This window comes from Electrophorus electricus, unplaced genomic scaffold, assembly GCF_041902795.1.
Source record: "Electrophorus electricus isolate QZ-2024a unplaced genomic scaffold, ASM4190279v1 Scaffold29, whole genome shotgun sequence".
Lineage (NCBI taxonomy): Eukaryota > Metazoa > Chordata > Actinopteri > Gymnotiformes > Gymnotidae > Electrophorus > Electrophorus electricus.
Window position 1 is genome coordinate 28,632 of NW_027658572.1, and position 72,089 is coordinate 100,720.

At 41.0% G+C, this 72,089-nt stretch overlaps 3 protein-coding genes and 1 long non-coding RNA gene across 4 annotated transcripts in view; 2 read left to right on the forward strand and 2 right to left on the reverse strand.

The window, feature by feature from the left end:
• Nucleotides 1-23,120: 23,120 nt before the first annotated feature.
• Nucleotides 23,121-29,776, forward strand: LOC145655617 (ubiquitin carboxyl-terminal hydrolase 29-like). The gene is made up of 6 exons (XM_081709108.1): nt 23,121-23,233; nt 28,380-28,457; nt 28,679-28,849; nt 29,097-29,228; nt 29,351-29,477; nt 29,636-29,776. The coding sequence occupies exons 1-6, from the start codon at nt 23,121-23,123 to the stop codon at nt 29,774-29,776; spliced, it is 762 nt and encodes a 253-aa protein (XP_081565234.1).
• Nucleotides 29,777-30,203: 427 nt separating this feature from the next.
• LOC145655614 (uncharacterized) lies at nt 30,204-31,924 on the forward strand. Its single transcript, XR_014121647.1, has 2 exons — nt 30,204-30,264; nt 31,376-31,924. It is a non-coding gene; the product is annotated as an uncharacterized LOC145655614 (long non-coding RNA).
• Nucleotides 31,925-33,276: 1,352 nt separating this feature from the next.
• On the reverse strand, nt 33,277-40,505 carry LOC145655597 (homeodomain-interacting protein kinase 1-like). The gene is made up of 10 exons (XM_081709090.1): nt 40,388-40,505; nt 36,985-37,400; nt 36,281-36,654; nt 35,498-35,621; nt 34,951-35,070; nt 34,744-34,830; nt 34,262-34,443; nt 33,886-34,116; nt 33,503-33,629; nt 33,277-33,375 (listed from the first exon to the last, which is right to left on the reverse strand). Exons 1-10 carry the CDS (start codon nt 40,503-40,505, stop codon nt 33,277-33,279), a joined length of 1,878 nt encoding a protein of 625 aa, XP_081565216.1.
• A 25,375-nt stretch (nt 40,506-65,880) lies between these two features.
• Nucleotides 65,881-72,089, reverse strand: part of LOC145655598 (homeodomain-interacting protein kinase 2-like) — a 6,792-nt gene continuing 583 nt past the window's right edge. The window contains exons 2-9 of the mRNA XM_081709091.1: nt 71,685-72,036; nt 70,751-71,118; nt 70,077-70,200; nt 69,677-69,781; nt 69,474-69,560; nt 68,991-69,172; nt 68,740-68,819; nt 65,881-66,159 (exon numbers count right to left, since the gene is read on the reverse strand). Of these exons, the coding sequence (XP_081565217.1) occupies nt 65,954-66,159; nt 68,740-68,819; nt 68,991-69,172; nt 69,474-69,560; nt 69,677-69,781; nt 70,077-70,200; nt 70,751-71,118; nt 71,685-72,036 (1,504 nt within the window). The 3' untranslated portion in view covers nt 65,881-65,953. The remainder of the gene's footprint in view (nt 66,160-68,739; nt 68,820-68,990; nt 69,173-69,473; nt 69,561-69,676; nt 69,782-70,076; nt 70,201-70,750; nt 71,119-71,684; nt 72,037-72,089) is intronic.

Genomic DNA, 72,089 nt, shown 5'->3' on the forward strand with positions numbered 1-72,089 from the left:
ATGGTGCTTCTTGTCACATGCTCCATAAGGTAGGAAAAGCCTATTTCTGTTTGTATTTTACACAGTGAATCTATACGTTGCCAATCTTGTGCAACTTGACAGCAGTCCTTGACTTCAGTGACATTTTTTGCTTGGATGTAATGCTATTTTCTGTTGGAAAAAATAAAAATCATTGTGACAGGGAAAAGGCAGAGCAGACCATCTGGAACAGACTCAAACATCCAGCAGTTCTGAAAAAGAAGTGTCTAAAGAGCAGCACTCCATTAAAGATTGGAGTCCTGGGTAACTTCTCACTTCACCATAGTTCTTCATTCACGTTCAAATGTATCTCTCAGTCTGAAATGTTCGTATGTGCGCATGTATGTTTGTGTGTGGGTTCACGTGCCCGTATACGCATATGTGTGCTTGCTCTCTTGTAGGTTGCTTGGCAGAGAGACTGAAGACTGAGTTGCTGGAGAAGGAGAGGGTGGTGGATGTTGTAGCAGGGCCAGATGCCTACAGAGATCTTCTCCGACTCCTTGCACTGGCCCATGGGGGTCAGAGGACCAGCAATGTCCTGCTCTCCCTGGAAGAGGCATATGCTGATGTCATGCCCATTCACCATTCAGGACACAGTGCCTTTGTGTGAGTGCCATAATAATATCTGGCTGATTTATAAGGGAGGAGTTCCTACTAAACACTAACTCTTAAATTAACTTTGCACTGTGTGATTTTGTAAAGATGGTAAAGAGTAAAATAACAGTCTCACATGAACAGTTCAATTTTTAAGTTAACATGTATAGACAGTTTTTGGTGTTTTCATATTCAACTCTAATACACTGAATTTAATCTGAACAGCAACTGTTAGATTAAAATACAGAAAAGTCAGCTATAATTTAAAGGCATTTGCTACCATATTGGATGAAACATGGGACTTGCATCCACAATAAAGCCAAAAACAGCAAATGCTCATAGTTCAGTTGTTTATTATTATCATTTTACTGAACACTTGTCAATCTGCATTTTTTGGTTAAATATTTATACATGACTGACCCTCCTACACTTATGAAGGGATATAAAACTTCAAACACCATGGTGGCTCATCTTCAGCTCCTTCATGCTTTTAGATGTAGCACTTCAAACAATGGTTTGATATCAGGGGGTCGATACTTTTAAAGTCCTTTCACGCTGTTGACAGTACAGACCTTGTGTACTGCAAGCCTTGTTGGTGGCACCTTGTCTTACAGTGGGATTATCCAGTATATTTTGTCCCTCTTTGACTGCTGTAGGTCTATCACGCGGGGCTGTGACAACATGTGCAGCTACTGCATTGTGCCGTTTACCTGGGGGAAGGATAGGAGCAGACCTGTGTCCTCCATACTTGAAGAAGTGCGCATGCTGTCTGACAAGGTCTCTTCCCTTCAGCGACTATGTGTGCAGTCTGGCTTTACTAGTTTCTGTGTGTGAAACTTGGCCAGATGTGAACACTAAGTATATGAAATGATCATGGCCATAGGGGGTGAAGGAAGTGACCCTGCTGGGTCAAAACGTGAACAGCTACAGAGACGTGTCTGGGGACGGGGCCAGCAACTCGGAGCTTGGTTCGCACCTCAGCCGTGGTTTCAGCACCGTGTTCCCGTGATGAGCAAGGAGGCCTACGATTCTCTGACCTGCTACACCACGTCTCCCTCGTAAACCCTGACAAGGATTCGCTTCACCTGGCCACATCCTAAAGACTTTCCTGATGAGGTAGAAACCCCAGAGTCATGGATGTGAGCATGTGGTTTTTGGTTGGGATACCCATGACTAGTGTGGGGAAGGTACTTTTAAAATGTATTTCATTGCAGGTGACAAAATACAGAACACAGAATACATGCTGTTAAATGTAATTTAAATGTAATTAAAGTGAGTTATATTTGAAATAGTCTTGGACAATGTTGACGTATTCCAAAGTTTTTAAAGTATGTTCCTCGTTTGAGTAATGTAATGGAATATGTTACCAATTACATTTAGGGGCATGTACATGTACACTGCCTACAGTGGCAGATTAAACCCTGTGGAGGCCCCTAGGCAGTCATAATCTTGGGGCCTCCCTTGCAAATTATCTCCTAATATGTTTGTTTTTTTTAATTACTTGTTGCATGGCCCCTAAAAGGTGTGGGGCCTACAGGTCACTGCCTGCTCTGGTAATCTATTGGTAATCCGGCCCTGACTGTTTATGGCTTGTGTGGTGTAGTGGATGTTCAAAGAGTTTAAGTATTTAGTTGAACGGTTTCTTATAGTCTGAATTCATGTGCAGATATTGCTCATAGGCCATTTTAAGCAGCAGATTGGATAATAATTTAGGATTCGCAAATTTGGATGTGAGCAGTAGAAGAGATCATTAATAGATTATCAGATTGAAAAAGCCTTATTCTTATCAGATATGTGAAATAAGGTTTGACTGCCATAGTCAATTTGTGCTGTTTTCGTTTGACCTGTGCTGGGGTGGGTGAGTATGTTTCCTGAAGGTGTTATAGCTAATCCAAGAGCGGAGGAACATCTGTAAGCAGATCCACTTGCCAGCTCAGAGCGGCAGCAGCAGAGTCTTACAGACCATGAGGCGTGGGTGAGAAACGCTCCTAGAACGACAGCACTCACCACAAGCACAGTAGAGATTAGCCTGCTTATCTCAAATCTCTTGATGTCTCATGTGTTAAAACTTAGTTCTCACTTTAAGTCATCATGCTCTGGGATGTTTTCATAGGTATACTAGGGAAGCCTACCTTGAGCTTGTGGAAAACATTCGAAAGATAATACCAGGTGTCCTATCATTACCAAACATTCAGTATGTAATTATAAAATTATTGTAGCTATAATAGGTCTTGTGTGAATAAATATCTATGTATAATTTCTTTTTACAGGGGTCAGTCTGAGCAGTGACTTCATCACAGGCTTCTGTGGGGAAACAGAGGAGGACCACCAGCAGTCGGTCTCTTTGATCAGGGAAGTGGGCTATAATGTAGCCTTCCTGTTTGCCTACAGCATGAGGAAGGTGAGATCCTATTTTGTCATTGTGTTTAACACTATCAAAAAACAGACATTCTCCCTGGTTCATGTGATGGTTCTATCAAGAAATTCACCATTGTCTATTATCATTTGGAGAATTGAAAGGGTCTTGTGGCTGCCAGTTGGGCTTTACCTTCTGACATGAAGATGTGTGTACCACACCCACAGAAAACTCAGGCATACCACCGTCTCGGGGACGATATCCCAGCTGAGGTGAAGAAGCTGTCGCCTGGAGGAGCTTATCTTTACATTCCGAGAAGATGCGGCTAAGGTCAACACCAGTTTCATCGACAGCAAACAGCTTGTCCTAGTGGAGGGAGTGAGTACTGCAGTGGGTTGAAGCCATGCTGTGTTACAACTGTGTTTGGAGCACTTCTGCTGTTAATAATTTGGGATTGCTGCATCTGTGTGTCTTGGTCATCATGTTTTGCATATCGATTTAACTAGATTTCTGCAAGAAAATAAATAGTTGCAGTAAATTCTCCTCCCTTATCTTATTTAGACCTGCTGGATCAACATCATGAGGTCTGTCTGACAACGATGATGAACAATGGCATTGTCTATCAGCTCAGCCCTAGCACCTTTTGGCATTTCATTTTGGTTTTGGCTTTGTTCTTTTCTGGAGGGCAAATAGAGTTTATGTGTTTATGTATTTAGGGCATTGTTTGGTCTATTTTAGTCTATTTGAGTTGTATGGTCACTTTCCCGTTTGTGGTGTTAGTTTGCGATTGCCGCATGGGTTTCTGTGGCCCTTTCATTTGAAACCCTTCCCTGGTTAGGCATAGCATTGTGTCTGTTTTGGATGCTTTGAGCTTTTTGTTATTTTTGAAGTGTTGAGAGCAGTTCACATCTTTGGTACCGGGAAATCCCAATGACTGGTTTCCCTGTGCTTGTGGTCTTTAGTGTATTACCTGCCATCAATAACTGTTTGAAGATTGGGGTCTTAGTTAATTTTGATTCTTGTTAGTGTCCTTCTTTTGAGGACATGCCTGGCGAATGCACAGAAAACTACCACAAGGTGTTTGCCACTTGTGTGTTAATATGCGCTACCAGTCATGCTGAGATTGGATCTACCGATATACACACTGATAACAGAATTTTATGACCATCTACATAACAGTGGGAATAACCACCCTTGGTTTGGATAACACTAGTGAGACGTTGTGGCATGGTATCTGGAGGCAATGTAAGAGCAGGAGAGAATTTCTGTCTGCTACAGTGCTTAGTCAAGCCTTTTATATTGTACAAATGTTATCTGCTGTTTTTGCTTGACTGAGTCTGTTTTCTGCAGGAAAGTAAGAAGTCATCTCAAGATCTTTGTGGTCGGAATGATGGGAATGTGAAGGTTATTTTTCCAAGAAAGGATTTGCTTTCTTATCCCACGGATACCAACCCTGTCACTGTTAAAGCTGGAGACTATGTACTGGTGAAGGTGAGCTCTTACTTCAGTTTGCTACTCCTACATGTATATCTGTCTGTGTTGAGACTAAAACAGGAGCATGTTTTTACACACACACACACACACACACACACACACACACACACACACACACACACACACACACACACAGAGATATATATGAGCTGTATGTGTGGAATATTTATTCTGGTAAGCCTGGTCTGTGATATGTAATATACATGGCTGTGAAATATACTGTACAGTTATGGCTACATTTCCATGATTATTGGTGACTACTCTCTCCTTTAGAGATTACCTCAGCCAGCTCTCAGAGTCTGCAAGGCCACGCCTTCAGCCACGCCTCCCTGAGTGATGGACACCCCAGACGCCTATTGATGCACAGGCAGCTGCATATTAGCCTGTAGGTTCCACCTTCTTAGTATCAGGACTGGGTGGGAGTGTGTGTCACAGACCTATAGGTCTTCCCAGCTCCAGCTCTTGGAAGCCAGTATGCTCAGTGAGGAGTGTTCACTGCCTCAGTCACCCTGTCTCCTCATTATCAAGCTCCTTATGAGGTGATTCAGGCATGGTGAGGCAGAAAACCCCTGAAAATATGCAGGGAAGTTTCCTCAGAACTTGAGCTCAGTGTTCCTGAAGTGCAGTTTGAAATGAAATAAGGCTTTTCATTTTTTCATTCATTCATTTATTCAGAATCATGTCTGACTCATGTATGACTCAGTGTTAAAGGAAAGTTTTAACACAGATTTTGTCTGGGTACACACTTTGCAAACTTCAAACTGCATGATTAGCAGACAGTATTGTAGCTATTCAAGTTTATGATCAATAATGTAAGGTAAGTGTGTGTCAACTCTGGGTGGGTCAGGGTGTATTCTCCCCTAAACATACTTCTGACATAATGATTTGTTTAAACACTACAATTCTCTATATCCTAATAATTACTGCCACATTTTAATAACCTGCAATACACTGTAAATACAGCATTTGTAAGCTTTAAATTTACAAACATGAACAATCATACTATATCAAATACATGATACTCATACCTGTGACATAGTGTTTTGAACAGACATTTGCTGCCACACCTGCTATTTTAGCAGGCTAAATAATCTGCCTTCTGAAATGCTAATATGCTTAATTTCATGCAAGTGCTAGTGTTCCTATTTGCTTGCTGATGTGCATGGAAGCGCCATATTATTATTATTATTATTATTATTATTATTACTATTATTATTATTATTATTATTATTATTGAGTCACACTGCTATCAAGTTAGCTGGTTGCTCTTAGCTAGTAGTGTGAACAGGACAGGGGACTTGGGGAAGACCCAAAGGGTGAGGTTTGTGTGTGTACATTCACAAGTACTGGTGCACAGCCACTGACATACATAAACACTGCTATCTGGATCTGGAATTTTTAACATTAATGTACAGACTATTCTTTCTCCTTAAAAAATTCATTATGGTAATAATTATGGCAGTGTATGTTCCCCTGCAAACAAATGCTAGGCTGCAGGCTGCACGATGCTGCAATCAACCAGCTGATGGCAAATCCAGACAGTGTTGTTATTGTGGCAAGAGACTTATTGTAAATGCATTGCCATTAATTGAGAGTCATTTTAAAAGATATTTACTCTCCCACTGCGCATACTCCCGTTTTCATAAATTGGCAAATATACATGTTGCTGCTTGTCACACAAACTTTTGTTGTACACAAGTAATAATGAGAAAAGGACTCATCATATGTTTTATGATATAGCTAAAGCTATGCATTTATCGAGAGGATTTAACACATTACAGAACACATCTAATTAATCCTTTCCATGATTGACCCAAGGGCAGATAGCAATTATTTAAGTATTACTATGTTTTAATTTAATAATAAAAATGACCATATGAACCTTTTTGCTTTATATTTGTTTATATTCAGCTGCCTTTATAATGACAATTATTTATGACAATGACAATTTACAATACATTATCAGTGAGTGGTATAATTAAAGTAAAATCATTGTTAAATAAGTCTCATTCTTGTCTCAGATTCAAACACTACAAAATCTTGGTCTTTGCTTGAATGATTTTTTAATGGTCCTGACTACAACACTATCCTTTGATAAGCTTGGAAGTTGTACACTACTGTGAGAGGAAGTTACATTCAGCTAGGAAAGAACCAACAATCAAATAATATACACAGATTAAGATGGTCATTAAAGATCCCAAACTAAGATTAATGCACTAATTAATAAACTACAACTTGTTTGCAGGAGTTCATCAGTGTTTTATCATTGGCATAGGTAAAGGGGTTTTCAGGCACAAGTTAAAAAAGGCACAAGTTGTCAAAGCATAAGAATAATGACCATAATGATCATAAGAAAGCCTTTCTGAGCCAAAGATCTGAATTAACAGGGAATAACAGGAGCACTTGCAAAACTGTGCCTAAGTGTATCCAGAAAGCACTGTTGGGCTTTTGTAGGAAAAAAAGGTTACACAAAGGTTACACTGATAAAACAGTTTAATCTGAACGAAGAATCAAGACCCAGGAGCTGTAAAAGAATAAGTTAATCTCTGCATTGCTCTCTATATAGGGGGAGTTTTACAACATTGGAGTGCACAAGAAACCCGCTTTTGCCCCGACACCATTTTCACTGCCACCTGATGAAAGCAACATGCTGTATATGGGCATCTCTGCCTTCACTGCCAACTCAGCAGGCTTTGTGTAGAAAAATGCAGGAGCACTCACACTCAGAATCACAGATGACATGGTGAGTTTAAACCACTCCTTGCCATCACTGAGGGAAAGGTGTGCATGTGGTTACCTTACAAGACCAGGCTGTTTAGTTAGAAGACTGATAAAGAAGACTGATAACTTTATACTGTTCTCCCAGTGCACATTAATAATCCCTTAATAGTGTAATAAATGAATGGACAAATAAATGATCAACAGTCCCTGAAAATGAAACAAACGTTTATCCTTCCAGATTCCCAGAGCCTCTCCATATCGTCTGAACACCAAGACATTTGAAGCCTTAATTCCGCAGGTATAAGAGATCACTTTCTGTATTCATCACACAAGCATGCAGAAACTGCTGATTTTATATTCTCACATAGGTTTCCTAACACAGTAGACTTTGAATCTTAAAGGAATAATAAGGTTTAAAGAGTAACAAATAATATGATCTCATTAGCAACACAACCATATTTAGATGAAGAATTTCCGAAAAGAACAACATTTCACATGATGATGCTTGGATGAAATGTGTTGAAAACACTGAGTTCTTTTGCTTTTGGTGCTAAAGGCACTTGCAAGTACACCTTACACAGATTGATGGTGGTAGTATAGTTGGCATTCAGTTAAATCAATTAAACTTTGGACAGGGGTAGATTTGTCCTTCATACTGTTATTCAGCACAGGTAATAGCCATTTTGGGACTTTGTATCACTTTTGGGAGGCTGCCGTGTTCTCCTTAAAGTACCCAGGTTGAAGAGTGCTGGGCCCAGGAGTATTATCACCTGCTCCTGCATTTCTGCCGATGAAATAGTGAGACGGATCCACATCCTGCCTGCTTATTGGGGACGTACTGTTCTAGCAGCTCTTCCTCATCTGTCCATGCTCATACCATGGGTTGCTGTACTGTTTCCATGCTTATGTGGTACTCTTTCCGCAGGATGCTATGGAACTTTTGGTGCTCCCTGCTCCTCTCTGGCATTTGTAGCTTGACCTTCCTGGTGATTTTTTTGCAGTCCACGTCACTTTGCCAGGAGCTTCCTTTTGCTGATTAGCAGAAGCAGGAATACCTCCTGTCCTGCCAGGCTTTTGCAGTCATATTAGGCACATTGACTGCTCCGCTCTTACCTGCTTTCTATATCTTATGTTTGGGCTACTTGTGGAAGTGACATGAAAGCAGTGTTATGTTTATGTTAGTGTGGAGTTTGATATCTTGTGGAATTTCCACCACGCTGTTAGTATCATGGCCACCCACAAATTGTTGATCATGAATGTTCTTTAATTGATTTGACTGATAAATGGTAAGTCTGACTTTTAGATCATATAGAACACCACAGACAACTGTTTGGCACATCACTGTTAAACCTCCTGATTGCAACCTGGGGCATCGTGAACTGTACAACATGACCCTCAGACAATGATCTCTGAGTGAAAGCGATAAACATAATCATCTTCATATCATCACTTTCTCTACAAGTTCAGTGGAAGAGATGTCAGTTAAAGGGAGTTTTAATACCCTTTCCATCTTTAAATTTAATAAAAACACAGATGGAAAAATTCCAGAAAGTGAGACAGAGAAAGGAAACTAGACTTTAAAATGGTGCTGCCCTCTTGACTTACAACTGTAGATTATTGAAATTATTACAAATGTCTGACGCCAAAAGGGATTGTGTCAGTGTTTCACTACTCAGTATTGCATTTGGTAGACAGTATAAACAATTAGACTATGGTTAATAAAATCACAGAAATAAAGCAAACACCAATATAATCTTGAACCACCTAGTCCCAGGAAACATTAGATTACTGGAACAAAATCTGACAACTAGCAGAACAACTTTTTAACCAATGATGCAGATGCACTTTTAGTGGATTTATTTATCTGTATTTCAATCCACTAATTTTTTTCACTTGATCTAACATTACATTTAAGACCGAAATCCTGTTACGTCTCACAGAAGATTCCACTGATCAAGCTGCTACTTACCCATCCTGGTCCTGGAGTACCTTTGCTCTGTACACTTTAGTGATGTCTTTGCTACCAACAAGCCTATTTTAATCCATCAGATAGTAACCAAACGCTCCTTTGCTGCAGAGCACAGAAATCATTCAAATTTGCAGTCAACAGATACATCTGGGCCAGATTTTGGATCAATGGACTAGGCTGGAACTGCACATATACTGTATATGCAAAATTCAAAATACGGGGAGTGGTTGGTCTCTTTTGCAATCAAATCTGAATACTATGGAATTTGTTTCACATTTGTTTAATTTGACAGATTTTAAATGGATAATGGACATCACTAGACAAAAAGGAATAAACAACTATATGAAAAGGAACAAAACCAAAAACAAAGGAAGACTTTAACACTTGCCCAAACAAGCACTAAATCTGACAAAAATAGATCAACCAATGACATAGCTGTGAAGAAACATATTAGCCATTGTTTTCTTGTCATCAACAGTAATTTTAACTGATTGTTAACATACTGTTCAAGTCTTCAACTGATTTGCTCCCAACATACGAATGGGTACAAATATGGTTCATTACCCACCTGCACAAATTGCTTCTGACATACTGGGCAGCTACAGGGTTCTTCTCCCGTGTGGATTCTGACATACTGGGCAGCTATGGGCTTCTTCAGTTGTGTGGATTGTCTTCTGCTCCTCCATGTGGCCTGTTTCACCAAAGCCCTTCCTGCAGTATTTGCAGCACTATGGCAAGCGGACACCCTTGTGTGAGCGTTTAGGTGCTTCTCAAGAGTCTGGGCAAGTTTGAAACACCTGCCCCAAACATCACTGACATTATTTCTTGTAGGTGATTAGCCACGTGTTTCTCTAGCCACAAGTACTTTTTGATTTATTTGGTTTTTTAAATAGGTAATTTTATATATAATGGCAACAAATGACATTTTGAGTTTTATGACAAAACGTGCAAACAAGCTGGCCTGAGAGGTGTGTAGCGGGATATGACTCAGTGCGTCTCTGGTGCTGCTTTTGATGAGTACAGTGTCATGAGTGTGTCTGTCCAGCGGTGCAAAGAGGGGATACAGCAAGGCATGGCATGGTGTTTATTCATTCGTTTGCATAGAAAATGACGCCTTTTCACATTGTGGAACTACAAATATGGCGGTCTTTTTTGTGCGGCGTAGTAATGACATATGTTGTGGAATTTTGAACAAACAGCAAGTCAGACGTGATTAAGAGAGTAATTTAATAAGAAAAAGAATAAAATAAATGTTTGGCTCTCCTCAGGTAGGGAGCCCCGAGTATACAAAACCGTGGCTAGTTATACTACTCCTGTGCTGTCTTTAACCAATCATCTTTTCTTAAGCAGCTCTTCTTTCCTTTGTTGCTGTGGCTATAAGCCAATCAGCTCTCAGCTTGTTTTTTTCCACAAACCAACCCAAACTGACTCCAAACAGTGTGGGTTGTGTGTCAAGTTGACCTTGATGTTAACAGTTCCTGATACATGTTCAACTTAATCAGCAACAGGCGGATACAAATGTGCAAACAGCATTATTAATTTAAGAACAAAAGGATCAGTGTGATTTTATATGAACCACATAATACATAGTTTCGTATCATTTTCCATCACACGTAAAAACAGAGTCTCACCGTATTGTCGGGCAGGAGGATCTGGACTCATTTATTACTTAATATCTTCCCCCATCTAGCCGTCATTAGAGGTTAGTCTTGAATTGATTTCTGTCGTGCAATATTTTAGATATAAATGTTTACATTTTCTATTACAGAACACGGCAAAGTATAGTCAACCAGTTCTAACCTTTTGAGAAAAACTTTAACTTCAAAGTAGGTGAATCTATTTACTTAGATTGAACCAATCGGATCACAGTTTATTTACATAACATCAATGCTTTGAGTGCTTTAGATATAAGGACATCATAGCGATCTTTCTGCTCACACCTCAGTCAGTCTATAATTCTGTACTATGTGTTTCTATAGCTTCCAACTTTCACGAGTTTCTTGAATCTGTGGATAAAAGTGCAGACTCAGGTACTTTCTTATTTGTGAACTTTTATACATTTTATGTAATTTATTTACCTATCATCTATAATATTTTATTACTTTTCATTTATAGATATAAGGGCACAAAAACAGTTCATATACTCAATGAATTGTTACAAGATAATCTTTTCTAGAGAATGTTTACCATTTGTTAAAAGACTGATTTATTTCTAAAAGTTTATGCAGTGTGTTAATTTGTCACATGGAGGCAGAAGGGGTGAATCTGATATACCCCTCTTCCATCATCAACTATTCATCGAGTCCTCCAGTGGAGCTTGTACAACCAAAGAAACGCATACAGCAGTCACCGGCGGTTCTAAGTTACATCTAAAGAGGTCTAGGCCACGTCTCAATCATTTAGCCTTTTTACATGTTGTTTTAGTTTAGTGTAATCAAGGCCTGAAACTGGAGTCTGGACCAGGCAAAAATATTTCAATATTTAATGCATTTTTATTTTTTCAGTTTCAATGTTTCAATGAGACTCAGGAGACTCCAGCATAAGCAGAAGCTCCGAGTTGTCGATGTCCAGGAGCAAACCCGTCCCTGCAAGGTTGGGGTGCATGTTCTGGATCACGGGAAACAGACCATCGATCACCCAACATCTGCTTCTGCTCCTGCGGAGGTTCCAGATCCAGCACGGAGGCAGTGAGAGGTTCCTGGCCCAGAGATTGGTCTGCAGCGGGCCTGATGGTACTCGGCATGTATTGGAAATGCTGTGGCTGTATGCTGTGCGTAGCCCAGGGTGTGCTGGGGTGGAGCTGTGCCAGTTGCCCGCTCGGGTAGCAGGCAGCCCAGTTCTGAGCCTGTGGAATGGCCACCATGATATAGCCGGAGGGCGGGGCGGGCTGGTAGGGGTTGAGCACTGGGTTGCGCACGGCACTCACGCTGGCCATGCGCTGCATGTAATGGTGGGTGAGGTGGGCCTGCCGCTCCTCCTTGCGCTGCGCCAGGGCCACGTACAGCGTCTTGGTGCCTACGATGCACCCGTTCATCTCCTTCATTGCCTCGGTGGCCTCCTCCGGTGAGGAGAAACACACAAAGCCGAACCCTTTGGAGCGGCCGCCCTCCGTCTTCACCTTGGCACTCGTGATTGTCCCGAATAGAGAGAACTCTTTACGCAGACGCTCGTCGTCCAGACTGTCGTCTAGGTTTTTAACGTACAGGTTCACTCCCTGGTAGCGAGTCGTGCCGTCCCGCTTCATCTGCTCAAACTTGCGTTTGAGCTCTGTCTGCCTCTCGCCTTTCTTCTGGGCACGAGCCACATACAGCTGCTTCCCATTCAACTCCTTCCCGTTCATCTCATCCACAGCCCTTTTGGCATCCTCGTGCCTCTCGAAGCTCACAAAGCCAAAACCCTTGGACTTGCCGCTCTCGTCTGTTATGACGCGACGGCTCAGCGTTGGGCCGAACTTGCTGAAGATCTCATTTAGCTTGTTGTCGTCCATGTCCTCTCCAATGTTCTTAATGTACACATTGGTGAATTCCTTGGCCTTGGCCCCCATCTCAGCCTCACGCTCCTTGCGAGACTTGAAGTGGCCAATGAACACTTTGCGGTCATTGAGCAACATGCCATTAAGTTTCTCAATGGCTCTCTCCGCAGCCTCGCCGGTCTCAAAGTGCACAAAGCCGTAGCCCTTAGAGCCATTCTCATCACACGCCACCTTGCAGGAAAGGATGTTTCCAAAGTTGGAGAATGTGTCGTAAAGGGCTCCGCAGTCAATAGACTTGTCCAGGTTCTTGATGAAGATGTTGCCAACTGCGCTCTTCCTCTTCCATCCACCGGCTGCTGAAAGTTCACATACGCATATTCGAGTGAGCGACTGGTGGTCATGTCCCTGCAAACTCGAATGGAGACAATTGTGCCAGCAGGGCTCAATTTCTCGAATAGCATGGCCTCGGTAACGTCTGGATGAAGGTCACCCACGTGCAACAAAGTCATCGGCGAACTTGGAGCACTTGGATTCATTTTCGTGAGTATCGTCGGTCAACCTTTCTGGAAATCGTAGTCGAAAGTAGTAAATAAACAAAATAAAATCGTAAATGATTTAACCAAATTATCTAACTACACGAATTATAAAACAGTTTGAAACAGCAATTCAACAGAGCCAGGCAAGTGTCGACCGACCAAAGCGATCAAAGCAACACTTTAGCTTTTGAATAAAAATACATGACAACTTGGTTGTTACGTAAGAGTTATTTTACGTAAATGTTTATTTTTAAATATTATCCAAACGCTATTTATTTATTTATGAATTATTCAATTATTTTAACTTATAACGTTAATAGCGTGAATGAGAGGCTTTAACAACACCTTATATTTCAAAATATTACCTAGTCAAAGCATTTTCCAAAAATCGTCCATATGCTGCTCACACTGGATCACTTACCGCATGGCTCAGAATAAATATTGTAGGGTATTGTTTATGAGGTTTAACAAACTCTAGGACTTATTGTTTATAGCACTTTTCATTGTTTAAGATAGACTTTATGTATTTTGTACTTCTAGGTATCAGCATTCATCCCTGTATTCTACAGTATTCTAGTTCATTGGTATGTTTGATTCTAACCTACTGTACTAGGATATATTTTATGAGTAAATGACAAAGCAGTTTTGTAAGTCGCTCTGGATAAGAGCATCTGCTAAGTGCCATAAATGTAAATGTAATAATACTTTATTAGTCACTTAATAATTAATTAAATAATTAAATAATTTCGTCTCATGAGCTAGTGAAGTCCTGCCCCCTGGGGAGATTTGCTCGCCCAATGTTCAGTTCATGGCTACAGCCTTGACGTAACCTACATCACATGAGGTTATTTTAAAAGCTACAAGTGTGTAAACTAACAAACCCTCTCATAAGCAAAGTAAATTAAAAAAAAAGGAAGATTTTCTCCACCTGAAATACTATTGTAATGTTCTGAGCACATACAAAGATGGAGTCGCTCGCAGTAAGATGAATGCAACTTTATTAGAGAACACGCTTAGCCCACAAACAGAAGCCAAAAAACAGCAGACCGGGCAAAGAGCGTTATCCAAAACACAGACGCTCCAAAACGGAACCCGAGCCAACGGGACTTACCTACCGAGAGCGCTTATATACAGAAAGACTAACGAGGACTAACGCGCTGCAGGTGATTACAGTAACAGGAGGCGGTACTAAGCAGGGGGCGGAGCCGACAGGGACCAAAACAAGGAAGTAAACAAACATGGTGGCGTCGCCGTGGGAACCGCGACCACAATTACGTCAGAAGCACGATGTCATAGAACACTGATAGCGTCTAAATTCTAAAGTCATTTCCAAACATTCATTCGGAACACAGTCACAGCAAGGTGAACGTAGCGACAGTGTTACTAGTTTATGTTTTCAAACAAAACCACGAAACAATTCTGGACTTTAAAAAATGTTCCCGGTCATTAAGCTGCATCGGGTCGACTGCAAAGGTATGTACATACAAAATATTTTACTTTACTGTATTTTTAGAACAAAACCCCAAGTTGGAAGAAAACATTTAACATGAAGGAAGCATGTTTGTGCTTGTGCCACATTTGCCAGATTTGCCAAAATGACACATGCCGCTTGCAAAAAACAGACCCACATGACCCATTTCATTGCAAAACCTGGCAACAGTGGAGACCTGATGAATTTTTTTCTTTCCTCAGTGTGCGGATCCAATCTGCATGATTGTGTTCAGTGTGGTGTCCCTCTGACCCTTACTGAGAAAGCACCAAGTGAAACCACTGGGCCTCAGCCCCCCGTCAACAATGAGGTAGAGGATGCAGGTCAGGTACCTCTCCCGCCTCTCCCAGAAAGCCCCCAGCATCAGGGTGAACAGGCTGAAGAGTCAGAGGATGAAAGCGATTATGATGATGATGAAGCTGATAATGATGATGACTGGACTCTTCAGCAGCAGAGCAATTTCTCATTTCAGCTTCCAGCAGCTTCCACTGAGGGGAACACACAGTTTGTCAGACATCCGGCTCTGGACGGCGTGAGCAAAATCATAGACGATGTCCACGAATATCTACGAAACAGAATTCCAAGAGAGTCCTTTGGCTACATGGCCCCAGGATATGGCAGGGACCACCCTCTGCTGAGCAGGAATGCTTGGAAGGCTGATGCATGGGGTGCCAGCTTTGGGGTGGCAGGGAATAGTTCCACACTTGGATGGTATCCGCTTTACAATACGCTGCAGCAGAGTGTATTGTACAATACACCAGCTACTTATGCCTCCAGTGCACCTAAACCTGCTTTCTTGGTGATGGCACAGAATTACCAACCTCAGTACAGCTCCTGGTCTGGAAACACTGTCAGATTTCCTAATGAGGTCAGAGCTCACAGTTCCAATGCTGCTCCTGCCGTGGGCCAGAGCTGTAGGAGCCAGACGGAGCAAAGGAGCTCCAGGAAGAGGAGGAGAGAGACAAACTCCCCGAGCTCCTCTCACTGCTCCAAGACAGAGAGCGTCCCCAGGAAGATGAGAAGATGAGAGCATGAATGAGAATGAAAAGTCACGTCGATCAAGCAATAATAATAAAAACTTATGCTTGAAGTTTTGTAGAAGTAATAAAGATAAAATAAAATGCAATTATTTCATGTTTAACATAGCCTGTGTTCAATTGTTTTTTTGAGGGTCCAGCTCATATTTTATGATACAAATATAACATCTTTAAGAAATTTCTATAATCACAAACAATACAGTCCAAAGTCTTAGATGATTACCAAGAACTTCAAGTTTATTCCATGATTTATGCAAAGCTAATATAAATTCAAATTCAAAATTCAAATTCAAAATGTATTTATTCAGTGCCATTTACAACAGATGTTGTGAAAAAGCAGCTTTACAAATGTCCAAGCCAAGAGCGACAGTGGCAAGGCAAAGCTCCCTAGAGCATGAGGAAGAAACCTTGAGAAGAACCAAGACTCAAGGCGGGGGGGAGTGGGGGGGCATCCTCCTCTGGCTGACAACGGTCACCACAATGATAACAGTTTAAAGAGAAAAATAAATTAAAAATGAAATAAGCAAATGTACAAGTTTACTTAGCTGATACGTACTATTCTGGAAAATATTATTTAACTCATTTTTGATTTTCTTGAGAATTCTTTACAATATACTGCAATATATCTGAATATCTTGAATACATAATATTTTTTCCATTTTTAAAACTGTTGATACAGCACATATTTAATTCAAACTATAGTCTATGTAGAGTTCCAACACACACTGTCAGCTGTTAGCATCTCTTAAAGAATAATACTTGATATTGACTCAGTGTGGTAATAATTCTTTGGCTCCCTGTAGCTGCACGCATCAGATTCAAAACCTTGATGTTTGCCTACAAAGCCAAAAATGAACCAGCCCCTTCATACATGAGGTCAATGGTCAAAGCCCGATCCGTACCTGGAGTACTTCGAACCTCAAGTCTGGCTCGGCTTGAAATACCTTGCTTCAGATCTCATGGATGACAAGCATCGAGACTATTTTCTGTCCTGGCTCCAAGATGGTGGAATGAACTCCCACTTGCTGTCCGGACAGCAGAGTCCCTTGCGGTCTTCAAGCGCAGACTGAAGACCCATCTATTTGCAGAATATTTAAAGAACAACTGACACTGCTCCCATATTGACTGACTAAATTAATACTTATTGTAGGGTATTGTTTATGTTGTTTAATAAACTCTAGGACTTATTGTTTATAGCACTTTTCATTGTTTAAGATAGACTTTATGTATTTTGTACTTCTAGGTATCAGCATTCATCCCTGTATTCTACAGTATTCTAGTTCATTGGTATGTTTGATTCTAACCTACTGTACTAGGATATATTCTATGAGTAAATAATAAAGCACTTTTGTAAGTCGCTCTGGATAAGAGCATGTGCTAAGTGCCATAAATGTAAATGTAATTATACTTTATTAGTCACTTAATAATTAATTAAATAATTTCATCTCATGAGCTAGTGAAGTCCTGCCCCCTGGGGAGATTTACTCCCCCAATGTTCAGTTCATGGATACAGCCTTGACGTAACCTACATCACATGAGGTTATTTTAAAAGCTACAAGTGTGTAAGCTAACAAACCCTCTCATAAGCAAAGTAAATAAAAAAAAAAGGAAGATTTTCTCCACCTGAAATACTATTGTAATGTTCTGAGCACATACAAAGATGGAGTCGCTCGCAGTAAGATGAATGCAACTTTATTAGAGAACACGCTTAGCCCACAAACAGAAGCCAAAAAACAGCAGACCGGGCAAAGAGCGTTATCCAAAACACAGACGCTCCAAAACGGAACCCGAGCCAACAGGACTTACCTACCGAGAGCGCTTATATACAGAAAGACTAACGAGGACTAACGCGCTGCAGGTGATTACAGTAACAGGAGGCAGTACTAAGCAGGGGGCGGAGCCGACAGGGACCAAAACAAGGAAGTAAACAAACATGGTGGCGTCGCCGTGGGAACCGCGACCACAATTACGTCAGAAGCACCATGTCATAGAACACTGATAGCGTCTAAATTCTAAAGTCATTTCCAAACATTCATTCGGAACACAGTCACAGCAAGGTGAACGTAGCGACAGTGTTACTAGTTTATGTTTTCAAACAAAACCACGAAACAATTCTGGACTTTAAAAAATGTTCCCGGTCATTAAGCTGCATCGGGTCGACTGCAAAGGTATGTACATACAAAATATTTTACTTTACTGTATTTTTAGAACAAAACCCCAAGTTGGAAGAAAACATTTAACATGAAGGAAGCATGTTTGTGCTTGTGCCACATTTGCCAGATTTGCCAAAATGACACATGCCGCTTGCAAAAAACAGACCCACATGACCCATTTCATTGCAAAACCTGGCAACAGTGGAGACCTGATGAATTTTTTTCTTTCCTCAGTGTGCGGATCCAATCTGCATGATTGTGTTCAGTGTGGTGTCCCTCTGACCCTTACTGAGAAAGCACCAAGTGAAACCACTGGGCCTCAGCCCCCCGTCAACAATGAGGTAGAGGATGCAGGTCAGGTACCTCTCCCGCCTCTCCCAGAAAGCCCCCAGCATCAGGGTGAACAGGCTGAAGAGTCAGAGGATGAAAGCGATTATGATGATGATGAAGCTGATAATGATGATGACTGGACTCTTCAGCAGCAGAGCAATTTCTCATTTCAGCTTCCAGCAGCTTCCACTGAGGGGAACACACAGTTTGTCAGACATCCGGCTCTGGACGGCGTGAGCAAAATCATAGACGATGTCCACGAATATCTACGAAACAGAATTCCAAGAGAGTCCTTTGGCTACATGGCCCCAGGATATGGCAGGGACCACCCTCTGCTGAGCAGGAATGCTTGGAAGGCTGATGCATGGGGTGCCAGCTTTGGGGTGGCAGGGAATAGTTCCACACTTGGATGGTATCCGCTTTACAATACGCTGCAGCAGAGTGTATTGTACAATACACCAGCTACTTATGCCTCCAGTGCACCTAAACCTGCTTTCTTGGTGATGGCACAGAATTACCAACCTCAGTACAGCTCCTGGTCTGGAAACACTGTCAGATTTCCTAATGAGGTCAGAGCTCACAGTTCCAATGCTGCTCCTGCCGTGGGCCAGAGCTGTAGGAGCCAGACGGAGCAAAGGAGCTCCAGGAAGAGGAGGAGAGAGACAAACTCCCCGAGCTCCTCTCACTGCTCCAAGACAGAGAGCGTCCCCAGGAAGATGAGAAGATGAGAGCATGAATGAGAATGAAAAGTCACGTCGATCAAGCAATAATAATAAAAACTTATGCTTGAAGTTTTGTAGAAGTAATAAAGATAAAATAAAATGCAATTATTTCATGTTTAACATAGCCTGTGTTCAATTGTTTTTTTGAGGGTCCAGCTCATATTTTATGATACAAATATACCATCTTTAAGAAATTTCTGTAATCACAAACAATACAGTCCAAAGTCTTAGATGATTACCAAGAACTTCAAGTTTATTCCATGATTTATGCAAAGCTAATATAAATTCAAATTCAAAATTCAAATTCAAAATGTATTTATTCAGTGCCATTTACAACAGATGTTGTGAAAAAGCAGCTTTACAAATGTCCAAGCCAAGAGCGACAGTGGCAAGGCAAAGCTCCCTAGAGCATGAGGAAGAAACCTTGAGAAGAACCAAGACTCAAGGCGGGGGGGAGTGGGGGGGCATCCTCCTCTGGCTGACAACGGTCACCACAATGATAACAGTTTAAAGAGAAAAATAAATTAAAAATGAAATAAGCAAATGTACAAGTTTACTTAGCTGATACGTACTATTCTGGAAAATATTATTTAACTCATTTTTGATTTTCTTGAGAATTCTTTACAATATACTGCAATATATCTGAATATCTTGAATACATAATATTTTTTCCATTTTTAAAACTGTTGATACAGCACATATTTAATTCAAACTATAGTCTATGTAGAGTTCCAACACACACTGTCAGCTGTTAGCATCTCTTAAAGAATAATACTTGATATTGACTCAGTGTGGTAATAATTCTTTGGCTCCCTGTAGCTGCACGCATCAGATTCAAAACCTTGATGTTTGCCTACAAAGCCAAAAATGAACCAGCCCCTTCATACATGAGGTCAATGGTCAAAGCCCGATCCGTACCTGGAGTACTTCGAACCTCAAGTCTGGCTCGGCTTGAAATACCTTGCTTCAGATCTCATGGATGACAAGCATCGAGACTATTTTCTGTCCTGGCTCCAAGATGGTGGAATGAACTCCCACTTGCTGTCCGGACAGCAGAGTCCCTTGCGGTCTTCAAGCGCAGACTGAAGACCCATCTATTTGCAGAATATTTAAAGAACAACTGACACTGCTCCCATATTGACTGACTAAATTAATACTTATTGTAGGGTATTGTTTATGTTGTTTAATAAACTCTAGGACTTATTGTTTATAGCACTTTTCATTGTTTAAGATAGACTTTATGTATTTTGTACTTCTAGGTATCAGCATTCATCCCTGTATTCTACAGTATTCTAGTTCATTGGTATGTTTGATTCTAACCTACTGTACTAGGATATATTCTATGAGTAAATAATAAAGCACTTTTGTAAGTCGCTCTGGATAAGAGCATGCGCTAAGTGCCATAAATGTAAATGTAATTATACTTTATTAGTCACTTAATAATTAATTAAATAATTTCATCTCATGAGCTAGTGAAGTCCTGCCCCCTGGGGAGATTTACTCCCCCAATGTTCAGTTCATGGATACAGCCTTGACGTAACCTACATCACATGAGGTTATTTTAAAAGCTACAAGTGTGTAAGCTAACAAACCCTCTCATAAGCAAAGTAAATTTAAAAAAAGGAAGATTTTCTCCACCTGAAATACTATTGTAATGTTCTGAGCACATACAAAGATGGAGTCGCTCGCAGTAAGATGAATGCAACTTTATTAGAGAACACGCTTAGCCCACAAACAGAAGCCAAAAAACAGCAGACCGGGCAAAGAGCGTTATCCAAAACACAGACGCTCCAAAACGGAACCCGAGCCAACGGGACTTACCTACCGAGAGCGCTTATATACAGAAAGACTAACGAGGACTAACGCGCTGCAGGTGATTACAGTAACAGGAGGCGGTACTAAGCAGGGGGCGGAGCCGACAGGGACCAAAACAAGGAAGTAAACAAACATGGTGGCGTCGCCGTGAGAACCGCGAGGCCAACTACGTCAGAAGCACCATGTCATAGAACACTGATAGCGTCTAAATTCTAAAGTCATTTCCAAACATTCATTCGGAACACAGTCACAGCAAGGTGAACGTAGCGACAGTGTTACTAGTTTATGTTTTCAAACAAAACCACGAAACAATTCTGGACTTTAAAAAATGTTCCCGGTCATTAAGCTGCATCGGGTCGACTGCAAAGGTATGTACATACAAAATATTTTACTTTACTGTAGTTTTAGAACAAAACCCCAAGTTGGAAGAAAACATTTAACATGAAGGAAGCATGTTTGTGCTTGTGCCACATTTGCCAGATTTGCCAAAATGACACATGCCGCTTGCAAAAAACAGACCCACATGACCCATTTCATTGCAAAACCTGGCAACAGTGGAGACCTGATGAATTTTTTTCTTTCCTCAGTGTGCGGATCCAATCTGCATGATTGTGTTCAGTGTGGTGTCCCTCTGACCCTTACTGAGAAAGCACCAAGTGAAACCACTGGGCCTCAGCCCCCCGTCAACAATGAGGTAGAGGATGCAGGTCAGGTACCTCTCCCGCCTCTCCCAGAAAGCCCCCAGCATCAGGGTGAACAGGCTGAAGAGTCAGAGGATGAAAGCGATTATGATGATGATGAAGCTGATAATGATGATGACTGGACTCTTCAGCAGCAGAGCAATTTCTCATTTCAGCTTCCAGCAGCTTCCACTGAGGGGAACACACAGTTTGTCAGACATCCGGCTCTGGACGGCGTGAGCAAAATCATAGACGATGTCCACGAATATCTACGAAACAGAATTCCAAGAGAGTCCTTTGGCTACATGGCCCCAGGATATGGCAGGGACCACCCTCTGCTGAGCAGGAATGCTTGGAAGGCTGATGCATGGGGTGCCAGCTTTGGGGTGGCAGGGAATAGTTCCACACTTGGATGGTATCCGCTTTACAATACGCTGCAGCAGAGTGTATTGTACAATACACCAGCTACTTATGCCTCCAGTGCACCTAAACCTGCTTTCTTGGTGATGGCACAGAATTACCAACCTCAGTACAGCTCCTGGTCTGGAAACACTGTCAGATTTCCTAATGAGGTCAGAGCTCACAGTTCCAATGCTGCTCCTGCCGTGGGCCAGAGCTGTAGGAGCCAGACGGAGCAAAGGAGCTCCAGGAAGAGGAGGAGAGAGACAAACTCCCCGAGCTCCTCTCACTGCTCCAAGACAGAGAGCGTCCCCAGGAAGATGAGAAGATGAGAGCATGAATGAGAATGAAAAGTCACGTCGATCAAGCAATAATAATAAAAACTTATGCTTGAAGTTTTGTAGAAGTAATAAAGATAAAATAAAATGCAATTATTTCATGTTTAACATAGCCTGTGTTCAATTGTTTTTTTGAGGGTCCAGCTCATATTTTATGATACAAATATAACATCTTTAAGAAATTTCTGTAATCACAAACAATACAGTCCAAAGTCTTAGATGATTACCAAGAACTTCATGTTTATTCCATGATTTATGCAAAGCTAATATAAATTCAAATTCAAAATTCAAATTCAAAATGTATTTATTCAGTGCCTTTTACAACAGATGTTGTGAAAAAGCAGCTTTACAAATGTCCAAGCCAAGAGCGACAGTGGCAAGGCAAAGCTCCCTAGAGCATGAGGAAGAAACCTTGAGAAGAACCAAGACTCAAGGCGGGGGGAAGGGGGGGGCATCCTCCTCTGGCTGACAACGGTCACCACAATGATAACAGTTTAAAGAGAAAAATAAATTAAAAATGAAATAAGCAAATGTACACGTTTACTTAGCTGATACGTACTATTATGGAAAATATTATTTAATTCATTTTTGATTTTCTTGAGAATTCTTTATAATATACTTCAATATATCTGAATATCTTGAATACATAATATTTTTTCAATTTTTGAAACTGTTGATACAGCACATATTTAATTCAAACTATAGTCTATGTAGACTTCCAACACACACTGTCAGCTGTTAGCATCTCTTAAAGAATAATACTTGATATTGACTCAGTGTGGTAATAATTCTGCTGAGAAGTTGCAACAATGTCATAGGAGCTCAGTGCAGCAGTATGAGGTCACTCTGTTTCACTGGCAAACTACAGCAGCACAAAATCCCTTCAGTTCTTCAGAGCACCCATCAGACGTTTTTGGACCTGACTGAGCATAGGATGCAGAATATAATGTCATTCAGATAAAGAGGGCCTATGAAACGTCCTAGTGCCTACCAACGGATGGCTATGATGTACCGTGACAACCTGCGCACCGTTGGCTACGTCTACGTCCCACTGACTTTGCTGGTGGAATGCCAGGAATTGGACATGGAAGGCATCTCTGAGTGGATAAAGTAGGCCAAGCCATGCATCTGGTGGAAAGCCATCAGATACTACTATGTGCAGGTTACAAGTGACATGCTAGGGTTGAGGTTGGGGTTGAGGTTGGGGTTAGAGAACTCCTGCCTGACTCAGCACACCTGCGGGTGTCGGCGACTACATGGAATCCCAGGAGAGGATGCACCTAAAGAATGTAGACTTCAGACAGTACACGACTGCCTGTGTGGTGTCTTCTAGAGAAAAGGCAACTTCTCAACATGTACTGTCACTCAGGAATTTTGTGTTCTTGGCCCAGTACCTGCAGGCCAAACCCTGCTATGGGAAAGACGCTTCGTTATAAGACACGCGGGTTTAAACTGAACGGAGAATGCCCTCAGCCCTGTATTGATTCAAGCAGAATATTTTTTTCCTCATTGACATTGACATCCCATGCACTTTAACAGCAATAATCAAAACATAGCTTTGTGTTCTGAACCTTGTTAGAAGTAATAATCTTTTTGTTATGTGGTCCCAATTACAGCTGTAAACTCGCCATGTTAACACCCCATACAAAGAAGCTGTGATTAAAAAGTATTAACCAAAAGCGACGTTTAATTTTATCCAGTGCTTTTTCAAGATGTGGATGATAGGACGTACTGCATTGTGAACATAAGCTGTATATATACAATCTATAGTTATGCACATGCTGCCACCATGTGGTGGTTCTTTAAAATATTAATAAAATTTAAGTAATTATGCATGATTCATGGGACACATTTTACGTAAGAAAATATATGAACAAAAAAACCCATCAAGCATATTTTGAAAAGTGAAATTTCAAGGGTCCTCTATATTTTAGTCAGGCACCAAAAGTCAGTGCTTATTGAAAGACCAAAATCATAGAGAAATGTATCATTCTACTGCATTCAAAACCGGCAGGGTGGTACCAATCCTGAAGAAGGCCACACTTGACAGCTCCAGCGTTACCAACTACAGACCGGTATCACTTCTCTCTTTCCTCTCAAGAGCCCTTGAACGAGCAGTTTAAAATCAATTGTCTCTTTTTCTCACACAGAACCAGCTGCATGATCCCAATCAGTCTGGCTACAAACCGGCACATTCTATAGAAATGGCCCTCATAGCAGTGACTGAGAAACTTCATGCTGCTAAAGCTGTCAAACTGTCATCTGTTTTGATTCTTCTAGACCTTTCAGCAGCCTTTGACACAGTGAACCACAACATTCTTCTCTCTGTTCTCTCCAGGCTTGGTGTGACTGGCTCTGCTTGGAGATGGTTTCAGTCCTACCTGGAGGGACGGTCCTATCAGGTGACATGGAAAGGATCCACATCCAAACCGTGTAGACTCTCCACTGGTGTTCCACAAGGCTAAGTATCAGGCCCCCTTCTCTTCTCTTTGTATACTCGTTCTCTTGGTGATGTAATATCTTCTCATAGTTTGTCCTACCACTGCTATGCTGAGGACATTCGATTATTGCTTTCTTTTCCACTCTCTGACATGCAGGTCTCCAGACGTATCTCAGCATGCTTGACTGACATCGCATCATGGATGACAGTCCAACCCTTGAAGCTCAACCCCAGTAAAACCGAGCTTCTGTTCATCTCAGGTAATCCCAACCCTTACCATGACCTCACAGTTTCCTTCGAGAACTCCCTGGTATCACCATCCGAAGCTGCCCGTAGCCTGGGCGTAACTTTGGACAATAGGTTGTCGTTCTCAACTCATGTTTCTAATCTAACACGGTCTTGCAGATTCCTCCTTTGTAGCATACAGAGGATTCGACCCTTTCTCTCGCAGGAAGCTACCCAGGTGCTTGTGCAGTCTCTTGTGATCTCAAAGCTATACTACTGCAACTCGCTACTTGCTGGTCTTCCTCTAAGAGCCATCAAACCTCTACAACTTGTCCAGAATGCAGCAACCCGACTGGTCTTCAATCTTCCGAAGTTCACACGTTACTCCACAGCTGCGCTCCCTGTAGCTGCATGCATCAGATTTATCATTGTTTTTTTGAGGGTCCAGCTCATATTTTATGATACAAATATAACATCTTTAAGAAATTTCTGTAATCACATACAATACAGTCCAAAGTCTTAGATGATTACCAAGAACTTCATGTTTATTCCATGATTTATGCAAAGCTAATATAAATTCAAATTCAAAATTCAAATTCAAAATGTATTTATTCAGTGCTTTTTACAACAGATGTTGTCAAAAAGCAGCTTTACAAATGTCCAAGCCAAGAGCGACAGTGGCAAGGCAAAGCTCCCTAGAGCATGAGGAAGAAACCTTGAGAAGAACCAAGACTCAAGGCGGGGGGGAGGTGGGAGGCATCCTCCTCTGGCTGACAACGGTCACCACAATGATAACAGTTTAAAGAGAAAAATAAATTAAAAATGAAATAAGCAAATGTACAAGTTTACTTAGCTGATACGTACTATTCTGGAAAATATTATTTAATTCATTTTTGATTTTTGTGAGAATTCTTTACAATATACTGCAATATATCTGAATATCTTGAATACATAATATTTTTTCAATTTTTAAAACTGTTGATACAACACATATTTAATTCAAACTATAGTCTATGTAGAGTTCCAACACACACTGTCAGCTGTTAGCATCTCTTAAAGAATAATACTTGATATTACCTCAGTATGGTAATAATTCATTGGCTCCCTCTAGTTGCACGCATCAGATTTAAAACCTTGATGTTTGCCTACAAAGCCAAAAATGAACCATCCCCTTCATACATTAGGTCAATGGTCAAACCCCGATCCGTACCTGGAGTACTTCAAACCTCAAGTCTGGCTCGGCTTGAAATACCTTGCTTCAGATCTCATGGACGACAAGCATCGAGACCATTTTCTGTCCTGGCTCCAAGATGGTGGAATGAACTCCCACTTAAAGACATTGAAACAGCGTTTCCAAGCAGTGTATTCGCCCTAAACACTGTTTCAGGGCAAGAGATTATGTTTTAGACTAAAATGTAATGCATTTTAAATGGTATCTTTACATCGCTACTCTGTTCTTTACCTTTTAAACACATTGAAACAGCATTGTAATCGCCCTAAACACTGTTTCAGGGCAAGAGATTGTGTTTTAGACTAAAATGTAATGCATTATAAATGGTATCTTTACATCGCTACTCTGTTCTTTACCTTTTAAACACATTGAAACAGCATTGTAATCGCCCTAAACACTGTTTCAGGGCAAGAGATTGTGTTTTAGACTAAAATGTAATGCATTATAATTGGAATCTTTACATTGCTACTCTGTTCTTTACCTTTTAAACACATTGAAACAGCATTGTAATCACCCCAAACACTGTTTCAGGGCAAGAGATTGTGTTTTAGACTAAAATGTAATGCATTATAATTGGAATCTTTATATTGCAACTCTGTTCTTTGACTTTTAAACACATTGAAACAGCATTGTAATCGCCGTAAACACTGTTTCAGGGCAAGAGATTGTGTTTTAGACTAAAATGTAATGCATTATAATTGGAATCTTTACATTGCTACTCTGTTCTTTGACTTTTAAACACATTGAAACAGCATTGTAATCGCCGTAAACACTGTTTCAGGGCAAGAGATTGTGTTTTAGACTAAAATGTAATGCATTATAATTGGAATCTTTACATTGCTACTCTGTTCTTTACCTTTTAAACACATTGAAACAGCATTGTAATCACCCTAAACACTGTTTCAGGGCAAGAGATTGTGTTTTAGACTAAAATGTAATGCATTCTAAATGGTATCTTTACATGGCAAGTCTGTTCTTTACCTTTTAAACACATTGAAACAGCATTGTAATCACCCTAAACACTGTGTCAGGGCAAGAGATTGTGTTTTAGACTAAAATGTAATGCATTCTAAATGGTATCTTTACATTGCTACTCTGTTCTTTACCTTTTAAACACATTGAAACAGCATTGTAATCGCCCTAAACACTGTTTCAGGGCAAGAGATTGTGTTTTAGACTAAAATGTAATGCATTATAATTGGAATCTTTACATTGCAACTCTTTTCTTTGACTTTTAAACACATTGAAACAGCGTTTCAAAGCATTGTATTCGCCCTAAACACTGTTTCAGGGCAAGAGATTGTGTTTTAGACTAAAATGTAATGCATTATAATTGGAATCTTTACATTGCTACTCTGTTCTTTACCTTTTAAACACATTGAAACAGCATTGTAATCACCCTAAACACTGTTTCAGGGCAAGAGATTGTGTTTTAGACTAAAATGTAATGCATTATAATTGGAATCTTTAGATTGCAACTCTTTTCTTTGACTTTTAAACACATTGAAACAGCGTTTCAAAGCATTGTATTCGCCCTAAACACTGTTTCAGGGCAAGAGATTGTGTTTTAGACTAAAATGTAAAGCATTATAAATGGAATCTTTACATTCTACTCTGTTCTTTACCTTTTAAACATATTGAAACAGCATTGTAATCGCCCTAAACACTGTTTCAAGGCAAGAGATTTTGTTTTAGACTAAAATGTAAAGCATTTTAAATGGAATCTTTACATTGCAACTCTGTTCTTTGACTTTTAAACACATTGAAACAGCGTTTCAAAGCATTGTATTCGCCGTAAACACTGTTTCAGGGCAAGAGATTGTGTTTTAGACTAAAATGTAATGCATTATAAATGGAATCTTTACATTGCTACTCTGTTCTTTACCTTTTAAAGACATTGAAACAGCGTTTCCAAGCATTGTATTCGCCCTAAACACTGTTTCAGGGCAAGAGATTGTGTTTTAGACTAAAATGTAATGCATTATAATTGGAATCTTTACATTGCAACTCTGTTCTTTGACTTTTAAACACATTGAAACAGCATTGTAATCGCCCTAAACACTGTTTCAGGGCAAGAGATTGTGTTTTAGACTAAAATGTAATGCATTATAAATGGAATCTTTATATTGCAACTCTGTTCTTTGACTTTTAAACACATTGAAACAGCATTGTAATCGCCCTAAACACTGTTTCAGGGCAAGAGATTGTGTTTTAGACTAAAATGTAATGCATTATAATTGGAATCTTTACATTGCAATCTTTTCTTTGACTTTTAAACACATTGAAACAGCATTGTAATCACCCTAAACACTGTTTCAGGGCAAGAGATTGTGTTTTAAATGGCCCCCTCAGCCATTCAGAACACATCATTTACTCCAAGTTTCTGTTCTCTATACAGAGGCTGCAGATAAAGATGTGGACTCCGTGCGCATTGAGAGGTGGGTACATTATCAAAATTCATCTTCGTGGCAGAGAAAAGTGTGGCATGGTGGTTACCCAATGGCACTGCCATTGTAACTTCCTTGGGGCATAAAACGAGAAAAAACATCATTGTCTTTTTCATTCTTCACACCTTTATCTGTCTAAGGGTTGTTATGTGAACATTTTGTGCATAACTGGCCACTGTGTATTCATCTCTCCCTTCTTTTCTGTCTCTCAGGTTTCCGGCTGTTCTGATGCAAGCAGACACTCGTGTTCAGCCGCAGAATTTATTGCGACAGCTGCTGCACGTCCTCAGGAGTAAAAGGAGGCGTCAGATTGGTCAGGGTGAGGGCCAAGGCCACACCCCCATCCATTCCGCTGTCGAACACCTCAACATTCGGCAGCTCGGGTAAAGACGAGAATACACACCGCGTTTTACTACACAGCCTATTAAGAGTAGATGATTTTACAGTTTACACAGGTGAAGCTCAGTCTTTTTCTCCTATACAAATACAAACATATTGTAATTAAATGAGCAGTAAGTCATTTAGCAGTTCTTCTTCACATTATGAAACAGCCATTATACTGACATGTAGTGGCCTGGATGTTTCAGAGCTTGTGCACTAAATCTATTTTTAACATGGATGACCTGTTAGGTTTCCCAACATTGGGAACAGCTGCTATATGAACGCCACTCTGCAGTGCCTACTGAGTATCTCCTGCTTCTGGAGACCCATCAGAGCTCAGTCATCCTGCTTGATGGATCTTTCTAGTTGCCAGATGCTCAGGTACCCGTTCAGAACCAGAGGCTTCACATGGGTCTAAATGAACTGTTTAATCATGAGTGCTTAAGGAGGTGCTGTGATGCTCAGAGATATAAACCACTTGGTCTCCCTGTTGCTGTGTGTAGATGTTTTTCAGATCTGCAGCAGGCCCGGCTCACCACTCGCAGCACAAAGCAGAAGGTGCAGCTCCTGGGAGCCCTGCTTGAGTGTGTTTCAGCCCGCTGCCCTGCATTCGAAGAGGACTATGAACAGGTCCAGCTAAATGGCCCCCTCAGCCATTCAGAACACATCAGAACCTCACGCAGTACCCTGCAGGAACTGCACACGGCCACCTTTGTTTTCTCACCGTGCTGCTGTTGAAGTCCAGGAGCAAATCCTCCTCTGATGTTCTCCTGTGCTGTCCTCCACAGGATGCTCATGAGTTCCTGATGCTCTGCTTACTGCAGCTGAAAGAGGAGGGAGAGAGACTCAGGGCCTCTTTCTTCTCTTACATCTGCCCTGTGGCAAACTTTGAGTTTCATATCAAGTCTGTGCTCACATGCACCAGGTAATTAGGTATCACTGTTGCATATCTCCTTTGTGTTAATTGACTGGTCTTAACCAGTCTTAACGTGTTTGTTTAAAGTACATTTTCTCACCGAGAGTAGGCGCTTTCTCCGGACATCTCTGTTTAAAGTATTCATGAAAGTTTCATAACATACATAACTTAAATATGAACATGTAAAATGCTCACAAGTTCAGCTTGTATTCATCACATAGCTTTCAAATCTCAGAGTGTGTGTGAATTTGGGAAAACATAACAGGAGAGAGGAGAGAGAGAGACCAAAAAGAAGAGAGATGCAAGCTGAGAGAGACACAGAGACAGAATGAGAGAGAATGAAAGAGGCCTGTTAATACAGAGATGGCGTTCGATCCGTGATGCGTTTTCAGTTAATCATATGAAAAAAAAGGTGTATTTGTTTGTTGCAGGAATGTGCACCCACTGGCACCTACAGACTCCAGGCGGTGGTTTCTCATTTAGGTGACAGCATGGACCATGGTGAGTAATCTGACATTATTTATACACGTGCAGTGGAAACTATTAAATGACTAAGGACCACCGACTACTCCGACAGGCCACTATATCAGTGACACAGCTGAGGGAGAAGGACAGAGCTGGTTGTCATTCAGTGACTTAAAAGTATCAAGAAGCACTGAGCCAGCCATCCTGAAGAGCAGGACAAAAACAGCCTACCTGATTTTCTACGTGCACAGGTAGAATCTCACCTTTCAGACTTGGGAATGTAGGTACCTCAGTCTAGGAGCACTCTAACAGAAACAAGTTTTACAAGCTTATATATGTAGGGAGTAAATTAGCCTTTACTGTGCCCTGGGACTGCAGGTCTCTTGTGCATGACAGGTGAGTGAGGCCTACTCCCAGCACCGGTTGGCAGGTGCTAACCTTCTTTCTCAGTCCTTTCACCCTTCCCTCTCTGTAAAAGAATTAAAAAAAATTTAACCCATTAAAATGAGCCATTTTTTATTCTCCACAAAATAGTAAATGCCCCCTCTGGCGTTCTTGTTAAAACACTTTTTCCATATTTTTATGCCATAGATTTATAACATGAATAATACTATACTTGTCAAGTCAACATATTTAGATGAGGTGTCCTAGTGTCAGTTATTGTCTTCTAATCGCTATTGGAGATGTACAAGTCCCCATTCTTTATCCCCAACATTGTTCATACTAAAAGATTAATTTCTTTTCCAAGTAGCACATGGCAGGGATTAAACACCTATTTACATGGACGTCACTTCCATCGCCACATATGAGAACACTACCAGGGTGCTTCACTGACAGAGGAAGAGCTTCAGTCCTTTTTGAGAAATAACCAACTTGTATTTTAATTTGCAGATGTTAGGAGTGAACCAGCATCTGTCTATAGTTCTTTTAATTGTGAGCACACATATTTAAACCCTTGTTTTGTTGTTGCTTGTCAGTGTTTGACCCCATGTATGCTGCTTTGCTGTGTTTTAAGACTGCCTGTTATGTTCTAAGTAGTGTTAATGCTTAATGTTCTTCGTGTTTGGTTTTGTCTTGTTCTGTATGATAATAAACGTCTGTGGCATCTGAACCGCAGCTCATCTTTGCATCCGGCTTCACGTCACAGGAACACCGACCGTTGAAGGTTGCCTCGAGCCAAGGGAAAGAAGAAAAAGGGGAAGAAGCAGTGTAGCTGCTTCTACCCAACCCATGCAGGAGAATCCTCCATGCTTGTGGGAACACTCCCTGTCATCACATCGGGGGAGAGTATCTCTGGAGGATTTTGGGGGGGCCCTGGTGGTGGTCCAGGATCAGATGCTGCAGAGTCCTGCCTACCTTCACTGGATTACCGGGACCCGTACGATTACGACTACCAATATCCAGGGTCTGACTCTGCAGGGTCCTACTCTCCCCCCACGGACTACCAGGAGGACTATGAGGATTACAGCAGGAGTGAGGAGTATGTTGACGTCGGCCTCAGGTCGGACACCGAATCCGACCGCTCTGAGGATCCATCAGTGGAGGTGGAGGAGGCCCGCCATGAGGATCCTTCCTGTGGTTTATAGACCGGGTCAGAGGACTCTGAAAGCAACGAGCCTCCGATGTTAGTGCTTAATGTTCTTCGTGTTTGGTTTCATTTTGTTTTGTGTGTTAATAAACATCTGTCTCATGTGAACCACGGCTCGTCTTTGCATCCTGCCTTGTCTCCCACGTCACAGAACAGCAATTCATCTACACTTCTCACAGATAAAACTATTGCTAACGGCGAAGAATAAACATGTTGCAAAAAAGCAGTAAGAGCTAGTATGCAGAAACAGTGGTGTTAGCGTGAAACAGTTTCAAAAACAGGAGTCTCCTTATGAAGGAAGGAGGTCCTTATGAACCTCTGTATTTTGACAGCAAGTATTGACCATGTGCCATTAAAACCATGCCAGGTATGGTATTAATCCACAAAATAGCACATCAAATCTAATTATTTGGCTAGTACAGGGTTATGCAATATTCCTTCAACTCAGCAAAATGCAACAGCTTGAATTACTTAACTGATTAATAATAATAAAAAATCTTTCCTGACTATAAAAATATAGCTGACCCATTCGAAAGATTAAACATCCAGTGAGTGTGTATCCTGGCATGTTAAGGTAAAAGGCATCTCCGACTGGAATACATTTAAGCGGTTTCGGGCGCCATCTGGTGGCGACTTGGAGTCCTTATCACGCTCTCATTTCTTTTGTATGGCGGGACAAGTGTTTTGTTATCCTACCTATCGAACAGTTCTACCTAGATTTAATGCACTTATGTACATTAGCATTAGTCCAGGCTTCTGGTGTTTATTTTGGATGCATATATTATAATTAGGCTACTGTGGACATTTGTATTTTGTATAGCTACAGCACCTGTACTTCACACACGTGTAGTAATCGGATCTAGAAAGTTGCCAGCCCTATTAAAATATTAGATTTATAGTATAATAGTTTCATTAAACAGACAACGCGTTAATCACAATAATTTGCATGATGATTAATCTTGAACCAAAAATCTCGCCGGGAGCTGTAGTTCTCTTTCCAGACACACACCCAATAAAACTGTGCTTGATCATTTCTTATTGATAGCCACTGACTATAGGATCAATAGAATAGTACAACCAAATAACCTTTAATGTTTTGCTTTACTGTAATACAATTTAGAATTGCGATGTTACCCTTTTAAGAAGAACTGAACACATTGTGACAAGAGCAACTAGATGAAGCTTTATTGACATGCTGGTCAAGGACTCACATCCAATATGTTTAAAATACATTAATTGAGGCCAAGTGCAGCATAAAAAAATATTTTAACTTCACACAGAACCAAAACCATCAACATCAAAATATAAATGTATAAAAATATGGGTATTGTTAAAAAAAATGTTAAAAATGGGGCCTCCCACAGAAAGGCATGGCACAGTCAGCGACTTCAATTCAAAGTTTTTTATTCAAAGTAAAAAAAAACAAAAACAAAAAAACACTTGGGCAGGTTGGTGGCGCTCTACACGAACTTGGGCAGACGCTTGGGGCTGAGCGGGATGTATGTGGACATGTCGGAGTGCTGCGCCGTCACCCAGCTCATGACGTTCGCCCGCCGCAGCTGGGAGTTGGGGCCAAGGAAGGGAAGGAAGGGTTAAACAACAAGATGAGTGACAGCAAGGAAAGTGTTAGGAAGGATTTCATAATGGCTTTAAAAAGACGAGGCGAGGGCACCTGGTGGGCTGGACTTTGGTGTCATCTTCGTCCTCCGAGTCGCTGGAGATGATGATGACGCTCATAGCTGGGCTGGGCGTGTCAGAGATGATAATGGGCTCCGATGCGTCGCCCATGCCATGCACGGGGGAGGACACAGGTCTGGCACAGGGTCAGAGGAGCACGTCAACACTCTCAACACACACTGCACACTCGAGTGAACACACACAACCTATCACCAAAGTGTGATGCCACAGAGCCATCCAGCACTTGTTACAACAGTTGTACCCACAATGCAGACCCACACACTAGACCAGTAGGTCTCGAGTCCTGTTCTAGGGTTCCCTTGCACTGAATTAGTGTGGAGTTTTAGCGTTAATGCCAGCCATTATAAAGTGCAATAAGAAGCAGGGAGTACCTAGCCCGGCTCTCTGCTTGGCGATCTTTTGACCTCTTGAACCCGCCCTGCTGTGCCGGTTGTCCCACCTGGCTGTGCTGGGCGAGCCAGCTGCTGAAGGTGTCATTGAGGTTGGCAGCTGTGCTGGCCCCGCCCCCCGCCCCACCCCCACTGCCAAACAGGCTCTTGCTGCCATCACACCCTGTGCACTGCCGATTGCAGATCTCCATTTTCTGGAAGCAAGATTTCACACTGCAGCGAGAGAGAGAGAGAGAGAGAGAGACACGGGCGGGGGGCAAGTTACAGTACTACCATTTGGATTTGTAAATTAAGATGGTGTTCCTTAATTTTTTTTAAAAACTGTGACATGTAGATTGGAAGGCCTGGAACAACTCACTGGGCACTTTGAGGGAACTGGAGGAGGTGGCTCATGGTGACAAACGGGTGCTTCAGGGCCTTCATCGGCGTGATCCGTTTGTCAGCGTCCAGCGTGAGCATCTTGTTCAGCAGGTCGATGAACTCCCGCCGGTCTGCCTTCTCCGCCGAGACGTCTGCGCCTTCCAGACTGGTCGCATTGACCTGCGTGAGAGACCCAGGGGTGAGTCATATTAAACACCAGCAGAGGGCACCGATCCACCTAAGACGCAGCAAGTTCTGCAGCAAGTTACTATGCATTGCTCTGCCTTTCGTAGATGCCGTTCTCCAGAGCGATTCATGTGCGTTCCTCATTATAACGGCACGAACGCTCGACCTTTGAGCTAGCACCTTGCTCAACCTGCTCTACAACGTGAGCCGTGGAAGCTGTTTCTCACGTTCTTCAAATTCACATCACAACAGTAAAGCAATGCGTACAGTTATGTGCACAAAAGCCAAAATAACCTGCATCATGTCGTCAAGACAGGTGAAAATGTACTTCCGTGTCTCTTTGGACTTGATGCCATGCTCTGCCTCATGCTCTGAAGGCGTCTGGAGAAAGGAAAGAAAAAAAATCAACCATTCAGCTCCACCATAAAGTTACATGACATCATTAAGTTACATCCCTTATGAAACAAACACATGGTATTTGGCATTTAAAGACTGGCAAACCTTGAGTCTCCACAGGGGGCAGCTGGAGTCAGGGCTCCTGTGGAAATAATAGTTGCTCTTGGTCCCTGCGCTCAGCAGGTACTCTGCTGGTAGGCCCTGCGTCTGGGAGATGTAACGGATCTGCAGAGACACCACACGGCAAGAGGATTACGACTTTATTTTGTGTTCATCCTTCCATTTTCAAAATGCATGTATAAAAAAAAAAAGAAAAGAAAAACAGGCCATAGAAACTCTTATTTATATTATTCCTAAAAATAAGCTAGCCAAAGCAGTAGCTAAAAGCTCAAACCATACATTCACTCTCTTCCTTGCTAGCCATTATGGACTCCCTAACAAACTGCATATTTAGAAGAACGGCCATTTCCATTAGCAACACTACGCCACTCTTTTCACAAACAAGATTTACGTCTTCATCACACAGTGAGAAAAGTGTGAAAAGAAAGTGAAAGAACCGACCCCAAATCAGCGAAATTCTACAGAGCTCCGTGAATCCAAGCCCAAGATGCGTGAAAAAGACTAGGCACAGCTCAAAGGCCCGTGTGCTTACCTGATCATATTCAGAGGCTCCCGGATACAGGGGGGAGCCCAGAAACAGCTCGGCGATGACACAGCCCAGCGACCACATATCCACGGCCTCGCAGAAAGGGAGACCCAGGATGATCTCAGGTGACCTAGACCAAAAACACAGATATCGCCATCATGAAATCAGTCTCGGCTGATTCCGTAGTTTGTGGTGATTCGGCGGCAATTGCTTTAACACAAACGGTGCTGAATTCATTCATGAAAATGTAAAAGGTTTAAATAGTATTTTGTTGATGAGTCCAGGTTTTTTTTTCCCCCCTACACACCACTTTACATTACACACCCACTATTCTAACATGGAACTATATGCAAAAATGCACTGACACTACAATGATGTTCTGTTTTCCATTAAGTAAATACAGAGTATCAATGCAGTTAAACACTGTTACTCGGTAAACAACACGGTTAATTAACGGTATAGCTACAATGCAACAGCAGTTTTGTACAGACATGACCAATACTAATATTACCAAAGCCTGCAACTCGGAGCATCTTAACTAATCTCAGACATTGAAGAGGGTTCATCAGGTATTTTGCTAAATAACAGCACTCACATGAATCACTAAAATTAAACCACTTATAAATCAAATATGAATCAGTCGTGCTCCAGTTAACTGTAATGCTTATCACGATTTTAATGTGTAGCAGGGTCATCGCAACTGCCAAAATGTGCAGCTCTACTCTAAAGCACACTCGAGTGCAACAAGTGCACACTTATTTCTAACACGCCTCAGCACGTGTCCCTCACCGGTAGTATCTGGTCTGCAGGTAGCTGGAGCACACGGCCTCGGAGACGTGGCTAGCCGAGCCGAAGTCGATGACTTTGACCCTGTACGGCTGCCTGACGGGGTCCACCAGCATGATGTTTTCGGGCTTGAGGTCGGTGTGGATCAGGCCCAGGCTCTTCAGCTTCATGAGCGCTTTGGCGACCTGCTGCAGCACGGGCCGGACGCACTTCAACAGAAGCGGGCTGAACATGCTGTCCTTCAGGAAGTCGTAGAGGCTCTGCCCCAGCATCTCGAACACCAGGCACATGTGCTTCTTGTGCTGGAAGCACTCATACGCACGCACGAAGTTGAACTCGTCTGCGTTCTCCCTGCTCAGCCGTCTCAGGATGCTCACCTGAGGAGGAGCAAATGAGGAAAGACAGATTTAATTTTTCTGCACTTTTTTTTTTAATACACATCCAAACAGGTATGGCTTATGCAATTGTAGCTAAGCCTTCTTTTTATAGTAAGCTTCAAGCTGTCGATGTGTTATCTGAACTAGTTCCTACTGATGCTTTGAAAATTAGAACTAGTGTGCTGATACCAAACACAAGTGTTTTTGTGCTACCCTGGCTGTATACAGATTCCACAGTGTGAGTTAGCACATCTGATACCAACAAACAGAATCGGGGCTACAGCTGATTCCATATCAAAAGCTCCAAAAAAGCAGGCAAAACTTTCCCACCTCGATCTGACCCTGTCGAGCAAAGAATGGATGGTTTTTCAGGATCTTGATGGCAACCATTTCATTGGTGTCCTTCTTGGAGCATTTGGCCACCTGGCCAAAACTTCCACAACCAAGGTAGTGCAGAACCTCGTAGCTGTTGGAGGCAGAGCAGAGGATTTCATTCTGCACCAGCTGGTATTCGCAATCACTTATCGATTTGCTGCTATCTGCGGTACAACCGGAGTACGCAATGGACTGGGTGGAAGAGGTGGTTGTTCCGCTCCTGGCCACGCGCTTGGACAACGAAGGGGTGTAGAGATCCTCCAGGATCTGTACGCTGTCGCTGCTGTGTTCCCCTTCTCTCTTCCTCTTCAGGCTGCACCGCTTCTGACGGGCGTCTTCTCCCCGCTGGCTGGACGACGACGCAGCCTTGTCTGAGGCTCCAGAGGGGGAAAAGACCAGGGCAGGTAAGCCATCGGTTGAACTGAACCCTGGATCCGAGGGCCAGGGCGTCCCCGGCCGAATCCGAGGACCAGGACTCCGCAGGTAGTAATTGCTCTCGAATTTTACTTTCTTGGCGATCCCACTGGAGGAATCTGAAGGGGAAGAGAATATTCCTTTAGGGAAAGATGAAAACAGGGCCACTAACCAAAGGAATGCTATGCAGATCTAGTTAGGGGCTATATTCAAAATTAAAACTAAAACAGCAGATTTAAAAAAAAACAACAACAACAACAACAACACGATCTATGATTTAGCTAACGCTAGCTAGCTAACGCTAACGCTAACCGCTAGTTAACTTCATAACTTACCCTCAGTGTTGATTATTTTCCCACCTTTAACCTTACGGAAAGAAGGCTCAAGAAAACCGAACGGATATAATTCATGATCATCCATGTTGTTCTGTGGTTCTTAATTTAAAGAATTGAAATTATTAGCACGCTATATCGACCGGAGTGAGAAGATTTCCACCAAATATCAATTCGCTACTCTACGGACTCTTCGTTCCATGGCAACAAGGTGACATGGACAGGTGTAACGTCATAAAATGGAATTTCAAGTGCACGTATTGAACCTCGCCAGTAGACAAGATAAAAGCTCACATTTATTTTACTCTTTGTCCAGACATAATCAAAACTAGTGTCTGCTTGTCCGCCTGCTGCACCTACGGGCCCAAACTGGCAGACTCATATAAATCACTTGATAGCATCGAATATTAAGTACTACATTTATCAACATAACATTTCTTAGGACTAATACATGTACCTGCTTACCGATTTCAGCCGTCTACATGCATCCGTTCTCCAGAATCCCACGCTAAATATTTCGTGCTTTTCTGGTAAATTTCCACAACAATCGTGCCTGTCATTTTAAATGGCATTTTAAAACATGCTTCCAGTATAAGATAACTTCAGATTTTGTCAAAGAAAATTCAATTACATAAAAAGTGGGGTGGGTGACTATTATTTACTTCATATGTTTCCTGGGCAAGTGGCGTGAAAGGCAGCTGTTTCAACAAATGGAGGAGGTGTAGATGAAAACGTAGACCCTTCACTTGTCTTATTTAGTTCTCCTTTTAACCGTTTAAAGGTCCGCGTGCTGTCAATCAGCTTCCCATTTATTTGACGCTGTTTGGCGAAACTCATGCAGCCATAAGAATGATTTGAACGCCAATACTTTTGGACATCATGGAAAGGAAGAGGCTTATTTGAGCTGAAGTTTATGTGGAGTTGTTTGGGAGCTTCTAGCATGGACTAGCTACAATGTATAAAGTATACTATTTCTTTACAGTATTATGGTATAGATTCTGTGGATTCCATATATACATTAAATGTAAAATGTTGCCCAGTTATGTCAGAAATAGCAAACAAAAACCACAGGCTCCAAGTTACTGAAAGAGAAGTATTAAATGAGGTCCTGGTAGAGCATACGTGCAGGTTTGTCAGACATGTTCATGAGGAGTTTAACTGAAGCAAAATCCTCATCACACACCCAAGGAGTCAAAGCCTGCAAAATCCCCAAGTAGCAAGACTGCATCCAGGTAGCACTTGCTGATGGAAAGCAAAAAATAGTGCTGTATCCTGCTCTGTGCCTCATCCACTGTACCAGTCTCTTAGTATTGGACTTAGTGTGGTTAATCAATCTTTGACTGTGCTGATTACATTTATGTCATTTAGCTGACACTTTTATTCAAAGCGACAATTATGACTGAGTACGATTTGAGCAATTGAGGGTTAAGGGTTTTGCGCGGGGGCCCAACAGTGGCAACGTGGCAGTGAACCAGCAATCTTCCGAGAACAAGTCAAGTACCTTAACCGCTGAACTACCACTGCCTGTGTTTATATATTGTACTATTTAAAGATTTTGCAGTTACTTGGATTTTGTCAATATAGCAACATGCCCTCAGTCCAGCAGAACAGGAAATCTGAAACCTGATAAATTACCTGTTTCAATTTTTGTTTTCTATTTTAAACACACACAATCCCAAAAAGATTTCTCTGTAGTAATACAGTTCACTACTATAGTTATAGAATTAGCTCCAATTAGCCCATAATATCCCTTTAAATTAAGCCAAAATTCAAAGTCTGAGGTGAAGATCCTATAAAGGTTACATAAGAGCTTGATGTTACATGTGTTTTGAACAAATACTGCCACTAAGTGCCAAAGAACTATTTTTTATAGTTACACCTCCCATGGAATTCAAAATACAACAATCAACTTGTTAAACACATTAATCACACATTGCATTTGAGATACATTTAATACAGTTTGTTAGTCTGTTTGTAAAAAACACTATTTTTAAAAAAAAATGAAGGCATTAAAACAAACAATAAGCCCAGAAACTACAATAATCAAGTTCAATAATCGAGCTGATGTTCAATGTCCGAATCCCTCATGTCTCTCCGTGTTCCTCTTCCTCTCACAGGTAAGGATACAGGCTTTCCTCTGGCCGAGCGAGTAGGCCACGGGCCAATGGTAGGGCTGGTCAGGGAGCTGGTGACGAAGGGAGCTGCTTCCTGATCTATCGTGGGATGACATCACAGACTGCTGGACCTGTAGGAGGAGCCAAAACAAAAAAAAGGGCACCAAGATATCGATAGGTATGTCAATATTCCCAGGCCCCAGCTAAACTACTGCCCAACATTGGAAACCTATTATAGCGTGTAATTATTATGAACCTATTATAGCGTCTAGATTCCACTATTACTGCCTCGTAGTAGCAGGGCTCTGCTGTACTATAAATGTGTTTCTGTCTTCTACTAAAAGTCTCTTTTGGCAGTGTAATTTATTTTGGTCAAATGGCTGCATGACCGTTTTCAAAACAAATTTATAGAGGTGTTGGTGAGGTGATCCTTCCTGAGTTCCCCGGCCAGCAGAGCATGAATGACCTGAGTGGGCGAGCAGCTCTGCACCATGGCACCGAGTGCAAGGTCCTTGTCCTCCCTGATGAAGAGGTTGCTTTCGCCCGCCTTGTGCGGCAGCATGCAGGCAACCAACTCCGCCTTGGCGTCCATGGCCCTCCACAGGTCGGTGGACATGTGCGCCAGTGTTGTCATGGAAGCACGCGACACCATGGAGCTCAGATTCTTCAACTGAGACAGTGGACATGGGGCTCAGGTGTTCAGGCACTCCATGGGGATGTGCCTGTTTAAACACGCCTATCGGACTCATCCGATATGTGGCAGATTTACTTGGTGTGTCAGAGAAGGAAAAGCATCAGTTTTTACTACCTACCATGTTTAAGGACAAGATATTCCTCGCTAGAACATTCCAAATTGACTCTTCATCAGGTTAGAACCATTTTGGTCACAAAACAGAGCAATTCCAGCTCGGACAGCAAAATGCGAAGCTCCTTTTTGGGCCATTGTTTATATGATTTGATTAGAGAATCTTTTGTCCCTGAGAGGGCCCCTCTGGACCACAGTCAGGCACACATCGTGGAGCTTGGGAAGCAGGATGTCAGTGTGGTTCTGGGCCAGAGACTGCACCAGAGTCAAGCTCCCCTTCTTCTTCTCCCTAAAACAGCGTTAGAACACGGTGTACATACCTGGTGTTATGATATCGGTAATGCTAAACAGGTTTCATTAATAAAATCAACTTTTAAAAACACAGAAACAAATGTATTCGCTGTCAGGGTGACCCTCACTAATTTTTATATTTATTTTTCCAAAGCATGCCATTTGTGTATTTTTAGGTATGCTCTGTAATTATAGCTCTTTGCCACCTGCCTGAAGTGGGGCCGCTCTTCTCTGACAGCAGCCTGTGGGCCGCGGATCCTTCGCTCTCTCTGGGGCTCATCCAGTGGTGGGAAATGGCTCACAGAGGAAGCATCTGCCTCAGAGTGGGAGCTACTCTGGCTTTTCCTCAGGAGATCAAATCAAAAATCAAAATCAAAAGTTATTTATATAGCGCTTTTTAGAACAGATGTCACAAAGCACCTTTACAAATGTCCAAGTCCAAGCCACCAGTGAGCAAGCTAAGGCTGACATTGGCAAGAAAAAACCCCACTAGAGCATGAGGAAGAAACCTTGAGAGGAACTAAAACTAAATGGTGGGCCCATCCTCCTCTGGCCGACAACAGTCACCACAATAATAACAATTTAAAGAGAAAAATATAATTATAAAATGAAAAAACAAGTAAAGTGTCTTGGTACAAGTAAAGAACCTGCACCTTTCGATCTAAGCAGACATGGTGGTTTATAATGAACTAAGAGTTCTCTAAGGAACTGTGGGGCAAGACCATTCAATGCTTTGTAGGTAATTAGAAGTATTTTATAATCAATATGAAATTTTATTGGGAGCCAATGTAAAGTATCTTAGATAGCCGTGATGGATTCAGATTTTGTCGTTCTAGTGAGCACTCTGCCTGCTGCATTTTGAACTAGCTGGAGCTTGTTTAACCACTTAGTAGTACAGCCTAATAGTAGGGCATTACAATAGTCCAATCTTGAAGTAATAAATGCATGGACTATCTTTTCTGCATCATGTGAGGAGAGCATGTTTCTAATCTTAGAAATGTTCCTAAGGTGGAGAAAGGCCTTCCTAGAAATATTATTTACATGAGCTTCGAACGAGAGACTGGGATCCATGATACCTCCAAGATCTTTATCTGTTAGGGAAGATGTGACTGTGATTTCACTGAGGTTCATTGAGTAATTAGAGGATCTAGCTGTCTCTGTGTCTAATAGAAGCGCCTCTGTTTTGTCAGGATTAAGTGAGAGAAAGTTTCTCAACATCCTTTATGCATTCGGTTCTGATTCAGATATGCGCTTAGCTGCTGAACTACAGCTTTTTCTAGGATCTTGGAAATAAATGGTAGGTTTGAGATCGGTCTGTAGTTTGACAGCTGACATGGGTTGAGGTTAGATTTTTTGAGAAGTGGTCTGATTACTTCAAATTTGAATGATTTAGTAACGTAGCCAATATTTAAGGATTAGTTTATTAAATTTAGTAAAGGTTCAATTACTTCAGGTAGAATTTCTTTAAGAAAGTGTGTGGGCAGTGAATCTAGTAAACACTGGAGGACTTTGAGCGTGACATCAGATATGCAATTTCTGGCTCTTGGATAGGTGTAAAGGATTCAAAAGTCATTTTTGGCTTGGTTGTTCTTGGTTGTACCTAAGTAGTTGCCCGATGTCATATTAATGCTCTTAACGTTATCTCTAATGTGCTTTATTTTCTCATTGTAGAAATTCATGAACTCCTTACTACTATGGTGGTGATGTAATCTGAGCATTGGTGTCAATCTTATTCTTAGTTAGATGGGCAGTTGTACTAAAAAGAAATCTAGGATTATTTTTTTCTTTTTCTATTAGGTTTGAGAGATAAGCTGTTCGAGCGGTAATAAGTGCTTTTCTAAACTTGAGAAGGTTCTCCTTCCATGCAAGCCGGAAGACTACAAGCTGTGTGGCGCCATTTACGTTCAATTTTTTATTTAAAATGTGAAAGTGTTTTGATTTAAATTGCAAATGTGGTCATTATACCAAGGTACCAATTTTTTGTCCCTAATTTTTTTATTCTTAAGTGGGGCAACATCATTAAGTGTGCAGCAGAATACTGATTCTAAGCATTCAGTTATTTGATGAAGTTCTGTGGCGTTTGAGGGCATCCTAGTCACAAATAATATGTCTGGGAGACTGCCAATGTCATGTTATGGCCCCACCCCCTCCTCAAACGTCTTGGTTTGTGTGTGTTCATCCGTGTTGCCATGTCCTCTCGTGTTGTCCACCTGTTCTGCATTATGTGTAATCGTCTTTAATGTATATACATCTCCTGTGTCGTAGTGTGTTTGTTGATGTTTAAGGTGTACAGAGCATGTGGGTTGTTTTATGTATCATTCGTGTGTGTAATAAACGTCTGGTTAATCGTGCCTCTTCCCCGCATCCTGTTTACCTCGAGACGTTACAGAAACACCAACCGAAGAAGGATGCCGGGGAAGGGTAGGAAGAAGGGGAGGAAGGGGAGTAGACACACTTCCCCAGCTCGTGCATGCAATTCCCCCGTGTTCTTGGCTACCCTGCTGACTCCCACAATACGGGAATGTGGTCCTGGGACGGAAGTGGAGGAGTCACAAGGGACTGCGTCCGACTATCATGACTGGTATAATGATTTCCAGTCCTCGGAGTTGTGTGCAGCAGAATACTGATTCTAAGCATTCAGTTATTTGACCAAGTTCTGTAGGGTGTGAGGGCATCCTAGTCACAAATGATATGTCTGGTAGATTGCCAATAAAACCAGGTGCAGTGGCTGATGTGATTGTGCGTACATAGTTCAAATGAAATGAAGGAATGGTCTGAGATGGAGTAGTATAACTACATCTACACCATAGCTCAGTACTAAGTCAGGCGTATGTCCACCAGAGTGTATGGGTTCTGTTATACATTGGGTAAAACGAACTGATTCTAATATAGAACTAAAGGCCCATCAGAGGGTCTTGGCCACTATCAAAGTGAATATTGTTGAAATCACCAACAAAAGTGTAAAGGAAATCTGCAAATTCCTTAATAAATTCTGAGTAGCGTCCTGGTGGCCTGTAGATGCCAATTACTGGAAGAGGCTGGATGGGCTTTTTATCGCTGGCTACATGATTTATGCTAGTAAAAATCATTTCAAAGGCTTTCTGGTTTATGCTTAATGTGTCAATAGAAATAACTGCAATGTCACCTCCACGGCTAGTTAGACGAGGGTGGTGTACATAGCTGTAGCCAGAAGGACACGCTGCATTTAAAGCTATGTACTCGTTTGGCTTGATCCAGGTTTCTGTTATTAAAAGTACATTACATCTATGATCTGTTAGTATTTCAGTTATCATGAGCATTTTAGACGCTGATGATCTAACATTTAGCAAACCCAGCTTTAGATAAAAGGAGTTTTCTGTGAATCAGTTACTTTAATACTAATTATGTTATTAAGCGCATACTACAGCATCGGACATCGCCTTCGCTAATTGACACACCTCTTCAATATTATTTTCAGTAATCTCTGACTGACGAAGGCGTATATCGTTAGCTCCTACGTGAATAACTATCTTAGAAAACCCATGCTTGCCTAAAACCTTAACACTACCTGCAACATCTGGCGCCCTGGCACCTGCTATACAGCCAACTGTTGCTGCTGGTCTCCCTAAAGGCCTGCTAATTTCACGTGTCGCAAAATAAAGTCCCCTATAACCAGAGCACTTCTAGCGCTTGAGTCTTCTCCGTCAGACTAGCAATTCAACTACACTTCTCACAGATAAAACAATCGCTAAAGACGAAGAATAAACATGTTGCAAAAAGCAAAATGTTAACGTTACTTACGTTTCTGGTAGTTCCTTAGATGTAGTTTGTGATGATAAAGTAGTTTTCGATGGAAGTTGCCACCATACCTGGTATGGTATTAATCCACAAAATAGCACATCAAATCGAATTATTTGGCCAGTACAGGGTTATGCAATATTCCCTCACCTCAGAAAAATGCAACAGCTTGAATTCCTTAACTGATTAATAATTTAAAAAAAATCTTTCCTAACTATAAAAATATAGCTTACCCATTAGAAAGATTAAACATCCAGTGTGTGTACCCTGGCATGTTAATATAAAGGCAGCTCCGACTGGAATACGTTTAAGCGGTCTCGGGCGCCATCTGCTGGCGACTTGGAGTCCTTATCACGCTCTCATTTCTTTTATATGGCGGGACAAGTGTTTTGTTATCCTACCTATCGAGCAGTCCTACCTAGATTTAATGCACTTATGTACATTAGTATTCGTCCAGGCTTCTGGTGTTTATTTTGGATGTATATATTATAATTAGGCTACTGTGGACATTTTCTATTTTGTAAAGCTACAGCACCTGTACTTCACACACGTGTAATAATCGGATCTAGAAAGTTGCCAGCCCTGTTAAAATATTAGGTTTATAGTATAATAGTTTAATTAAACAGACAAAGCGTTAATCACAATCATTTGCATGATGATTAATCTTGAACCAAAAATCTCACCGGGAGCTGTAGTTCTCTTTACAGACACACACCCAATAAAACTATGCTTGATCATTTCTTGTTGATAGCCACTGACTATAGGATCAATAGAATAGTACAACCAAATAATCTTTAATGTTTTGCTTTACTGTTATACAATTTAGAATTGCGATGTTACCCTTTTAAGAAGAACTGAACACACTGTGATAAGAGCAACTGGATGTAGCTTTATTGACATGCTGGTCAAGGACTCACATCTAATATGTTTAAAATACATTAATTGAGGCCAAATGCAGCATAAAAAACTTTTTTAATTTATACAGAACCAAAACAATCAACATTAAAATATATAATATATATAATGTATAAAAATATGGGTATTGTTAAAAAAAAAAAAAAAAAAAAATACCTAACCCTAACTCTACCCTAACCAAACCCTAATCCTAACCCTAAACCAGTAGCACAGACGTGTGTCCCAATTTGTCTGGGACAGCAATAGATAGATAGATAGATAGATAGATAGATAGATAGATAGATAGATAGATAGATAGATAGATAGATAGATAGATAGATAGATAGATAGATAGATAGATAGATAGATAGATAGATAGATAGATAGATCGATCGATAGATCGATAGATCGATCTACTTGAAAAGAAATGTGAGCTATGTCCTATTTTCCTTTCTTTACTGCAACACTGTCATGGGACCCAATGTTAATGACTTTCTTTTGTTCCACTTTCCCACTGTTCACTTTACTATGTTATGAGATGCTATGAAAGGAAAAATAAAACATGCCACAACTACTGTACGCATAATAAAGCACAAATAGAACATGAAAGTCCAAACTATTGTGATCTTTGGCGTCCAAGAGCTCGTCTGCGACTGCCTCTTGCTGTAGTTGTGACAAGTCACCACAAGAGGTCTCTGTTAAAGCAAACACACAAAAAAGACAGGTCTTCTGTGACCTACGGCATTAATTCTGCTTACTCCAGATACAAAAACAAGTATACAATTTTGCAAAAGGTGCAGTCTTGTATGTGAGATTTGTTTATAGATCTGGGAAATGTCAAAGTATATGTATCCATACCCTGCCTGTTCAGACACAGAACAAATGTGTAAATATAATAGATAAATGCATTTATTATAATAATTTTAACAGAATTCAATACATATATTTTGCATAATTGATGAGAGAAACATTATCAAATAAAACCAAGACAAACAGCTGGAAAAGAATCGCGAGGATCCCTTTTTTAAGTGCACACTGTTCAAGTTCAAGTTTGGTTTATTCGTCACATACATAGTCATACACAGTATAACTGTTTGCACAGACAGCAGTGTGAGCCACTGCTAACCAGACTGGATCTGCTTCTCCAGAAAGTTGGTTATTTCAGTGATCAGTAACATATAATTTTCTAATTTAAGGCATATGTTTTGAACAGTTTGCATACTTTTAGGGCACGCACACTGGCTTTGAAAATTACGTGAACTGGCTTTGATGTGGTATGAATGAACAAACAGAAATAAAATGGATCATTAACAATGCATTGGTCAAGGAATGTGCAGTCATGCAACCCGCAGTCCCTCGCTCGCCCTTGGCCAAAACTAGTCGAGGAATAGCAAACCCATTCCTGATACGGTAGGCTTGGACAAAACTCCAGTTGTTTCTGCACAGTCCGAGTTCGCTACATCTCAGCGCCACCGAACCAGAGACAGTAAATCCTCTGGCACTGCAGGTACACGGGCATCTCGTCGTTCACGGAAAAAGCAGGATGTGGTTACTTTACAAGTTTTATCACACTAGGTTCTTGTCCGTTATCACACTTTGGGCCCTTAACACTTTTCAGTGCATTCCACATCTGAGAGTGCTGTTGGGGAGGGGTGGATTGTAATTTACAGCTTTTATCTGAAAACCATTTCCTTTTTTCCCACCTACACTTCTTTCTTAAAGCCGTGTTTTACGGTACTTCACTCCTTTAGTTCACAGTCGTAATTGTAAGCGATACATCTAAAAACTTTTGTCAGGACCTCTGAACGAACATGGACATGGCTCATCCGTTTTGAACAGGTAAGCAATTCAGTAATGCTTAACTAATTCATGCTATACTTTATATTAGTATAAGTTACTAAAAAGGCTGACATGTATCTAGCTATTTATTTATTTAGCTAATGGTTGAAATACTTTATCATGCGTTATATGATTTAACTCGGTAGAGCTTAGCGTCATAATTAATTTTTAGGTCTAGATAAAACATACATCTTAACAAACGATAATTACATATTATGTACATTATGTACGTATCTATTCTTTTTGCGAGCTAGGAAAGGATATTATCTTTATTCTGATTATTTTTGATCAATATCAAATATGACCATTGTGTTTTAGAGTACGTGAAACATTTTGATTGACTGAAACTCGATGGCTATTCTTATTCTCATGGCTAGCTATACAGAAAAACTTGAACTTCGAAGTAGGTAATTCTATTTACTTAAATGAATCATTAAATGATGTGACATCTATTTGTTCTGGTAAAGAAGATACCATCATGATGATCTTTTTATGCTCACGGTTTATAATTCTATTTTATGTATCTCCGTAGGTTCACACAATCACGAGTTCCTTGTTCCTGATAACATTGTATGGTGTTATACATGTTGGCAACCTCTGTATGATGAGCTGATGAACAAAATAAACCCGAGTTACAATTTTTTTCAGTTTTAAAGGCCACTAAAGTCTTTTGCAGCTCCTCTTCATAAAAGATCTCATCTATATTTTCCCCATCAAAATCCCGTAATTTGTATACAGGAGGGTCTCTCCTTAGACATTCAGAAACGGTAAAATATTCATCCATAAAGTGATTCATCCTGCTCGTACCCTTTCTCAAAATGTCTTTTTAATCGTGACATTCTGATGGTATCACCGACTCTAAACTTCAATCTTAGTTTTTCCACCTTTTTCGGTTGAAACAACCCATACAAGGTTTTAAACACTGTGAAGGAATTTCCTTCGTTCACTTCAACGGGTTTCATTTGAATGCTTCTGTGAAAGCTGTTGTTATAAGCATGAACCAAGTCTTGTACCACATCGATGTATTTTCTCGTATTGATGGCTGTGAAGTATCTCCACATTCTGGTTTTCAACATCCTGTTGAACCGTTCACACACTGATGCTTTTTGTCCCGTCCCAGTAGCAAATTGATTGACGTTGTTTTTTTCATTAATGTTTTGAAACTTTTATTAAAAAATTCTTTCCCTTCATCAGTCTGAAGTTTTTTAGGAACTCTGCCTTCTTTTAGAATTGAAACAAAGGCTTTGGTAACCTCAGCACCTGTCTTGTTTTTCATCATGCATACCCAAGCATACTTGGAAAGTATATCTATACACGTTAGCATAAATTTCATGTTCCCGTTATGTTGGTCATGTCCACCAAATCGGCCTGGCATTGTTCATCTGTGTTTTTTTACAATGACTCTGTTTCTTTTAAATTTCACAGAGATTGGTTTATGTAGCATGTATGCATCCTGAGCTGCTAACCAGTTTTTGATTTCCTTATCATCAACCCGTTTACCGATTTCATCCACCACGGACCTTTGCAGACTCTTGACCCCTCCATAGGATCCTGGGTTTGAAGGAGTGTAGTAAATATTTTTCAGCAGACGTTCAGTCATGGCGAAATGATTGAAACACAATGAAAAGAGTGCTAGATTGGATTATGGTTTTATTAGCATCTTTTCAGCAAAAGAGGTTATGTTTATGTTACATTCAATTAAAAATGAAAGCATGCAATCAAAGGTTTTATATACATCAACCTTTTCATCGTTACTTAGTTTCAAAACACATACATCTATTACATATGTGAATATATATATAATATATGCCCGTTTTTACATTCATCGGGTTTTCAAACATATGTGAAATAACATGACATATATATATATATATATATATACATATACATATGTGTAAAGGATAACATGTATTATTGGCTGGGTGGACTACATTATGCTAGTAAAAATAATTTCAAAGGACTCGAAAATCATAACCAGCTTTCTGGTTTTCCTTAGTCACTTAATGGTTTCTACTGCACATGTATGAATAATATCAGATTACTCTCCATGGTCAAGGCTGTCACCTAAATGAGAAACCACAGCCAGGAGTCTGTGGGTGCCGGTGGGTGCACATTCCTGCAACCAACAACTACATCTGTTTTTTTCATACGATTAACTGAAAATGCATCATGGATCGTTGAAACCCCATCTCTGTATTAACAGGCCTCTTTCATTGTCTCTCATTCTGTCTCTGTGTCTCTCTCAGCCTGTATCTCTCTTCTTTTTGGTCTCTCTCTCTCTTCACCGGTGGGCTTACGTGCTGTCCTCTAGCTCCCTGTCCTTCTCCTCTCTCATTTACTACTGATGGGTTAAAAGAACTTAGTCATTATGGCAGATACTTATACACAGCTGTATTATCACTCCACTGAAAGAAAATGGCACAACTCTACCTGGCTGGGGACTGGAGTTTTCCCCCAGTTTATCGTTTTGCTTTTCTTTTCATTCAGTCAGCATTTTGTAGCTAAAGGGGAATGGGTGGACAGAGAAGTATGTGGGCACGGGTTGATGGTACGAGCTCACCTCGACTGCTGCCTGAGAGAAGCCACCCCAGGAAGGGCAGAGAGATCCAGCTCGGACGGGACGTCCATCACGTCTGAGAGCTTTTGGCCCAGCATGTCAAACCGCTTAATGTGGAGGATGAGAATACTGTTCCAAGAGGAAAAGTGACTTAAGGACTGGAAGTGTGTGTGAGTGGAGGAGGGTGTGTGTGTTGGACTGGTTTAAAACTCATTCTTTAAGGTCATCTACGTCAGCCGAGACTCACCGTGGCAGTGTGAAAAACTTCACCTCTTCAGTTGCCTTGCAGCCTACTTCACACTCACAAAAACGCTCCAGTAGTGTTGGCTGAAAAAAGAAAGAGACCCTTTCATTGAGAGTGATAAAATCAAAATGGCAGCATGTCATAACTGTATTCTCTCCTTTACAACACAGTAATGAAGCGTTATCCAAAGAGGGTGTGTGACGTGACAGACCTTAAAGTAAGTGTGTAGACTGTCGGTCATAGTAGGGCTCAGATTAACAGAGAGGTAGTTGTAGACATCCACTCTGCAGCTCTGCTGTCCACAGCTTTCACAAAATGGAGAACAGAAATATTAAAACATTTGCACAGAAATAACTTGCTGCATCCCTTATACAGTGTGTGAGTTATCACATGCTAATATGCTTGTGTATGTTTTACTAGTAGATAACAGCTTATCTAATGTGGAGCATCAAAACAGTAAACATGTACACTAATGCAAAGCCAGCAGAGCACGTAGAATGCTCAGTCCATGTCAGTTATGTTTTCCCAAACTCACACACTCTGGGATTTGAAAGTTATGTGATGAATAGAAGCTGAACTGGTGAGCATTTTAAATGTTCACATTTAAGTTATGTATGTTATGAAACTTTCATGAACACTTTAAACAGATGTCCGGAGAAAGCGCCTGCTCTCGGTGAGAAAATGTACACTTTAAACAAACACGTTAAGACTGGTTAAGACCAGTCCATTAACACAAATGAGATATGGAACAGTGATACATAATTACCTGGTGCATATGAGCACAGACTTGATATGAAACTCAAAAGTTTTCCACAGGGCAGATGTAAGAGAAGAAAGAGGCCCCAAGCCTCTCTTCCTCCTCTTTCAGCTGCAGTAACTCAGGAACTCATGGGCATCCTTTGGAGGACAGCACAGGAGAACATCAGAGGGGGCGTTGCTCCTGGACTTCAACAGCAGTGAAAAAACAAAGGTGCCTGTGTTCAGTTCCTGCAGGGTACTGCGTGGGGTTCTGAGGTGTTCTGAATGGCTGAGGGGGCCGTTTAACTGAACCTGATCATAGTCTTCTTCAAATGCAGGGCAGCGGGCTGAAACACACTCAAGCAGGGCTCCCAGGAGCTGAACCTTCTGCTTTGTGCTCCGACTGGTGAGGCGGGCCTGCTGCAGATCTGCAAAACATCTACAGCCAGCAACAGGGAGACCAAGTGGTTTATATCTCTGAGCTTCACAGCACCTCCTTAAGCACTCATGATTAAACTGTTCATTTAGACCCATGTGAAGCCTCTGGTTCTGAACGGACATGTCTGCTGGTGTGTGTAGACATGCCTGGAAGAGCAGGATGTTCAAATATATGGCACAGAAATCCAACCGGAGGGAAGAATGTGGTTGGACCAAATCCATATAAGAGTCTGAAAGTGTGTGAGTAAAGCGCACTCTTGCGGCAATGAAAGTGTGTAAGGCTCACTCTAGCAATGATGAAAGTGTGTAAAGTGCACTCTAGTGACGATGGTGCGCATAGCTTTAGCAGGCCCGTCCAGAGCGCTCTGTATTTGTCCATGACGTCTGCAGTGTGGATCAGTGCTCAAGGAGCAGCTCATATCACATCTAACCTCAGCAGAAAACACCAGACTCCACATGCTGATTGCCTTGCGAAAGCACAGACTGCCTGCATGATCCCAGCAATGTTCCTCTTTAGGACTTTGGGAGCAAGTCCCTCCTTTCACACAGTAAGTCCAGTGCTCCCAAATTATATAATCATTTCTGCATTAACCTTTGAGTTTTAATTGGGTTTTTCAGCAAAACATATTTACTGAGCTTTTGCTGAAATTTAGGATATTCTATTAGTCATATAATGCTAATGTTCTTGTTGCTGTCCTGGTTGCCGTGCTGGTTGCCATGCTGGTTGCTATTCTTCTTGCTGTTCCTGTTGCCGTGCTGGTTGCCGTTGTTGTTGCTGTCCTGGTTGGAGTGCTGGTTGCCGTGCTGGTACCATAGAAACAATCCACCAGCCATGAGGATCAAGCCATACGTCTACATTTTCTCTTTCATGAGCATCATTTCTTTCTCTGTTTATAAACAGTATAATTACAGGAGGTAAAAGCAGATACAGTACTCCATTTACATGTACACCAGGTTTGCAGGAGCAATGAAATTCCATTTCAAAGATGCTCTGGAGGATGTAGAAACTATGAAGATGAGAAAAGCGTTGGCAGCCGTTGAGAGGAGGCTGAATAGTTTCTGTGGTACATGAGGTTACTTCACTCAATTCACTCAGTTCAACTTCAGATGAAGAAAAATTGTGAGAAAAAGTTGATGTCCAGCTGCCCAAAAGCCCTGCATCCCGTCTTTAACTTGTGTGATCGCTTTAGAGGTGTCAGCAGTCCAAACAGAGTCTGATTCCAAAGGCGAATCCCTCGGAATGCTTCAATTATGGTTATGGTATGTATCATGAGGAGGACATTGGGTATCCACAGGTTCCTCTTGGAAATATTTCCAACCACATCAGCAAGTTTCAGTATAAGTAACTTATGTTAAGAGACTTATTGTTAATTTCATATTGATGTGTAAAATTTCTTTTTGTTTTCAGTACCTATGAAAGATTTTGTCTGTTTTCTTGCTTTTTTTTTACCAAGTTTATTTTTCTGTATGTGATGTTGTTATTAATTCCATTCTTTTCTAGGCTTATTTACATTTCCATTCACGATATTTAGCAGATGTTTTTATCCAGAGTGACTTACAAAAGTGCTTTATCATTTACTCAAGGAATGAATACATCCTAGCCAGTGCAGTACGTTAGAGTCCAAGATACCATTGAACTAGAATACTGTTGAAATACAGGGATCAGTGCTGATGCCTAGAAGTGCAAAATACTCTATAACAGATATCGATAAGATCGGAAAACAATACTCTATAATAAGTACCAAAGGTTCAGTTACTCAACATAGGTGTAGGATCAGTGCTCATTTAAATATTCCACAAATAGATGGGTCTTCAGTCTGCGTTTGAAGACCATAAGGGACTCTGCTGTCCAGACAGTAAGCAGACATTTGTTCCACCATCTAGGATCCAAGATAGAGAATACGCTCGATACTTGTCTTCCATGAGACTTCAAGCATGGTGTTTCAAGCCAAGCCATACTTGAGGTTTGACGTACTCAAGGTACAGATCGGGCTTTTACCATTGACATCAAATATTGAGGGACATTTTTGGCTTTGTAGGCAAACATTCAGGTTTTAATCTGATGTGTGCAGCTATTGGAAGCCAATAAAGGGAGACCAGTCGAGACCAGTCTTGCTGATGTGTTTTGGACAAATTGTAGAGGTCTGACGTCTCGGAGGAAGACCAGCAAGTAGCGAGTTGCATTAGTCTAGCCTTGAGATTACAAGAGACTGCACAAGCACCTGGGTAGCTTCCTGTGAGAGAACGGGCCGAATCCTTCGTATGTTACAAAGGAGAAATCTGCAAGACCGTGTTAGATTAGAGAAGAATGTCAAAGGCTGCTGAAAGGACTAGAAGAATCAAAACACATGACAGTTTGGCAGCTTTAGCAGCAAGTTTTTGCGTCACATGCTATGAGGGCCGTTTCTCTAGAATGTGCCGGTTTGTAGCCAGACCGATTGATCACTTTATGCAAGTGCATGTACAACCAATGTTTCAGGAACTGCTTAAATATTAGGTTTCATACCTCAAATGTTAATCAAAATGAAGATTTTGAGGAAAATAAGTTTAATATGTAACTTTTCTCTGAAATATACCACCACTTTACTGGATAATATTGTTACTGACTTGTTCACAAACAGTAAATGTCATTCTTTGCAGTACAAATCTTTGTAAACTTTGCAGATAATTAATTTATAATGATTATTCTTTATGTCTTTGGTTTGGCCTCTTTTGGGGCAAATATTGTTTGAAACTGGATGTTTGACAAATCACATTATTTTTTGTTACACACAAAAGGGTCTCTATACGAAAAAAAAGTTGAAAGTCATATAAGGGTTCTTTTGAAGAAAGATGTACCCATCTACCAGTACCCATCTATCAGCTACTTACTCGGCTGCTGCTAAAAATAGGGATTTCAAATATTTTTTGAACTATTGACTTATTTTCCCAATAACCAAAATGTCAGTGCAGCATTCTAGAAATGTCACAATGCATATGACATCACAACAGCTTTGACGTCACTACAAGTATATAAAGGTGAGCGCAAGCATTTATATGTCATTTCACTTGACAGATTTCAGCAGTTATAAAGTTGGAAGACAATAGAGTGAATTAAACCTAATCGTAGGTCAACTTTCCAGAACAAGGTACGGTTGAATAAGTCAATTTTGTAATTACAGAAGGCTATTTTCCATCTAATTGTATGTGTATGTATCTGTCTGTCTGTCTAAATGTCCGCTTAGCTACTATAGCTAGAGCTTTTCTAATTTTATGATGAACGGTCTGTCTGCTGTAGTTTTATATAGTTATGGAATGCATTGACGTTCCACCTGTTTTCTCACACAAGGCTTTATGTCAAGCATAAGCGACTGCTTTTTATGCTATTTAGATTTTGCTGTTTTAAAGGTACAAGACAAGTAATATAAGTGATTAAACCAAATTTCATCACCATACCCGCCCTTTCTCGTCTGCCCACAATTGGTGACGTATTTCGATGTGGTACGTCCACGCTGCAGGTGCGTATAACGTTCCTAAGTGCGGGCAGTTTGAGACGAACAGCTCTACTTAGCAGAGAAGAGTCGATCCACAGTAGCGCCCCTCTCTCTGCGTCTACCTCTGTTCACTCACTAGAGAGAATGTGCTAAATATAAACAATTTAATTTGATAATTTTGACCATTAACACTTTGTGCGCTGTGTGAGCAAAAACAATGTATGTATTCGGTGCTTTCTAACTTTCACAGCAGTTGTCGGTTATGTGTTGATTCTGTCAGATGCCCTCATGGTTATAAAATCATTTTAGCGGTGCCGAGCCACAGGTTGAATATTTGGAAGTGACTGTTGGTTAACACGTAAGTTAGTGTTAATGGGTGCGTTTCAGTCGCTGTCATACTCGTCCCGTTGTCTGAAACGGAAAAAAAAATATATGCAATAGAATTATCAAAAAAAAAAGGACTTATTGCTTGAATCAGTGAAGCGAAAACGGGTTTTATGTTATGAGCAAACATAAATGGAGAGTTCCATTTGAGAGTTCCAAAGTCTAGAGTTTAAAAGTACCTTGTTAATGGCTATAAATGAACAGTTTAAATGCGTAAAAAGAGCAGCTGACCTGTTGCTTGCCATATGGGCTAGTTAGCTCACCTTCATATGTACTGCTAACCTGACTGGTTACTTATCTTAGTTTGCCTTCTCCAACAGTCACCATTACGTGGGGTCAGATATTTGTTAGCTAATAAGTTACTTCCATATACCCACCAACACATTCTACAGGTCAACACATTCCTGCTGCCCCCATGACTGTTTACTTAATGATGTTTAAGTTGTTTGTGACCTAATTATTAACCACTAATAAAATCAGTTTAAACCATTCATAAACTTTTTGTATTCAATGCAGTAAGATTTAGCCTTTGGAACTAATGGTTTAGGGATATGCATACCCAGCTGCTTGCCTGTTGAAATTTGCCTGTAAAGGTGTGCTGCCATTCTGATTGCTTTCTTGCCTGTTTTCTGTCCTCCATGAGTGTTGGTCTGCATACTGACAGTCTTTCTGAACTGACTGCCATTCACATGTATAACTGTCTGCCTTCTGATCCTCAAGCCTGCCTGCTTACATGTTAGATTGCTGTCTGTCCACCAAACTGTAAAAATGATTTATGCTTTTGACTTCATATCGCCTTTTCAGAACAAAGTATTCCAGGAGAGTCCTAAGAAAACTTGGACCAGGACAAATGGAGAAACAGAAGCGTCTTTTTGGCAGGAAGATGTAAGGCCTTTGCACTACAATGTTAAAAAATCTTAGAATAACAATATTAATTTTAAATGATTCTTATTTATACAGCATATTCCTTATAGAACCCAAAATCTCAAGGTGCTTTACACTGCAATGAACGAACAGTATTCAGTAATAAAACATTGATCAAATAAAACAGTTAATAGTCACAAAATATAAATGTAGAAAATGAAATTAATTGAAACAGAATTTAAATTAAACTGGCTAAACAAGCTGAACAATTAGACCAAGCTAAACAAGCCACTCTTTAATCTGTATTAAACACCAATAGAGCTTGCACTCTAAATACTTTCTGGACTATTCCAAAGTATCGGAACGATGAAACATGAAACAGATGAAACATGTTTCATCAGCCTTGTTATTTTAAAAGATTAGGAAGTAATGTTAAAGGAATTAGTCTTATTTTCCTTATAATGTGCTAAAGTAGAATAAAATAATTTTGATTGTATTGTGCAATTAACAAAATACAATATGGACCTGAGCTCTATGAGTGATTCATCCATTAAATAGAGAATAAGAATAACAATCTATAAACTTAGACACAAGCTCTCTCAAAATAATTTGATCATGGATTTTAGTTCAGGCTGTTGATGTTTGAAGAATGACAAACGAACAACATTTCCTTATATATTTTTGTTGTTTCCATAGTAAAATTCCTTCACCTCCAAAAGTGGCATGGGCTTCTTCAGTATTTAAAAAGGTGAGTTTAAAATGGCCAAATTTGTTATTCATCAGAAAATCGAATTGTTGCTAATAAGTGAGATGTCAGCACAGTTGTTATGTTATCCTGATATTTAATTTCTTTTTATTCAACCTCTTCTATGGTTCTCAAAACAAGAGCAAGTCAAAAAGCATAAGACAAGACGAGAATAAACCTGTGAGGAATGACAGCAAAATGCTCCTTGATAGAGCCAAAAAAATCATCCCAGACTTGGAGAAGCTCGATATTGCACCAATCTTGACCCATTTTGTGATGGATCTGACTCATGAGTATGCCATTTTTAAAACTTTTCTTCTTCTTTTTCTTCTTCTTCTTCTTCTTCTTCTTCTTCTTCTTCTTCTTCTGCTTTTTCAATTTATCATTTTAATTTTTGGTATACTTTTGAATGTATGATATTTTTAGAATAAATATTAATTATAGTTCTAAAGAATGCTTTTATTCACATTCTTTTAGGCAGTGGACATCTATCCGGAAAGCAATCCCTAGTCCAGTAAGTCATACTACATTGCTTACACATCAACATATTTTAAATGGGATTCATATTAATTCTAAACCAAACAACCAAAACCATTTTGGAGCAATTTTCAATGTTCGCCTTTCTATGTTATCTCTTCTTTCTTTCACAGGAGACAAAGGTCATGATCTCTCATATGGGTTCATTCATTGCCGACATTGTCAGTGAAGTAACTGTGATGGGTCTTCTTTCATCTCTGGAAGAAATGTTAGATGTTGATCTAAGATCAGTGTTGCTTTCAAATTCCAAGAAGGAAACTGCAGATTTGCTGAATGCTTTCCGTACCAGATCTTGTGAGATAAATCATTCAGCTTCAGTCCACGTGAAGGAGGGGACAGCTCATATAGACTCTCTAAGCAGAGATGTTAGGACTGCAGTTATTGATACACATCGCAGTTGCCTGGATGACCATGAGAGAGACCAAATTGTGATGAAATTCCACTCGACTATGGAAGATACAAATTCAGAAGCAATGAGTGAGCTTCTGATAGGAGATACTGAGAGTTTGACATCGTTATCCTCAGATGTCCATGACGATGGTACATCTAGACCTATAAGTACCATTCCTATAGCTGGCTCTCCGGTTTCGGATATGCTTCAGCGCTTTGATGATGAGATGGAGGAATTTGCTGAACTGTCGCAAGACATCAATCCCCACATAAAAGGAAGGACACATTTTTTGTCCCGTCATTTAATAAATCCTGACCTTGAAGGGGTCTCATCTTGTGAGCTCTGTGGTATGGTCATGCCAATCTACCTAGAGCAGGATGACTTGAAATCATCACAGGCATCATCAGAGCTATGCACAGATAGTATGAACACCTCCTCCGACGTCATGGCAAGCCAAGTTATGGAGTTGGTTGTCCCACCCTCTGTGAAGAAGGCTCAAGAGTCCCCCAGTGTACACAATGACTGGTCTTCCCTGTTCAGCATCGATATACATAGCTCTCCATCACTACAGTCTGAGATGTCTGCTAGGTCACCATGTACTGAGCCTGTTCTGGACAATCAGAGCAAAACCATGAAAGCCCAGAAGGGGAGATTGCATTTCCTATTCCCCTTCAGTAAGGTCTCAAAGGACTTAAAGGTAAAACATTTGACTTATTTCTTATTTAGATTTTGTTACATTATTAATTTTTAAAGTAGTGCATATTTGAATTTCATTTCACACTGAATGTGTATATATCACTTTGCATAAATGACATAATTTGTTCTAAATTATATTCTGTTGCATTATTACTGGTTTGTATCTGTACTTTTAGTTATAAATTTACTTATGCTCTGATATTTTTCTACTAAATCATTGTTTTGTTTTTGTTAGAAACTCAAAAAGAAAAGCAAGGAGCACCCTAACACTGTAGCTGCTGCTGCAACTACAGGTAAGAACATATTGCTAGAAACACATATGACAATTTAGTTGTTAGACAGAATATCACAGTTATATCCATTTTTTAAAAATCAATAACTTTTTTGTCTTATGATAGGTAGTGAAGATGTTTCCCCCATCTCGTCACGTTTCACGAGGATGTTATCGTTCTTTACAAGGCAACGCTCAAATCATCAATAAAGCCTGAAACATCAATTTGCTGAAAATGTGCAAAAATGGCTGGTTTTTGATTACATTTACATTTACATTTACAGCATTTAGCAGATGCTCTTATCCAGAGCGTCTTACAAAAGTGCTTTGTCCTTTACTCATAGAATATATCCTAGTACAGTACAGTAGGTTAGAGTCCAACATACCAGTGAACTAGAATACTGTAGAATACAGGGATCAATGCTGATACCTAGAAGTACAAAACACATAAGGTCTGTCTTAAACAATGATAAGTGCAATAAACAATAAGTGATAGAGATGTAATGTGGCCATAATTATCATATTTTTACATTTGATATTGTTTTGCAATACAGCAGAAGTTCAAATTTGGTTATGCTGCTGTGTTGGTTACAGATCATCACAGACTGGTCCCAAACAACAAACAACAAATTAGGGCATAGTTCACAACATAATCTACAAATAGTTTTAACGAAAATAAAGCATCTGCAAGTCCTAAAATGTGTTTTATATTTCTGTTGAAACATGAATCATTAATTGCCAGCCCTTTTAAAGGTTCATATATTTTTTTTCCTATTTTAAACACACAGAATCCCAAAACGATTTCTCTGTAGTAATACAGTTCACTACTGTAGTTGTAGATTTAGCTCCATTTAGCCCACAGTATCCCTTTAAATGAAACAAAGATTCAAAGTCAGAAGTTAAAAATCTATAGGAGTTAAATAAGAGCTTGATGTTGGATGTGAGATGTGTTCTGAACACATACTGCCAGTAAGTGCCAAAGAACCATTTTTAAATACAGTTACACCTCCCATTGAATTCAAAATACGACAGCCATCTTGTTAAACCCAACACTCACACATTGTATTTCAGATACATTTAATAGAGTTTCTCTGCCCAGAAACTACAATAATCAACTTCAATAATCCATCTGATGTTCAATGCAGGAATCCCTCCTGTCTGTCGCTGTTCCTCTTCCTCTCACAGGTAAGGGTACCAGTTGACTTTCCTCCGGCCGAGCGAGTAGGCTGCGGGCCGGTGGTGAAGAACGGAGCCGCTTCCTGACCTATCGTAGGATGACATCACAGACTGCTGGAACTGTGGCAGGAGCCAAGGCAAAAAAAAAATGGCAACAAGATATCGATAGGCATGTCAATATTCCCAGCACCCAGGTGAACTACTGCCTACCATGGGACTGTTGGAAACCTATTAAGATAGTATTGAGATTTTTATTTTAATTTTTTTACAAATCTATAAACTAAAAACAACATTATCTACTGACATACAACAATGTACAAAACAAGACACAACATATAAGAATTTGAATTTTAAAACATGTAATACATATCGATCTTCTTTCAGCCCTACAAAAGGCTTCTTGATGAATCAGAAAAGAAGATCGACGGCCGTGGCCCGACGACGGAGGTGGTCGTAGCAGTGGTGTTGGTTCGGGCGGGCTGAGGACTCACACAGTGGCATGCCCTTGAGGTAATAAGGAGTGTTTACAGGCAAAAGAGACCGAACAATGCATTAGACATATTAATAACATAAAACATAAGGGAGTATAAAGATTCTGTGTCCTTTCAGATTGATTTGCGTACAGGGCAGAGGCATCTGCAGGCTTAAGCAAAGGATCCTAGGTAGGCTTTGGTGGACCTCAGGGTAAGATATATGACCTCTCCACCAGGCTCAAGACCATATAGAAAAACAATCTTCTTTAGGATAAGGTCAAGAGAAGCCTTCTCTTGGAATGTGTTGGAACATATTGATTAATGTATGGTTTGTATATAATAGTGCCGAATGCAAATAACAATATGTAAAAGTAGATTTGGTGAATACATTGTAACATTGGTAGTGGGATGGACAATTCTTTGTGCAAGAATGATGTTATTGGTTCATTTTTCTGCGGTTGCATTTAATATCACTATCCTTATGTATTTATATATCGCTTTTTACTGCAGATGTTGTCACAAAGCAGTTTTACAAATGTCCAAGTCCAAGCCCCCAGTGAGCAAGCCAAGGGCGACAATGGCGAGGAAGAACTCCCTAGAGCATGAGGAAGAAACCTTGAGAGCAACCAAGACCCAAAGGGGAAGCCCATCCTCCTTTGCCTGGCAACGCTCACCACAATAATATCAATTTTAAGAGAGAAATAAATAAAAAAATGAAAAAATAAGCAGTTAATGTCCAGTCCAATTTGCTAGAGGCCCTAGTCTTGACGCGATGGTGTGCATGTGTCCAAAGCCCATCCCACAAGAGAGCATCCATTAAGGGCAAGGGAGAAGCAGTTGGCTAGGGTGGAGCTGTGGTGGCCTACAGCAGGGCACATCAGGGGGTGGTGGGAAGAGCCATGGCAGCTGAGACGGGTTGAGGCTCAGTAACATCATGACATCAGGAGTAGGTGTACCTCGGCAGAAAGAGAGACTAGATTATTAGGCATGTCCAGGTACAAGGGTGTGTAAATTAGGGAACTATAATGTGCAAAGATGGGCTCCGGCAGAACTAGCTATGGCAGCACAGCTAAAAGGAAAGAGCCAGAAGGAAACACAGGCACGAGGGCACCCTGGAACATCAGCACTCCGCCGCTCTCAGTCAACACACTCGAGTGACAAAAGAGAGGTGAAGTGACAGCATCATAACATCCCAGTTTATCATAACTCTCAAAACCCATGGACCCCCAAGATGGGAAGTAGTTAATAAAATACCTGACTGTACAGATACTAAAAAGAAATCTAGGATTATTTTTGTTATTTTCTATTGGGCTCAAGAGATAAGATGTTCGAGCAGTAATAAGTGTTTTTCTATAGGTGAGTAGGCTCTCCTTCCATGCAAGCTGGAAGACTACGGGCTTAGTGCGGTGCCATTTATGTTCTATTCTTTGAGTGTTTTGTTTTAAATTGCGAATGAGATCATTATACCAAGGTACTACATTTTTGTAGCTAATTTTTTTATTCTTAAATGGAGCAACATCATTAGGTGCACAGCAGAATACTGATTCTAAGCATTCAGTAATTTGATCAAGTTCCGTTGGGTTTGAGGGAATCCTAGGCGCAAATTATTAGTCTGGGAGATTCCCAATAAATCCAGGTGCAGTGGACGATGTGATCGTGTGTCTGGTATGATAGCGAGGCGAGGTTACTATAGTGTGGCTCATGCATAGTTTAAATGAAATTAGGGAATGGCCTGAGATGGCACCTGACTGGGGTAGTATAACTACCTTCTCCATGTCTACACCGTATGGCAGTACTAAGTCAAGCGTATGTTTACATTTACATTTACAGCATTTAGCAGTACGCTGTTATCCAGAGCGACTTACAAAAGTGCTTTGTCATTTACTCATAGAATATATCCTAGTACAGTACAGTAGGTTAGAGTCCAACATACCAGTGAACTAGAATACTGTAGAATACTGGGATCAATGCTGATACCTAGAAGTACAAAACACATAAGGTCTATCTTAAACAATGATAAGTGCAATAAACAATAAGTGATAGAGTTTGTTAATCAACATCATTGTAATAAACAATACCCTACAATAAGTACTAATTTAGTCAGTCAATATGAGAGCAGGGTAAGTATGTCCACCAGAGTGTGTGGGTTCTCTTTGTACATTGAAACCAATTGATTCTAATATAGAACTAAAGGCCAAGTTCAGAGGGTGTTGGGCACTATCAAAGTGAATATTGAAATCACCAACAATAATGGCACTTTCTACTAGAGCAGATCCCTCTCAGTATCTACAGCTAGACAAAACGCACCTGCCACCTTGTGGTCAGTTGAAGTATTTGCTAGTGATTCTAGACAGGTTTTCCAAGTGGACTGAGGCGTTTCCTTGTTCTAAGGAAGATGCCCGCGCTGTGGTTAAAATCCTAGCCAAGGAGATAATACCGAGGTACGGTGCGCCTCGGGTAATAGATTCAGATCAGGGACCCTGTTTCATTTCTATGGTAACTCAGAAACTATGCACCTACCTAACTATTGACTGGAAGTTTCACATCCCTTACCATCCTCAGTCATCTGGCATTGTTGACAAAATGAATTATACATTGAAACAAAGGCCATGATGGAAAACAGGAAATAAATGGATAGATCTTGTCCTTCCTAGGTCTTCCTAAGTTCAAGACTGTTAACTCAATACACACTTTAAAACACTCAATACACAATTTAATTTTTTAATAATACTTGTTCAGGTTCCACTATTGTTCTCCAAACCATACATTATTCAATGTATGCATATTAATATTCAATACTTACACCAACCGGTTCTTGGTACCATTATGTTCAACCTGAGCTACTTGCATTTTATTTAAAAGGCGATCCTCTTCCATATCACCGGATGCCCATATTGCTTTTATTACCTCAATCTACTGCCAGCAGTGTTGTGTGAGATCAGAATGATGCCCAGTGCCACCACCAAATTGTCACTATTTGAGGTCGTTTTTGGTAGACCATTTACCACCCCATGGGTCAGAGGTAACCCAGGTGTTTCTCAGTCAGGTGACACAGCCATAGCTGATGACTGACAGACAAATCCTCTAAGACTTGGCTTGCGTTGCTTTGGTGTTACAGGAAAGGTTTGAAGCCCTTGTTTTTGTCTGTCTGGCATTCAGATTTCCTAAGCAGCCATGTTGTGGTTCCTAATTAGGAACATGTTCCAGCCTACTCCATGCAAGCTGGAGCACTGGATCCACTCTTTAAATGTGCCTTTTTAAGGTGACGGCTTATAAAAGTCATCTCTGATTATTTTTTTTGTTGTTAGCTTTTTAATCTGTCAAGTCTGTAATTTTCCAGATTTATATCCATTAAAAAAACAGATGCTCTAAAGGGAGGGGGTGGACTCCTTCAGTGGTACAGCAGAAGTTGATAACTTCAAAATCATTTACAGCAGCTTCAACCTTGTACTAACAGAACAAATACGGACACAGCATTAACTAAACTATGGCCTGAGTGATTTAAGTAATTAGTGAAACTGGCACAGCACCACCAACCGTTTATTAAAGAAAACGTGTATGACACATGATTATCTTAATTCTTTTAATTAAAATAGTCCCTTGCAAGGCATATTATTCAATTATGTTCAAAGAGGTACATAGAGCATGCTGGCAAAACTGAACCGTTGAAGATACTACAGGAAATAAGAAATTTCCATAATGTGAATGAAACATTTATTTAAATGTATTGAATGTTGCACATCTCAGAGCCTCCAGAGGTGGAAAAGACCAGGCCAGGTGAGCCATAGGTTGAATTGGACCCCGAATCCGAGGGCCAGGGTGTCCCCACCCGAATCCGAGGGCCAGGGCTCCCGCCAGACGCATGACGCTCGAATTTGATCTTCTTGAAGCAATTAACTAGAGTTAATTGAAAGCGGAAGAGGATGCCTGGAGCTGCGATGCCATACCTTTAGGGAAAGATGAAAAAAGGAACACGAATCAAATAAATGAGACTGTTTGTTCTTCGAGGCTGAATGGGATGTGCCATAATAACCTTCAATTACTATATTGGTGTCCAAGCTGAAATTCAACTTGATTACAACAGCCGCAAGCCATGCAGATCTAGTTATGGGCTTTATTCAAAATTAAAACTAAAACAGAAGTAGATTTTAAAAAACACAACCACAATTCTGTGATTTATCTAATGCCAGCTAGTTAACTTCATAACTTATTCTCTGTTGATTTTCCCACCCTTAATCTTGCAGAAAGAAGGCTCAAGAAAATCAAGCGGATGTAAATCACAATCATCCATGTTGTTTTGCCTCCACATCACCCTGAAAGCGCTTTATTTAAATAATCTAGCTGTGCTGTATCGACAGGTATGAGAAGATTCCCACAGAATATCAATTTACTACTCTATGGATTCTTCATGACTTGGCAGTAAGGTAATAATAACAGGCAGGTGTAGCATCTAAAAGTGGAAAGTCCAAGTGCACGTGTTATTAGCTAGCCAGTAGACAAGATCAAATACAAGGTCACAAATTTTAACCTGCCCTTTATATGGAAAATCTGCAATATTTTATATTTGCCACATCGTTAGTGGATAGGTAGCTAGCTATAGTAATTAACCTGCAAAATGTGTTCTTAATCTGTTGATTGCAACTGTCAAACATTTTTTAAAAATGTGTTGAATATTACCCACTCACAGCCTACAGAGGTGGAAAAGACCAGGCCAGGTGAACCATAGAACAAGTTGAACCCTGAATCCGAGGGCCAGGGCGACCCCGCCCGAACCCGAGGGCCAGGGCGACCCCGCCCGAACCCGAGGGCCAGGGCTCCCGCCAGACGCATGACGCTCGAATTTGACCCTCTTGAAGCAGACGAGCCCACTAGAGGTAACTGAAGCGGAAGAGGATGCCTGGAGCTGCGATGCCATACCTTTCGGGAAAGATGAAAAAAGGAACACGAATCAAATAAATGAGACTGTTTGTTTTTCGAGGCTGAATGGGATGTGCCATAATAACCTTCAATTACTATACTGGTGTCCAAGCTGAAATTCAACTTGATTACAACAGCCCCAAGCCATGCAGATCTAGTTATGGGCTTTATTCAAAATTAAAACTAAAACAGAAGTAGATTTTAAAAAACACAACCACAATTCTGTGATTTATCTAATGCCAGCTAGTTAAATTCATCACTTACTCTCTGTTGATTTTCCCACCCTTAATCTTGCAGAAAGAAGGCTCAAGAAAATCAAGCGGATGTAAATCACAATCTTCCATGTTGTTTTGCCTCCACATCACCCTGAAAGTGCTTTATTTAAATAATTTAGCTCTGCTCAATTTCAGCTTGATTACAATAGCCGCAAGCCATGCAGATCTAGTTATGGGCTTTATTCAAAATTAAAGCTAAAATAGAAGTAGATTTTAAAAAACACAACCACTATAGTAATTAACCTGCAAAATGTGTTCTTAATCTGTTGATTGCAACTGTCAAACATTTTTAAAAATGTGTTGAATATTACCCAAGTCACAGCCTACAGAGGTGGAAAAGACCAGGCCAGGTGAACCATAGAACAAGTTGAACCCTGAATCCGAGGGCCAGGGCGACCCCGCCCGAACCCGAGGGCCAGGGCTCCCGCCAGACGCGTGATTCTCAAATTTGACCTTCTTGGAGAGGGAGATCCCACTGGAAGAAACTGAAGGGGAAGAGAATATAACTTTAGCGAAAGATGAAAACTGACCACTAACCAAACGAATGAGAGAGATTGTTCTTTGAGGCTGAATATGATGTGTCATAATAACCATCAATTACTATAAAGGTGTCCAAGCTGAAATTCAACTTAATTACAATAGCTAGCCAGCAGCCAAGATAAAAGGTCACATGTCACACAATTTTAAGCTTCCCTTTATACGAAAGAACTGCAGTATTTTAAATTTGCCACATCGTTGGCGGACAGGTACCTAGCCATAGTAGCTAATTATCCTAGCTAGTTCACACTTCATTCTCCCCCAAATGATCCCATTATCGACAGGTATCCGTGCTTAGACATGAAGACAGTTCAGCGACCGAGGACTGACATGCAGCTGTCACAGCTCTTTTAGAGCAATCCGACGGTTAGCGAGCCAATGCTAGATAATAACGTTAATTGCAGCTACAGCAAATAGTTGGCAGTTAATCTGCAAGTTAACTAACGTGCTCCATCGCCATGAAAATTAGAATCTGTTGCCGCAAGAGATGTGCATAAGTAATGTGTGAACTAGCTAAGTTAACCATCTCAAATAGACAGCTTGTCTGTTAGCTAACCTAGCTAGAGAGCCCAATGTTACCTGAGTCGTTGAATTCAAGTCCGACTTGACACTTTAGCCTTTCCCATTAGGCCTCATCGTCTTTTTAAACAAAATTAACATACTATTCATAAAATCCATATAGAGCAAGTTTTATGGATGATCTGCTCAGTGAAGCTGCATTATTTCTGTTATAATACGGACACGGCAGCATTTTCACGGCATGTTTTCTTAATCTGTTTATTGCAACTGTCAACACATACGAATGATTAATAATTAATGTAAACTGTTATGCAGCGAATTAAAGATACTATATTTTCCTGTTTCCCTAGAAATAATCCAAACTGCAGTGTCTGCTTATTTATGCTGAAGCACACTTAAGTGGGTATATTTTTTGTGGATTCCACATATACATTAAAAGGAAAATGTTGCCCAATCATGTCAGAAATAGCAAAACAAAAAAACACAGGCTCCGAGTTACTGAAAGAGAAGTACGCGATGAGGTCCTGGTAGAGCATAGGCACAGGTTGGTCATACGTGTTTATGAGGAGTTTAATTTAAGCAAAATCCTCATCACACACCCAAGAAGTCAAAGCCTGCAAAATCCCCAAGCAGCAAGACTGCATCAAGTTAGCACTGGCTGAAGCAAAAATAGTGCTGTGTCCTGCTCTGTGGCTCATCCACTCTACCAGTCTCTTAGTATTGGGCTTAGTGTGCTTAATTCATCTTGATGTCCTAACTGACATTCAAAAAGAAATGGACATGAGAAGACAGTGTAGGAGTTCAAATTTGAATTGGCTTGAAATGTAGGCTGAAGTGCTCTTCTGCAGCTGAGCAGCTCATTTTCTGCTGAGCATCTTCACAGCCCTTACAAGGAGAGCATGAAAATGATGGAGGGGACAAGAAAAATCAGAATAATGCTTTAAGGACTGGACACATTTACAGCTTCTCACACCAAACAAAGTACTCCAAGGTAAAAAAGTTCATCAAAGTAAAACATGTTTCATCCATCTTTCTGTGAACTGATATTTTAATGACTGACAGACAAATCCTCCAAGACTTGGCTTGGGATGCTTTGGTGTACAGGAGAGGTTTGAACCCCTTTCATTAAAGAAAACGTGTATGACTCAGGTGCTAGGGTATTATCAGAATGTAATTTATTCCAAATGTAAACACATGATTCTCTTAATTAGAGATTCCCTTATAAGGCATATTATTCAATAATGTTCATAGAGGTACAAAAAACAAAACAAAACAACAAAACCCTACTGAGTCTGGAAAAGAACATCTTTATCAATAAAAAGTATCAAATGACCTGAACACAGTTGTACCACCATTACAAACTCCTTGCTTGAGTCTGCATGTATACATGTATGATAGTAACATATCAGCCAATGAATGATGGACTCGAGTTTGTACTCGAGGAAAGAAAGAAATTTTCATAATGTCATAAAGAATCAAGTGTTTGGAAAACATCTAGGAAAAGAAAGAAACATTTATTTAAATGTGCTAAATATTGCACAAGTCGCAACCCTTGAAAAACCAAGAAGAGTTCTCGGTCTGCTTAAGTACTGTGTACTGCAAAAGCACAAGTAGAATTGAATTTTCCACAAATACACATACAAGAACCATAGAAGAAAGCATAGTGTTGATCTTATAGAATGAGAGACACAAAAAACCTCAGCTACAATGATCAACAATTACACAATGAAGTTTGGATTCAACGGAATTTCGTTTTGAACTACGGTAGAGTGGAATCTTTATCGGCTACTCGAATACTAGGCAACAACCTGATTCACCATTTGTGGATCACATTTGAGCAGTAACATGATTTGGTAGAACACTTGCATTTGAAACCATTTTTGTCTTCTTTTATAGGTGGAATCGGAGGCCAATTTGGTGATGTTTTAAATCTACTTAAAGAATAACAAACAAAAAGCCAACCCTAATGTAACATTTAAAAGAAGCACCGAAGTGGGCATCAGATTTACCATCAAACAGGGTCTTGCTGCTGTCGAAGCCTGTGCACTGCCGCTTGCAGATTTCCATGTTCTGCAAGCAAGATTTCACACTGCAGCAAGAGAGAGAGACACACACACACACACACACACACAGGTGGGGGGGGGGGGTTACAGTACTAGCAGAGAAACTCTGATGCTATTTGGATTTCTAAATTAACACGGTGTTCCTTAAATGTTTTGGAAACACTGACATGTAGATTGGAAGGCCTGGAGCAACTCACTGTGCACTCTGAGGGAAGTGGAGGAGGTGGGTCATGGTCAGAAACGGGTGGTTCAGGGTCTTCACTGGCGTGATCCTTTTGTGAGCGTCTAGCCTGAGCATCTTCTTTAGTAAGTCGATGAACTCCCGCCGGTCGGCCTTCTCCGCCAAGACGTCGGTGCCTTTCAGACTGGTCATATTGACCTGCGAGAGAGACCCATGGGTGAGTCATATTATTCACCAGCAGAGGGCGGCAATGCACCCAATACGAACGAAGTTCTGCAGCAAATTTCTACGCACTGCTCTGCCCTTCGCAGATGCCGTTCTCCAGAGCGACTTACATGCGCTACTCATTATGACAGCAGAAACGCTCGACCTTTCAGCTAGCACCTTGTTCTACCTGCTCTATAATGTGAGCTGCGGGAGCCCTTTGTCACGTTCTTCAATTTCACATCGCAACACTAAAAGAAATGCGTATAGTTACGCGCACAAAAGCCCAAATAACCTGCATCATGTCGTCAAGGCAGTTTAAAATGTACTTCCGAGTCTCTTTGGACTTGATGCCACGGTCCGCCTCATACTCCAAAGGTGTCTGGAGAAAGGAAAGAAAAAACAAACCATTCAGCTCCACCATTAAGTTACATGAAGTCATTAAGTTACGTCCCTTATAAAAAACACATGGCATTTGGCATTTGAAGACAGGCAAACCTTGAGTCTCCACAGGGGGTAGCAGTAGAAATAGTAGTGCGTCTTGGTCCCTGCGCTCAACATGCACTCTGCTGGTAGGCCCTGCGTCTCGGAGATGTAACGGATCTGCAGAGACACCATACGGCAAAAGGATTATGACTTTATTTTGAGTTAATCCTTTCATTTTCAAAGTGCATGTCTAAAAAAACAGGCCATAGAAACTCATTTATATTAATCCTAAAAATGAGCGGGCCGACAAAGCAGCTAAAAGGTCAAACTACACACACACACACACACACACACACACACACACACACACACACACACACACACATATCACTACAGCCACAAAACCACTACAGGTCTGCACCACTGATGCTGTACGGGCGTTAAGGCACAGCTCAAAGGACCATGTGCTTACCTGATCATATTCGGAGGCTCCAGGATACAGGGGCCAGCCCAGGAACAGCTCAGCAATGACACAGCCCAGGGACCACATATCGATGGCCTCACAGAATGGGAGACCCAAGATGATCTCAGGCGATCTGGACCAAAAACACAGAGATCGCCATCATGAAATCAGCCTCGGCTGATAATTCCGTGGGGGGGTGTTTGTGTTCCTAGACATTACACACCCACTATTCTAGTGTAACATGGAACCAACACTACAATGCACCAACACTACAATAATGTTGTTTTGCATTAAGTAAATACAGAGTACCAATGCAGTTAAACACCCGTTACTCAGTATATTACACTGTTAATTAACAGTGTAGCTACAATGTAATAGCGGTTTTGTACAGACTTGCTAAATACTGATATTACCAAAGCCTGCAGTTCAGCGCATCCTAACTAATCTCAGACACCGAAGACGGTTCATTAGGTGTTTTGCTAAATAACAGCACTCACATGACCCAATAAAAATAAACCACTTATAAATCAATCGTGCTCCAGTTAACTGTAATGCTCATCATAGGCTTTTAATGTGTAGCAGGGTTATTACAACTGTCCACAACATGCAGCTCTACTCTCAAGCACACTAGAGTGCAACGAGTGCATACTTATTTCTAATACGCCTCAGCACGTGTCCCTCACCGGTAGTATCTGGACTGCAGGTAGCTGGGGGCCTTGGAGAAGTGGCTAGCTGAGCCGAAGTCGATGACCTTGACGCGGTACGGCTGCCTGACGGGGTCCACCAGCATGATGTTGTCGGGCTTGAGGTCGGTGTGGATCAAGCCCAGGCTCTTCAGTTTCATGAGCGCTTTGGCGACCTGCTGCAGCACGGGCCGGATGCATTTCAGCAGCAGTGGGCTGAACTTGCTGCGCTTGAGGAAGTCGTAGAGGCTCTGCCCCAGCATCTCGAACACCAGGCATATGTGCTTCTTGTGCTGGAAGCACTCGTACGCGCGCACGAAGTTGAACTCGTCGGCGTTCTCCCTGCTCAGCCGGCTCAGGATGCTCACCTGAGGAGGAGCAAAGGAGGGAAGACGGAATACGCGTTAAGCCGAAGCTACGTGGTCACAGCTTCAAAGTTTGATACTGCTGACAAATAGCCTACTTATTTTCAATAGCATCAAGCACTTTGTGTACTTCCCTTCAACCATTCACTTCTACAGGATTTGGGAGATGCAATTATGGAAGTGGTCCCTTGGAAATGAACCCATGAACTTGCTTTTGGTACTCAAACAATGCAGATTAATGCTCTTTCATAACAATAACATTTTTAATGCACATCCAAACAGGCATGGCTTACACAACTGAAGCTAAATCTTCTTTTTAGAGTAAGCTTCAAGCTGTCCGTGTGTTATCCGAACTAGTTCCTACTGAACTAGTGAAAATTAGAACTAGTGTGCCAAACAAGTATTTCTGTGCTACCCTGGCTGTATACAAATTCCACAGTGTGCGTTAGCACATCTGACACCAACAGATCATATGTTGTAAAAACTGAAACAAACAATAACAGAATCAGGGCTACAGCTGATTCTAGGCCATATCAATAGCTTATTTAAAGCAGGCACAACTTTCCCACCTCGTTCTGGCCCTGTCGAGCATAGGACGGATGACTTTTCAGGATCTTGATTGCGACTACTTCACTGGTGCCCCGCTTCCAGCACTTGGCGACCTGGCCAAAGGTTCCACGGCCCAGGGACTCCAAAACCTCGTAGCTGTTGGAGACGGAGCGGAGGATCTCGTTCTGCACCAGTTGGTACTCGCAATCGCTGCCCCTGGCCACACGCTTGGACAACCCAGGGGAGGAGAGCTCCTCCAGGATCTGTACACTGTTGCTGCTGTGTGCCTCCTCTCTCTTCCTCTTGAGGCTGCCCCGCTTCTGATAGCCGTCAGCACGCCGCGAGGTCAATGCCTCGTCTCCGCCCTGCCAGCTGGAAGAGGAGGAAGACGACGACGAAGCCTCGTCCGAGGCTCCAGAGGGGGA

Bases quoted from the DNA above. Each gene is read 5' to 3' on its own strand.
- LOC145655617 (XM_081709108.1), top strand. From the start codon at position 23,121: ATGGCTATGATGTACCGTGACAACCTGCGCACCGTTGGCTACGTCTAC. The intron at 28,458-28,678 runs GTGGGTACATTA...TCTGTCTCTCAG, and splicing joins GACTCCGTGCGCATTGAGAG to GTTTCCGGCTGTTCTGATGC. The intron at 28,850-29,096 runs GTAAAGACGAGA...ATGACCTGTTAG, and splicing joins CTCAACATTCGGCAGCTCGG to GTTTCCCAACATTGGGAACA.
- LOC145655597 (XM_081709090.1), bottom strand. From the start codon at position 40,505: ATGTCCACCGACCTGTGGAGGGCCATGGACGCCAAGGCGGAGTTGGTT. The intron at 35,071-35,497 runs GTAAGCACACGG...GTGTCTCTGCAG, and splicing joins GAGCCTCTGAATATGATCAG to ATCCGTTACATCTCCCAGAC. The intron at 34,117-34,261 runs GTGAGTTGTTCC...CTCTCGCTGCAG, and splicing joins CAGTTCCCTCAAAGTGCCCA to TGTGAAATCTTGCTTCCAGA.